The 72,089-nt window shown below is 35.6% G+C and overlaps 1 protein-coding gene across 2 annotated transcripts; it reads left to right on the top strand.

Annotated features, from left to right (window-relative positions):
• The first annotated feature begins 56,066 nt into the window (after positions 1–56,066).
• Positions 56,067–59,650, top strand: LOC114284283 (phosphatidylcholine:diacylglycerol cholinephosphotransferase 1). Of its 2 annotated transcripts, XM_028227190.2 has the most exons (4): positions 56,080–56,602; positions 56,832–56,969; positions 57,742–57,774; positions 59,149–59,650. In XM_028227190.2, exons 1-4 carry the CDS (start codon positions 56,150–56,152, stop codon positions 59,431–59,433), a joined length of 909 nt encoding a protein of 302 aa, XP_028082991.2. In that variant the 5' UTR covers positions 56,080–56,149; the 3' UTR covers positions 59,434–59,650. The 2 variants fall into 2 exon arrangements, with proteins under 2 accessions (XP_082722216.1, XP_028082991.2); XM_082866090.1 differs by lacking the exon at positions 57,742–57,774 and having other exon boundaries at positions 56,067–56,602.
• The last annotated feature ends 12,439 nt before the right edge of the window (positions 59,651–72,089 follow it).

The following is a 72,089-nucleotide window of genomic DNA, read 5'->3' as shown; positions in this document are numbered from 1 at the left end:
AGAAGCTGCACCAAACAATCTGATACAGACTCCCAAATCAAAATAAGCTATATTCACTCCCCCAAAAGATGTAACAAACTGTCCCTTAGTTATTTGTTATTTCTAAACAATATTGAGATTTTAGACGATTTGGAACAAATCTAGGGTTTTGGGTAAAAATCAAAAGAGAGTTTTCTTCAAATGGATTCTTGAAAATGATTTTGATGTTGAAAATAATGTTGAGTTAGGAAGAAATGGTTGGTTTTGATACTTGGGATTGATTTTGGAAAGAAAATGCATTTTGTCCTAAATATTTCAATTGTTGATTTTATATAAATTATCAAATTGATAGTGAAATTATGAAATTGGATTAATATTGGTGAGGATGATGGGTTGGATATGTATTATTGCTCACCTCTTGAAATTTGGAAGGTTTATCTTCATCGAACATTGTTTATCTGTTTAGAAATATCTGTTTTGGACTATTGGTGGAGGATAGCTATGAGTGTTGTAGAAATTGCATGTGAATTAGGAGAATTGAAATTATTTCCTTATTCATTTGCATTGAGCATTATCTCACGCTTACATATTTGAAATGTTTATCGTTTTGAGAAAAATAGATGAATATGGGAAACATGTATTGTAATGTTGAAATAAGTCCTAAAAACCATGTATATACATGGGTGCTGATTCCACGAACAAAATTTCCATGAAATGACAATAGCAGCGCTTGTATAGCCTACGTTTACATGGATCTTAGTTTACAATTTCCTTCGGACGAAATTTCCGAGAAAGGTTGTATTGTTTTGAAATTCCCAGAGCATGATTCATATCCCTATCTTTTATTTCAAAGGAAATGATTTATGATGTTATTATGGCGTTGCATAGTTTTGGAAAAAAAGATATAAAAATGTTTTGGCACGAGCATGGCATATGCATTCACCTTGTAACTTTGTTAAGATTCATATACCGTGTTAGATTATTTATACTAGGCTTTGGCTCACCCTACGTGGGAAAAACATTTCAGGTGCTGTTGATATGCCTTCGCCAAGGCAACAGCTTAGGAGGACTTGGAGCGAGAGCTTCCTTTATGTATTTACTGTATTTATTTTTGTACATGCCAAGGGTTTTCACTGCATTGGACTTAAGTCCACTTTTGTTGTACGCAAGCGTTGTCTTGGATAGATGTAAGCCTTTAGGGCATTTCTTATTTGTCTAACTTTCATGTTCTCTTGATTATATCACTCTTTTGCAAAACTTAATTGTAAATCAATGTATGACAACTACTTTGTTTTTGTGATCACATATTGATGTTGAGTATGGGTTATAGTAATTATTTCGGGGCATTACTACTTGGTATCAGAGCGTACTGGGTATGAATACTTTGGATACGTGGGAAGTGGTTTTTACGACAATGGGTTTATCTCACTTGATAGAGATATTTATATGTTTGGTATGCTATGTGATAACATGCTTATGTGATTATATGGGTATGGGATTTAATTCGTAAGATATTGATTGGGTCTATAGGCTTCTACAAGTCCAATTAGAAGAGCACTTGATCATTGTTGTTTCTAATTGAAACTCTGGCAATACCACAGGATGATCATTACCTATGAAGGAAATTCGTATGTGTTTATGTGATTATTTGCTTATGTGGAGTGAATTACTATTGTTCATCGCATTAGGATGTGAGTGAGTTAGCTTCGGCACATTTCTAATTGTACTAATATCTTTTGTTACCTTCATTAGGATGTCAAGACGTGGACGTAGTTGTGGTAGGCGTGGTAGGCCTAAAAGGCATGATGTGCCTTTACTGGACGAGATTCGACGCAAGAAAAAGGGGTTGGTCAGGACATTCTTGCGCTCGAGGGAGCTTTGTGAGCTCCTAGTACTTTTACAGGCCTGCAAAGATACTGGGTAGGTAGTGTTCTTTGCTCGAGCGAGACTTCTTACGCTTGAGCAATGGTCTTCTATCTGTAAAACTTCTGGGAGTGTGCATTCTACGCTTGAGCGAAGCTTCTTGCGCTCAAGTGAACAACTTATTATGTCTGGTCGTTTGAGCAACAACTCTTACGGTCGAGCGAGCTGCGTGTATATTAGTTCGCAACAACACCTTTTTACATCACTTTTTCATTTCTTTTTGTCCCCAAACCCTAGATCGAGACTCTCTCTCTCTCTCTTTCTTTCTAAAACCTAACTTCTCTCTACATTTACACCTAGATCTAAGGATCCCTCCATGTTTTTCTCTTTGATAAAAAGATAGAGCACTCCAGGGCTCTTTTTTGATCCGAATAGAGCTTAGTTTCGGTGTCTTTGAAGTTCCTCCACTTCTTCCTTGGTCTTCTAAGTTTGAGGTAGGGACTTTCTGCACTCTCATATAATTTTTAACTTAGCTATTTGTTATTGTGTAAATAATGTTGGAATTTGAAGGATTTTAGACAAATCTAGGGTTTTGGTTTAAAATCAAAAGAGGGGTTCTCAAATAAAAGTAATGAAAATGGTTATGGGTGTAGATATAAGGATGTATTGTGCTAAATTTTTTGGTTTTGACATTTGGAATAGGTTTTGGAGAAAATGAAGTTTTGCCATAAAATGACTCAAATTGTTATTTTGTATAAATAAATGAAATTGACATTGAGAGTATGAAATTGGATGAATGTTTATATAAATGGTGGAGTTGGATATGTATTACCTCTCACCTATGGAAATTTGGATAATCTATTTGTCTTAAAGATTGTATATCTGTTTAGAAATATTTCTTTTAGGCTATCGGTGGAGGATAGCTATGATTGTTATAGAAATTACATAAGAATTAGGTGAATTGAAACTAATCTCTTATCCATTGTTATTGAATATGACTCTATTTTTAATACATTGTAAATGTATGGTATTTGGGAGAAGAAATGTGATGTATTCCATATTTGGGAGGCGAAAGGAGATGAACTCCATTGAATTAAGTTGGCCTGTGTGTCCAGGGTGAAAGTCCTGAAAACCACACGTATACATAGGTGCCGATTCCTGCGGACAAAATTTTCGTAAAATGGCAAATAGATGTGTTTATATGATAACTATATTGGTTAAAAACCCACTAAGTTGTATCCTTAGTTTGGTTGTGTAGACGTCCCCGAACGCCCCGGGAGGAACGAGCTCCCGTTCTGTTCATTTTGGGGTCACTACAGCTCAGGACTCTCAAATTTGTCACGGTTCTAAATCTGAACCAAAGAGTCCAAATCCGGCAAATCGTTTTGAGAAAACAGATTTTTGAAAGAAGTGCCAAACATGGACTGCTTTGCCAGATACAGAGTCGCCACCTAAATGTTTTTTTAATGGGAAATTTAGGAAACCCTGACTCGGTGCCAAAGGCCACGTGACCGTCATCACCAAAGTTGCCTCGGCTCGGGAACTTGGGTACGATTGGGGAAGGTCACTTCGTGAGCACCCCCGCTCGCCCGATCAAAGATCGGCCTCTACTAACCATGATATCTATTTTTGAAAACATTGTGTGTTCTTATTCCGGTTATTAGCCTAGGTTACTATGTGATGCGCGCAGTAAACAAGTATAGACCGGGTTGCCTGAATTGGAACAAAACATTTCATGTTTGTTTATTTGAAAGTGGTTTGATGGTGCTACCCGCAAGTAGGCTAAGACGTGGATTTGCCACCCTCGGGTGGGCTTAGAAAACATGATTTTGCCACTATCTAGTGGGCTTAAAACACACATTTGATGAATTGTTCCAATTCAAATAACCCAACCTTCACCCACAGGCATTCAGGCAGTTATATCACATAAGCAATTAGCCTCATGGTAAGCATGCTATTCATGGCAGTCACTCACACGCATGCAAGGATGCTAAAGCATAAAACTCACCGAGTACTCCATACCAAAACAGAAACTATGTTAGAAATCCATGCATGATCCTAATTATACAGAAATGCCTAATGCAACACATGCAAAATGCAACTATAGCAGACTCGGTTATTCTAAACATGGCATATGAAATGCTACAACTAACATCTATTCAATTTGGAATTGAAAGTACGATGCAGTTCGTATGGTGCGCCGAGCCCGGTGCATGCAAAACAGATGAATGAATGCAAACATGCTATCATACTGTATGCTAATTGAAATATGCCCTAATCTAACCATCATAAGCGGAAAAATAAAAAGGAAGAAAGACGTGGGGTTGGAAGACATACAACACACACATGCACACTTATTACAGTTGTGCCCCCGCGCAGAGGGTCCGAATAAATAATACAGTCCCAAATAAAAGAATATTACAGTCCGAATATTACAGTCCGAAAAATATACAAATTCCTAATTAATTAATGAATTAACTAAGAAAGCAAATAAAACTGGCATGCAAGCCAGGGACTGCCTTGCTTCTGATGGATGATGCATGTCCGGGTTGTCTTGCGCGGAAATCCACCGGAATGCCCCAATTAGCCTCTGTTTACACCTGTTCTTGAAATGCGTGCCAAGCCCTAAAAAGTTGTTGATTCTTCGTTTTGCTGCAACAGAGAGCAGGAAAGGGGCATAGCAATGTATTTTCACAGATATATGCATGCCTCGATCCTCGTGCCACCAATCACGCATATCGAGGCATGATGGCCGAGGAGTCGAATTGCACAATTCAATGTAGGATGAATGCACATGAAAACACAACAAGAACCTAACTCCATCATGGATGATCCGGAGTGTCGGTGACTGGGAAATTGAGACACATTCCGTCACTCGGAGTACGAAATGCACCTCGTTTCCCGTGCCCGGGCTAACTCCTATCCCGAACACGATGCAATATGCATGACATGCAACTAAGATGCAATCCTAACATACACAATGCTATGAAAATGAGATGCCTCGAAATGCGTGCGCACGGGCACGCAAACCGAGAAAATGACAGAATGTGATCTAAGATACAATCTAGTATGCACAATGCTGTGAAAATGATATGCCTCGAAATGCGTGCACACGGGCACGCAAACCGAGAAAATGACAGAATGTAATCTAAGATACAACCTAGTATGCACAATGCTATGAAAATGATATGCCTCGAAATGCGTGCACACGGGCACACAAACCGAGAAAATGACAGAATGCAATCTAAGATACAACCTAGTATGCACAATGCTGTGAAAATGATATGCCTCGAAATGCGTGCACACGGGCACGCAAACCGAGGCATTGGCATACACAATGCGAATGACATGAAAATGTGATATGGGCTTATACCAACATGAGTGAGCCTCAGCCACACTCACATAGGATGCCGTCGGATAAAAATGAGGTGCCTCGAAATGCGTGCACACGGGCACGCAAACCGAGGCGATGGCAAAATGCGATGTAATGACATGAAAACATGATATGGGCTTATACCAACATGAGTGAGCCTCAGCCACACTCACATAGGATGCCGTCGGATAAAAATGAGGTGCCTCGAAATGCGTGCACACGGGCACGCAAACCGAGGCGATGGCGGAATGCGATGCAATGACATGAAATGGACGGCAATCATTCTAATGGAATTTCAGCACTAAAATATGGGGGAAAACAGTCCCGAAATGAAGCGAAATGATACCAAATGCATGGAATTGTCCCGAAATGCGAATTTAGGCACCCGAAATGGCCTATAGCTATGCCAAACATGCACAACATGGACATGCAATGCAAAGACAGAAGCTAGACAGTCCCAAAAAAGGCACTTTCACAGTTATAAACATGGCCAAACAGCAAGCATAGGTATGGCAAAAATGGCATGCAAGAATAGGGGCCAAGAGAGGGGTAATGAAGCAAGTGATATAAGCAAAACCCAAACTGAAAAATTTCCTTCTACAACATTGAAGAGGGACCAAAAATATGAATATTTACAGTATATGGAAAACCTCAAATCAGTATACAAACATGATAGAAATGTGATGCAAAATGAGGCTCAAAAGTGGCTATAACATGAGGTATGCAAAATATTCGCCAAACAGCCAAAGACCCTTAATAAAACATGTAGAATGGGTCAAAATAAGCACTTTTTCAGAACTGTAAAATGGCCAAAAACAAAAGCATGGTAGGCTAACTAAACATGCAAGAATGGGGAATAAAAGAGAGATATAACATGAAGTGGCATATGGAGGCCTCAAACCATGAAAGGACCTAAATGAAATATGAATAATGGACCAAAATAAGCACTTTTTCAGAATTGTAAAATGGCCAAAAACAAAAGCATGGTAGGCTGCCATTGCATGCAAGAATGGGGAAGAAAAGAGGAGTATAAAGGTAGGTACAACATGGAAGTCCCAAATGGTGTTGAGCCCTTCTTCAATGTTGAAGAGGGGCTCAAAATAAGCCGAATATCAGTTTACAACATGCTCAAAAACAGATTACTCATGGGCCAAAAATAGCATGCAAGATTATGGCATATAAGAGGATCAATGAAGCAAGTGCATCATGGAGGGCTCAAACAGGGTTGAGCCCTTAATGAAAAGTGAAAATGAGCTCAAAAGAGGGTCCTTTTCAGTTAGGGCCGGAGCTTGAAACAAAAAGCATGTGGGGCTTACAAGTAGATCAAGAAAAAGGGTCAAAGAGGAGAAGTGTTACTCACCCTTGAAGACTAAGACTTTTGTTGCTTCTTGGACCAATTTGCAGCTTCTTTTGCCTTTGAGAAGCCTTCCTTGTTGCTGGAAATGAGGTGGTGGTGGTAGAGCTTGGTGGTATAGAAGAAATGGTACTTAGGGGCTTAGAAATTTTCAAGGAAATGAGAAGGATAAAGATGGAGTTGTGTATGGAGGCTTGAACAACAATTTTTCTAACCCTTGAATGTCATATAGCTTGCTTGTTATAAGGGCCAAAAAGAGGGTGTAAAGGTGGGAGAAAAGGAGACAAACTTTCCCCCACAAAATATCCCCCGGATAAAGATCTTTTCTGGGGGATAAAGCCCCACAGCTGTAAAGTGCACAGTGCAAGGAGCTCGGCCGGCCTATTACTTTTGCTCCAGGTGGCCGGCCGGCTAGGGGTCAAAAGGGTCAAGAAGATTTTCTGGCCGGCCACCAATTGATGGTGTCCTCCTATGTGTGTACAACACAACCGTGTGGTTAAAAGTCCAAGAAAGTGGGTCTAAGGGGTTCAACATTAGCTCGGAAAGAGGGGTTCAAAAGGGTCAGGTGAAATTACTGGCCGGCCACCAACTTTTAGGGTCCTCTCATGTGTGTACATCACAAATATGTGGTTCAAAGTTCAAGAAAAAGGGTCCAAGGTGTTCAACATTAGCCCGGAAGTGCGAAAAACGGGCGCCGGAGGGCGTCGGAGGATGTATAACTGGTTGCTGCAACAATTTCTAGCCTCCCACCCTTCAGTGACCTCTCCGGTGATAAAACAGAGGTACCTGCCAAAAATGAACGAAAACCGTTGCAAAACGAATGCTCGGGGACCAAAACGCGCAGTTCGAGGTCCCGAAAATGGGCTGTTAAGCACCGAAAGTGGCATTCGGCCACGAAGTGGGTTTCTCAGACCCCAGTATCCCTCAAAAGGGAGTAAATAGGAGGTATGCCAAAAATCAGAACAAACGGAGATGGTTAGGCGGTCCCGAACCGAGGCACACGGCCTGACGGCTCCGAAAACCGGGAACCGGACTCCGAAATGGGCAAAATGGCCTGCGGCCACAAAATGTAGCCTACGGACATTGAGAGATGGTCTACGGGACCTCTCCCTTCCCTCAGGAAAAGAAACCGAGAAAATCGAGCCTGGTTCACAAACCGAGGCAAAGTACAAAAGAGGGTTCGGAAGTCCGGAGGCAGGGCTCACGGCCGCAACTCTGAAACTTCTAAACGAGCACATTATGCAACATCACCAAGCGCTCAATCAGTGACGTCTGAGTCTTAAGGTCGGTCAAAAACGGGGTGTCTACAGGTTGCTAGAATGAAATGGACATGATTAACGAATTGAGAAGAAATAGATTTAGACATAAAGCTTGGCATAGCATGGCCTTTGGAAAAAGAGTTATAAATGATTTATCATGGGCATAGTATATACATATTATACTCATATCTTTGTTAAGATTCATATATTGTGTTTGATTGTTTCTGTTGGACTTTGGCTCACCCTACTTGGGAAAAACCATTTTCAAGTGCTGGTGATATGCCTTCGCCAAGGACTTAGTTTGGAAGGATTGTGAAGCTGAAAGCTCAATTTTGTTTATTTTGTGTTTAACTTTTGTACAAGCCTAGGGATTTGTTTGTATTAAGCTTCTGACTCATTTTGTTGTAACCAAGCACGGTCTTGGAAAGATGTACGCCCTTAGGGCATATGAATATCTGTTTAGCTTTCATTCTTTATCTCTACTTATAACACATGCTGTAGATTCAGGACGAACTATTTATGAATGTATATCACATGTGTCACATTCTGTATATTAACTCTGATTAATGAAAGCTTTTTATCTTATTTACATCATTTTGTACTAGTGTTTGGAGTTAGATTATTGTACTTATTTTTGGAGGCGTTACAACTTGGTATCAGAGCGTACTCGGTTTGAATACTTTGGATACGTGGGAAGTGGTTGTTACCACAATAGGTTTGTCTCGCTTGATAGAGACATTAGTATGTATGGCGTACTTACGTGATAACATGATAATGTGGTTTTTTGGGTATGAGATTTAATTTCTAGGATATTGATTGGGTTTACTGGTTTTTACAAGTCCTATTAGAAGAGTAATTGATCACTGCTATTTCTAATCAAAACACTGGCAACGCCGCAAGACAGTCATTATCCAGAAAAGAAATTTGTATGTGTTTATGTGGAGTGAATTACTATTGCCCACCGCTTTAGAACGTGAGTGAGTTAGCTTCGGCACATTTGTGAATGTGCTAATTTTTTTTTTTTTTTGTTACTCTCATTAAGATATCAGGATGTGGACGTGGTGGTCCTAGACGTGGTAAGCCTAGAAGGCATGAGGTGCCTTTACTAGATGAAATTCCAGCGCAGGAAAAAGGGGTTGGTTTGGCCAATGTGACCGAACTAGTTGGTCAGTAGGCCACATGTGCCGTAGCTTGTGAAATGATAGGAGCATTGCGAGAATCCATGGACATTTTCAGGGATGAGAAACAAGACCAGGCCCATGTTGCTGAAACGGGGTTGTTTTTTTTGAAGCAAGAGTTTTTCCGGTTGAATCCGCTTGAGTTTTTGGGTGATCCCAAGGAGCTACTAAAGACGGATGAGTGGTTAGAGCAAATAGTGAAAATGTTCAAGATGCTTGGCATCGAGGACGACCAGCTGAGAGTGACCTTGGCATTTTTCCAACTAAATGGAGATATGGATCAGTGGTGGAAGTATGCGTGTGGGCACATTGTGTTGACTTGAGAGGCTTTTGTTAGCGCATTCCAGGACAAGTTTTGGCCTCCCATTGTTAGGGAGAAGTTGGGAGATATGTTTTCCAAGCTTGTATAGTTGAACACTTCGGTGGCTGAGTTTATGACCACATTTACCAGCTTGTCAAGGTTTGCACCCGAACTTGTGGCGACTGAAGAGCGCCGTTGTTTAGAGTTCGAGAAAAGGTTGACGATCGGGTTAATGTTCAAAGTGGCCAGGTCAATGATTAGAGATTACAGACGCCTTGTGGAAGTGGCGGCTCGTCTTGAGATCGTAATGCAGATGGAGAATAAGAGGATGAGGGGCTTCTAGAGGAGTCAGGATATTCAGGGAGACAATAAGAGACAGAAGGGTTTTAACCCATAGCTGTCCTAGGGAGCTCAGTCGAGGTCCACTTTTCTAGTACTAATTTTAGGCTCCGAGAGAGGTGGTCAGGGACATTTCACTTGTTACAAGTCTGGTCAATTGAGCCATAAGTCTCCAGCTTGCTCGCAGAAAGGAGGAGGGCAATGGTCTACATCGTCTTCGGCTTGTTGTGAGAGCTAGAGTCAAGGGAGAGGCTAGTCGCTTACTTGTTATCAGTGTAGGCAGACGGGACACATAAAGAGGCTTTGCCTACAATTGGGTGGCACACCTGGTGCGTCTAGCTCAAGGCAGACACAAAGCCACTAGTCAATACAGTCAGCACAGGCCTCAAGGGCCAATCAGGAAGCCTCTTCGGCTCAATCAGTGCATCAGGCTTCTGCTCCAAGGGGTGAGCAGGTTGAACAGAAACCTACAAGGTGTATGTATGCTATTATCGCACCAGATTTGTACCAGCTCCTTCAGTAGTGAGATGTACCTTCTTGTTTTATAATTCAGTTGCTAATATGTTAATTGATATGGGTGCATCCCATTCATTTATCTCGCCTACATTTGCATCGATTTTGGGGTTAGAGTTGGCTCAGTTAGTATTTCCTATCTATGCAGAGTCACTTATTGGCGGCAAGATTGTTTTGAAGCAGGGGTATTAGGGTTGTGACATAGAGGTTGCTGGTCGCTGACTTCTTTTGCATTTGTGTTAATTGTCATGTCTAGTTTTGATGTTATATTAGGTATGGACTGGTTGTCATCATATTGGGCTGTTATAGATTGTTACCATCAGAAGGTTACTGTATGTACCTTAAGTGGTAATTGTTTCTATTTCTTGGGAGACCGGGTGGATAGAGTCTTATCACTGGTGTATGATCCATATGGGCGGAGTGAACTTAGTTGCCTTCTTGCCAACTTCTTGAGTACTAAGTGTGATGAAGTTCGAGTCAAGTTGCCAAGGGTAGTTTGTGAATACCCAGATGTTTTTTCGGAGGATCTTACTACCTTACTACCTTACTACCTCATCGAGAGATCGAGTTCTCTATTGATTTAGTGCCTGACACTACATCGATTTCTATGGCACCATATAGATTTACACCTGCCAAGTTGAGTGAGTTAAAGATTTAACTCCAGGAATTATTAGATAAGTGTTTTATTTGCCTTAGTATTTTGCCTTGGGCAACACCGGCTCTTTTTTCCATAAAGAAAGATGGTGCGTTGCGACTTTGTATAGATTACCGAAAGTTGAACCGGGTGACTGTTAAGAACAAGTACCCAATGCCTCGTATAGATGATTTGTTTGATCAGTTGAAGGGCTCTTGTTGCTTCTCTAAGATAGACTTGAGATCGGGTTATCACCAATTGAGAGTAAGGGAGAAGGATATCCAAAAGCCGACATTCTGTACGCGGTATGGCCATTATGAGTTCCTAGTGATGCTTTTTGGGTTAACCAATGCACCAACTGTGTTTATGGATTTGATGAATCGGATCTTCCGTGAGTTCCTAGACCGTTTTGCGGTCGTATTTGTGGATGACATGTTGATTTACTCACCCTCTGAGGAGAAGCACGAGGAACACTTACAACTAGCGCTTGAGTTGCTTAGAGCCCACAAACTGTATGCTAAGTTTGGGAAATGTGAATTCTGACTGATAAAGGTTAAGTTCTTAGGCCATGTGGTATTCAGGGAAGGGGTGATTGTAGATTCATCCAAGATAGAGGCAGTGCAAGATTGGGAACTACCTAAGAATGCCTTCGAGATCCGTAGTTTCTTGGGGTTGGCCGGGTATTACCGTCGATTTGTAAAGGATTTCTCCAGATTAGCTTTACCGTTGACTAAACTGATGAGAAAAAGGGTCAAGTCTGTGTAGAGTGAGACCTGTGAGAAGTCATTTCAAGAGCTTAAGGTTAGACTTACCACTGCTCTAATATTGATTATTCTGGAGAGGGGTTGGGGCTATTCGGTATATTGTGTTGCCTCGCGGGAAGGTTTATGTTGTGTATTGATGCAAGAAGGGAAGGTAGTTGCCTATGGCTCGCAGCAGTTGAAAACATATGAGAGGAACTACCCTACTCATGACCTAGAGTTAGCAGCAATGATTTTTGCTTTAAAGATTTGGAGGCATTATTTGTATGGTGAGAAGTTTAAAGTGTTTTTTGATCATAAGAGTCAGAAATATCTGTTTACACAGAAAGACTTAAATCTGAAGCAGAAGAGGCAGATGGAGTTCATAGAAGATTATGATTTTAAGTTGTATTATCATCCGGGAAAGGCCAATGTTATGGCCGATGCCTTGAGTAGAAAATCTATTAGTAGTGTAGCTTGTATTACCATCTGGGAATGGGAGATGTTGGGTACTGTTGGGAGTTCGACTTGCATCTTGGTGAGTCCATTGAGTCTGCAACTTTGTTTATAGTAGTTGCACAACCTACACTTGTGATCCAATTGATAAAAGCATAGAGGGGTGACCCTGAGGTAGAATCCCTTCGGGAGAGGATCTCCAATGGAAAGGTAGAAAGAGGCTTAAACATGTACTCCAACTTGAGTGTTAGATACCTTGACCGTTTCTTCGTGCCAGAGTCTTGCTGAGAGGAAGTACTTCGAGAGTTTAATTATTCATACCTTGCGGTGCATCCGGAAGGCATAAAGATGTATCATGACCTTTGTTGCCAGTGGTGGAGGGGAATGAAGGATGTGGCTTTGTTTGTGTCAAGGTATCTAACTTGTCAACAGGTGAAGATCGAGCATTAGAGGCCAGCGGGTTTGTTGTAACCCTTGCCTATAGTCGAGTGGAAATGGAAGCGTGTCCTGATGGATTTTGTTATGGGCATTCCGAGAACTCAATGGGGTAATGATGTTATTTGGGTGCTAGTTGACCGGTTGACCAAGTCGGCACACTTTATACCTATGCGTGTGAGTGACTTAGTAGATTATCTTGCCGACCATTACATTAGGGACATAGTGAGGTTGCACGGGGTCCTTGTGACGATTTTTTCGGACAGAAATCCATGTTTCACGGCTTAGTTATGGCAGAGCCTACAGAGTGTCGTGGCCATGAGACTGACCTTTAGCACTGCGTACTATCCTCAGACTGATGGTCAGTCAGAGCGCATTATTCAGATTGTAGATAATATGCTTCGGAGTTGTGTCCTTGACTTTAAGGGTTCATAGAAGAGACACTTGCCTTTAGTGGAGTTTGCCTATAATAATAGCTTCTAATAACGTATTGGCATGCCACCATTTGAGGCCTTGTATGGCCAATCGTGTAGATCCCTTGTGTGTTGGGCAGAGGTGGGTGATGCACCTATGTTGGGTCCAGAGTTGGTCTGAGAAACGACAGAGAAAGTTGTACTTTTTCGTAAGAGGTTGGTTATGGCCTAGAAAAGTTATGCCGACCGTAGGAAGAGACCCTTATCTTTTGAAGTATGAGACCATGTCTTCTTAAAGATATCACTTAGAGGGGTTTGATGAGGTTTGGAAAGAGTGAGAAGTTATCATCTCGATTCATTGGGCCATTTGAGATCCTTGAGCGAATTGGAGAGGTAGCTTATCGTTTGGCCTTATTGCCACAGCTTTCCGGGATTCATGATGTGTTTCATATTAGTATGCTTCAAAAATGTGAGAAGATTCCATCACACGTGTCGGATTGGACTGACTTAGAGGTAGATGAAGAAACCCGGGACCAAGTCTTGCGAGGCAAGACCATTCCCTTGGTTAAAGTATTGTGGAAACATCATGGGGTTGAGGAAGCAATTTGGGAACGTGAGTTGGAAGTTCGTGAGAAGTATCCGAATTTGTTTATTGACGTTTGAGCATGTATTGAAATTATTTTATGTTAATAAAATATGAAAACATTGTATATGCTGTATATGTTTTGGAAACATGACTCTAATATAAGCATTGTATATGTTTTAGAAAAATGTGAATTGTACTTTTAATATTGAAACTTGTGTATCGAGTTGATGAGAATGGATGATCGTAAAGTGGGTCATAGCGATGGAAATGATTGATTATCAGTGTTATTATTAGTTTGAATATAACTTTAAAACTTGATTTGAAATTTCGGGACGAAATTCCTTAAGGGGGGGAGGTTATAGCGATTCTGGTTTGGACTCGGCTCATTTTGTATCCTGGACTCGGGTTTCATGGTTTTATAATGTTATGCATGCCATCTTTCCCTTATTTTCTCATTGAGTTTGAGTTTTAGAGTGTCTTGGTTGTGTTTGGAACAGGTTGGTTGCTAGTTGGTTCAAACTGTTGTTGCCCAGAATTCAATCTCTTCGCTCGAGTGAAGCTTCTTGCGCTCGAGCAAGCTTTGTGAACTCCCAGTACTTCTGCAGACCTGTAAAGATACTGGGGAGGCAGTGTTCTTCTCTCGAGCGAGACTTCTTGCACTCAAGTGACAGTCTTCTGTCTGTAAAACTTCTGAGAGTATACATTCTGCGCTCGAGCGAAGCTTATTGCGCTTATTGTGTTTGGTCGCTCGAGCAACAACTCTTGCGCTCAAGCGAGCTGAGCGTATATCAGTTCGCAGCAGCACCATTTTACATCACTTTTTTATATCTTTTTGTCCCAAAACCCTAGATCGACACACTCTCTCTAAAAACTAACTTCTCTCTACATTTACTCCTAGATCTAAGGATCTCTTCGCCTTTCTTTCTTTAATAAAAAGATAGAGCACTCTGGGGGGCTCTCTTTTGATTCGAATAAAGCTTGGTTTGGGTGTCTTTGAAGTTCCTCCACTTCTTCCTTGGTCTTCTAAGCTTGAGGTAGGGACTTTCTACACTCTCCTATGATTTTTAACTTAACTATTTGTCGTTCTGCAAATAATGTTGGGATTTGGAGGATTTTAGACAAACCTAGGGTTTTGGTTTAAAATCAAAAGAGGGGTTCTCAAATAAAAGTAATAAAAATGGTTATGGGTGTAGATATGAGGATGTATTGTGCTAAATTTGTTGGTTTTGACATTTGGAATAGGTTTTGGAGAAAATGAAGTTTGCCATAAAATGACTCAAATTGTTATTTTGTATAAATAAATGAAATTGACATTGAGAGTATGAAATTGGGTGAATGTTTATATAAATGGTAGAGTTATATATGTATTACCTCTTACATATGGAAATTTTGATAATCTATCTGTCTTAAAGATTGTATATCTGTTTAGAAATATCTGTTTTGGGTTATCGGTGGAGGATAGCTATGACTGTTGTAGAAATTGCATGAAGATTAGGTGAATTGAAATTAACATCTTATCCATTGTCATTGAATATGACTCTATTTTTAATACATCGTAAATGTATGGTATTTGGGAGAAGAAATGGGATGTACTCCATGTTTGGGGGAAGAAAGATGATGGACGCCATTGAATTAAGTTAGCTTGTGTGTCTAGGGTGAAAGTCCTAAAAACCACGCATATACATGAGTGCCGATTCCCGCGGACTAAATTTTTGTAAAATGGCAAATAGATATGTTTGTTTGACAACTATATTAGTTAAAGACCCACTGAGTTATATCCTCAGTTTGGTTGATTGAATGAAATGGACATGATTAACGAATTGAGATGAAATAGATTGAGATATAAAGCTTAGCATAGCATGGTCTTTGGAAAAAGAGTTATAAATGATTTATCATGGGCATAGTATATGCATATCATACTCATATCTTTGTTAAGATTCATATATTATGTTAGATTGTTTTTGTTGGATTTTGGCTTGCCCTACTTGAGAAAAATCATTTTCAGGTGCTGGTGATATGACTCCACCAAGGACTTAACTTGGGAGGACTGTGGAGCTGAAGGCTCAATTTTGTTTCTTTTGTGTTTAACTTTTGTACAAGCCTAGGGCTTTATTTGTATTGAGCTTTTGACTCATTTTGTTATAACCAAGCACGGTCTTGGAAAGATGTAAGCCCTTAGGGCATATGAATATCTGTTTAGCTTTTATTTTTTATCTCTACTTGTATCACATGTTGTAGATTCAGGATAAGCTGTTTATGAATGCATATCGCATGTGTCACATTCTGTATATTAACTTTGATTAATGAAAGCTTTTTATCTTATTTACATCACTTTGTACTAGTGTTTGGAGTTGGATTATTGTACTTATTTTTGAAGGCGTTACAGAACTGAACTGAACCGATTTGAGCGGACGGTTGTGGATTGATTTTTTTCAATCTACCTAGTTTTGGATGGATGGCAGATTTGAGGTTCCTTTGGCCCCAACTGAACCGCCAAACCACGAGCACCCATAGTAATTTACAAGACTTTGTGTTTTCAATTAGTTCAGATATTCTATTTATATTTTCAATTGAAAAAGAGTTTAGATATTCTGTTGTGTTTTCAATTTATTTTCAATTTGAAAATCCTTTTATCAAATGGAAAGTGTTGATATTTGGTATTTTTGTGTGGAAAATATAAGGCTTAATTTTGTCATTTTTTTTTAAAAAATAAATTAAATAGTTTTTGAATAAAAAAGTAGTGAAATCGTTTTGATAATGCATGATTTTTTTTATACCTATTTATTAGTGGTATTTGACAATTTACTTGATAATCTTTGGTGATATTGAGTTGGATTGTTATGAAAACAAAAAAAAAATGTTGACAAGTTGTTGTATTATGTTCAAAAAATGTAAAAGTTTAAATCGCTAAACCGATTCGCCTCCATCTGCCAATTCGCTCAATCTGCATCTGTCAATCCAACCGACAGATGCAGATTGATTTTTTAAAATCTGCCAATCCGGCAGACATATGGCGAATTGGAGACTTTCCGGCCACAAAAGAACCACAAACACCCCTAGTTTTTATAGCATTTAAAAATAAGTTTGTTAAGAAATTTTACAAAAGCATGATAGAGGTTTGGGGTTTTGGATTTTAAGAGTTGGAATTAGATGAGTTGTGGGCGTTTTGGTTAATTGAGAGGTAGCTGGGAATGTTCATGTTGAAAGTGGGGAAAAACCTTAATTTATCATTATGGGCTTAATTTATCCTAAAAGGTTGAAGATGTGTAATAACCGAGTTATGTGTTACAGAATTGGAATAGTGGTTTAGTCATTAAAATGAAACTTGAGTGGGTTTAGTAGTGGGTTTTTTTTATTAACTTTGTATTGTAGTTGTATTTTACGAATTGGATTGGTTTAAGAAAAAAGATGAAGTTTTGGCCAATGGTGGACGTAGTTGTTGGTTTTGAAAGAACGAATTTGGTTTTGGAAATAAAATGGCGTGTGTAACTCTTTTATGAAATAAAATGAGAAATGGTTAATTTGAAAAGGTGGAATTAGTTATGGATTTATATTGTATGAGTTATGTATCTAATTATCCGTTTAAAGGTTTTGTCATTGGTCATCAATGGAGGATGGCATTGTTGTTGTTAAGTAAATGATGTGCATGTATTACACTCATACGGTATTATGTAGTTTAGTCTGTTATGGTATTGTTGTGTTATTGTTTGGGGGTCCTTTTCCCTCCGGGTAAGGCTAGTAAAGTGTAGCGCCTTGATAGAGGTTCCTCGTTTCTTCTGGTTCGTGCCCGGTAAAGTGTGAAACGAGGTATGTTTCTCTCCATATTGAGCTGGTAAAGCGTGGTGCCCGGTGATAGGTTCCTCTTCCTTCCGGTTTGCGCCCAGTAAAGTGTGACCTTGGGGTCATTTCCCTTCGGGTGAGGCCGGTAAAGCATTATGTGTTATGTGGGCTGTATTATTTGCCATTCGTGCTGTTGGCCGGTGGAAATGGAATTAGGTATTACATTCAGTTATTTATATTTAGAAATATAAGTTTCTTGCTATCCTGTTATGGGTGTTCCTTGCCCTTGGGCCTATGGTTAGGGAAGATAGTAGAGGTGTTATTGCAGACGTATGTGTAATGGGTTGAGTTATGGGATTGGATTATTTCTCGTACATGTGAATGTGTGCTTTCAAAACAAAAGTGGAGACAAAATTATTTTATATTAATGTAGAGGTTTACAGAAACAAGATTGTGTTGTGAATGAATGATTTTGGAACTAAATTGGATAAATGTTAAAGAAAACAAATGGTTTTACATCCTGTGGTGTTCAAATGGATGTTTTTGAAGAAAATGTACTTATATAAGTATATTTTAAATATTAAACTGTCACAGTATTTATATTGTACGTCATGGTGAATTCATGATTATAGATATCTATATGTTATTATTGTTTAGAATCATGTTGGGATCCTTACTGGATTTTATGTTCATCTCACGGTGTTAATCATTTTTCAAGTACAAGTTGAGAGATGATTCAAGATCTGTGATTTTCCTTAATTATTGGCCACGAGGCCTATACTTGTTGGCGGACCCTTACCCTTACTTTTAATGTAAAGATGTAAGCCTACGGCATTTTGTTTAAATATAATTCTTGTTGTATTTCATACATGTATGATTGAAAGGACTTTCATTTTTTTATGAATGTAATGTATGCATAAGCATATTCTAAATGGAAAATGATTAATATTAATGGATATGATAATGTTATTCGGGTAATAAAAAGTGGGGTGTGATAGTTAGATATATAGTAGTCAAAGAAATAGAATGACGGATTTACAAAAAAATACAGGCTTCAATTTTAATTCCTTGAATTTCGATTTTAAGTGGTTTCTTTTGAGTATTTTTTGATTTCACTACTTTCAACAAAACTTAACATGATAATCACCCAAGTTGACAACGTATGAGGTTTGTTTTATTTTTTGTTTTTAAATTCTTTTGAAACAATACATGCTTCAATTTTAATTCCCTGAATTTCGATTTTAAGTGGTTTGTTTTGAGTATTGTTTGATTTCACTATTTTCAACAAAACTTACGATGATAATCACCCAAGTTGACAACATATGAGCTTTGTTTTCAAATTTTTTTGAAACATAGATGTCATATATATATGATTTCTTTTCCAAAAATGATTATTTAAATTTATCTATTTATTATTTTAATTTTTATTGTGGTTTACAAATCATTTGAAATTTTTCATTGAATGAAAAGCCAACTCAAAGCAATCTCTCAACAACTATTACTTAGTATATATGTATGATTATTCGTATTATTATAAAATATGAATATCTAATCATGTTACGTTTCAGCTTTGACACATATCCATTATTTTGATAATACTTTGATAATTATTATTTTTTTTTTCTTCTTTTTTCCCCCCTTTTAAAAATTGCTAGCAATCCTTAAGCATTTGTCTTGCAAATTGATTGACATGTGTATTGATTATTTAGTCATCATTCATATGAGTAATGTGGGGATATATTTTCTAGTTAGTCCACGTGGCCGAGGACGTAGTCGAGGTTATATGTGGACGAACCATGTCGTCGAGGTTGTTATGATATTGCCAAGATGCAGTGTGGTAATATCGAAATCCGAGATATTCGGATAGAGGACAAGAGTCCTAGATGATATCAAGCTATCTGTTTAGATAAAGATAAGACTCTCAGGAAAGTTCATCTTAATCTGAATAGTGTGAGTTGTGATAAGTGATATCCTTGTAAAGAATAGAGTCTCATGAAGTAAAATTTCTAGGGGACGAGGGCACTGCTAACTATAAAAGTAAGGCGTCCCCTGGGTCTAAGGTACGCTTTCATTGAGAGTTGTTTTACTAGTGCCGATATCTTATGAGATTGTTGATTGATTTGATCGTTAGAGTGCCCTCGGGTGGACGAGCCATCATGAAATTTCTTATCTTCTTGTATGCAGTTATTAGGCTTAATCTATTCCTCCGTGTATTCTACAGCTCAGTTCCTTTGATCTCGATAAGGAGATTTGTTTGGTTGTGAGGTCAAAAATCAACACCATAATTTGTCGCTGTTTATGGAAACTTAGTAGGAATAGATGGCCAACACTGGATAAGAATAAAGAGTTAGGGATGAAAAGTATAACAAGAGCGAGGAGCAGGTTGATACAAACACTGGAGGAGAAGACACTGATGACAATGTGCAACACGTGAATCTAGAAATGAATAATGCCATTAGAAGCTTGAAGAGGGGCAATCGGGAGGAGTACGATAACGAGAGCAATCTCTAGGTTTGGAAGGACCGATGTATGCAAAGGGATAATAAAGTAAAGGACTTGGCGAATAAGCTGACGGACCTGTAGACGATGGTGAACTTTACGATGCAAAGCAAGGTGATGCAACTAGTATTTCCATTATAGGCAACGCCATCGACTGTTTTAGGAGTTGACGCCCAATATGCAGGATTGATAAGAGGTTAGATAGTGGTGCCACCCGTTCTGCACCAATAGAGAAGACATACGAACTCACAGCAATCTTAGGACAATGGACGAACAGAACCAAAGAGAGCAGACTCCCAGAGAGTAAAAATGTCATAGATCAGATCTCGACAGAAGAACGGGGAGGACCAGTATCTTAAAAAAATTAGGGGTGTTGAAAAGTCCAAAAGGACTCATCCTAGTATAGGGAGTAGTACGTTGAAGAGGCTGAAGTCCATCAACAACTGAGCTCCTGGACAGTTGAACGAGGACTTATGAGATTACTTTCAGAGGAAAAGAAATTGTGCCGAGGTTACGTATACCGCACAACCGAATTCGCCGTTCTTAGTGGAACTAGACAAGTTTGCGGCACCAAAAAGATTTACCATGCCAAGGTTTCAAATCTACGATGATAATTCTGACCCTAATTTTCATGTTGGTTTATATTTGAATGTTATGTCCTTGTGGAGTGGGAACGAACAATTGTTGTGTAAGGTGTTTTTGTTGACATTTGGAGAAATTACATTAGACTAGTTCCTAAAATTACCCAAGGGATCAGTTAAGAGTTAGAAAGGTCTGGCCGAGATGTTTGTAGCTAGGTTTGTGACCAACAAATTACAGCCTTAAAGGGTTGTTTCCCTATTGGAACTAAATATTGACGATAATGAAATCCTTAAGGCCTATGCCAAGAGATACTACGAGATTTACAATCAGATTTCGACATGTAACCAGATGCTAGCGGTCATTGGATGATGACTGCCTACTTTAACAATCCATGGTAAAGAGACTCCTAAAAAATATGAAGGATCTGATAGCAAGGATTGAGAAGTATGCCAGGACGGAAGAGGACAAGAAATCGAAGAAAGGAAGCACAGTTAAGTAAGAGAAGCGGAACAACTCACCAAAGCAAAACCGAGGAGGTGCTGGCATTGATAAGGGAGTGCCAGGGTTGAAAGCCATGTAAACGGTAAGCACAGGCTTCAAGATCCCGATCTACAGGATCTTGGAAAGAATCAAAAATCAATTTATCATAGGCCGCCAGAAAAAATCCCAAGGGAGTCCATGGGAAAATTCCATACGAGATCTTGTGCATACCACGATGAGATCGGACAATAACCCAAGGGTGTCGTGCTTTGAAGCAGCATCTAGAGGACCATATAAGACAAGGGCACCTAAGGGATTTGATAGATGAGGAGAAGACGAGAGAGGAACAAGCCAAATTGGCCCAGGCACCGACAGCACCATCACTGCCTCCAGCAGCACCTCACGTAAAAAGACCACGGGTTATTGATATGATCCATTCCAAGATTAGTGCGAACGAGATCAAGGGGAGACACAGAGAATGAAACACCAGCAACATGTGTTCCAAGCCCAGTAGAAGAAACCCCAAATAGAAGGATGTCAGGGGCCAATGATTGCATTTACAGATGAAGATTTGGAAGGTGGTCTAACATCCACACAACGATGCCTTGGTGGTAACCCTGATGATTAGAGGGTGCCAAGTAATAAGAATTCTCATTCACTAAGGCAGTTCTTGTGACATCATGTACATTAGATGTTACAAGGAGCTTGGTCTTCATAAGGATAATTTGGAATAGTCTAATAGCCCCATGGTCAGATTCAATGGCATACCGACGTGGCCTTTAGGGACCACAAACATGGACATTCAGGCAGGGACAAAGACTATAATGATAGAGTTTACTGTGATCGAGACACCTTCACCATACAATATCGTCCTGGGAAGGCCTTGGTTGTACGTGATGAAGGCTGTCCCTTCAACCTTGCATAAATTGTTGCGGTTCCTAACGAAGTTTGGGATTGAAGAAGTAAGAGGAAACCAAGTGTAGGTGAAAAATTGCTCCATGGCAGCAATGAAATACACCTATAATATCCAAGAAGTGCAGACAACAGAAATAAAAGATGAAAACCAAGAGGTCTTAGACTATGTCACCAAAGAGCCTACCTACAAGAGCTAGGAAGAAGATCCTGGTGACCAAAGGCGATGAGGAACGATTCTTTCTCCTCAGCTCAGGCTTAGCTGAGGAAGAAGAAAGGAAGTTAGAGGCTTTTCTAAGAGAGAACATGGAGGTGTTCACTTGGACACCATACGAGATGTCGAGGATCATTCCTGAGGTCACCTATCACAAGCTCAACGTGTATAGGTTGGCTAAACCAGTAATTCAACGAGCTAGAAGATCAACATTAGTCCATGTAGAAATAGTACAAGAGGAGGTGAAGAAGTTGTTGAAAGCGTAGGCTATCCGAGAAATACACTACCCAATTTGGTTATCCAACACAGTGGTGGTTAAGAAGAAAAACGAGAAGTAGAGGGTCTGTGTGGACTTCACGACCTTGAACAAGGCTTGTCCAAAGGACTACTTCCCTTTGCCCAAGATAGACTAGCTGGTGGACGCCACCTCAGGCCATGGACAGATGAGTTTCCTTGATACATATAGGGGATATCACTAGATAGACATATTCGCACCAGATGAAGAGGAGACAACCTTCATCACTCCCAAGGGACTTTACTGCTATTGAGTCATGCCCTTTGGATTGAAGAATACAGGGGCAACATAACAGAGACTTGTGATCAAGATGTTTAAGCACTTGATTGGAAAGATAGTAGAGGTATATATTGATGACATAGTCATAAAAAGCAAAGAGTCTTCAGATCATTTAACAACCTCAAAGAGGTGTGTGATATCTTGAAGACATACCGATTTCGGCTGAATGCCTCCAAGTGTGCTTTTGGGGTAGGATTTGACAAGTTTATGGGGTACCTGGTGACAAGAAGAGAGATTGAAGTAAACCAAGATCAGATCAAAGCCATACTTGATCTGAAGAGCCTGGGACAGCAAAAGAGGTTCAAATCTTGACCGACAAAGTGGTAGCCTTGAACCGATTCATAAGCCAAAGTTCTGACAAGTGTAGACCATTTTTCTAGCTGTTAAAGAAAGCTACAGATTTAATATGGACAAAAGAATGTGAAGTCACCCTGGCCGACTTGAAGAAATACCTGACTTCTCCACTCTTGTTGTCAACCCTCGTTCTGGGAGAGGAGTTGTTTTTGTATCTAGCAGTCTCAGACCATTCAGTTAGTTCAGTGGTCATTCGAGAAGAACAAGGAGAACAAAAGGCAGTATACTACGTAAGCAAGACCATAATGAGTGCGGAGATGAGATATTTGCCCCTGAAGAAATTGATGCTTGCTCTAGTGATGACGTCAAAGAAACTGAATCATTACTTTTTGGCTTACAAGATTATGGTGTTAACGGAGCACGGAGCACCCATTGAAATCCTTACTGTAGCACGGTGACTTGTCGGGAAGAATTGCGTTATGGGCTGTTGTTCTAGGTCAATATGACATAGAATACAGATCAAGGATAGCAATCAAAGGTTAGGTCCTGGCTGACTTTGTTGCTGAGTTTACTCTGAATGTGATCCCAAGGCCCAAACTAGTGAACCTCGGGTTAGGATGCATAGAGGAAGTAGAAGAAACATAGTTGGCAATTCAAACACCCAAACTAGCAGAAGACAATGAAGCTAAGAAAAAAAATGAAGAAACCGAAACCATACAACGTATACATCGGCTAGTCTTTCCGTCTCTTTGTCGACGACAATTTAAATCGGCAAGGAGTAAGGGCAGGAGTGGTGTTGGTTTCACTAGATGGGCAAATGCTGAAACACTCCATCAGATTGGGGTTCATGGCTTCAAACAACGAATCAGAATACGAGGCACTGATTGCGAGATCGAAGCTGGTTGAAGTCGAGGAGGTTATTGTCTATTGCGACTCCCAATTCATCGTGAACCAGGCGAAGGGCTACTATACCACCTGAGATGAGAGAATGATGACTTATGTTAAGGAAGTCATCAAGTTGTTAGCATAGTTCAGTAGTTGTTGGCTTTAGTAAGTTTGCCGAGAAGACAATAGTCACGCAGATGCATTGGCCAACCTAGCATCGACCATTAAATCGAACTCTTTAAGAACTATCATGGTAGACTATTTGTCGGGCCTAAACGTTGAGCCCTTGATCACAGAATATGAAGCCATGTGTGTAGAGTTGGGACCTAACTGGATGGACCCCTTGGTTAAATTCATCAGGGATATAGGTTGTTAGAAAACAAAAAGGAAGCATACATGGTTAAACTTAGGTCGGCAAGATTCTGTTTGTTGGATAAAGGTCATCTCTATAGAAGGTCATTCACTAGGCCATTACTGCAATGTGTGCACCCTTTCTAGGTCAAAGATTTTTTGTTTGAGATCCACGAAGGAGTATGTGGAAGTCATGTAGGAGGCAAGTCATTGGCCCACAGAGCTATCTCACAAGGATACTGGTGGCACTACATGTAGAAGAATGCTAAAACCTACGTTAGAAAATGTGAGAAGTGTTAAAGGTTTTCACCTTTGATACATCAACCAGTTGGGGATTTGAATCCAGTGTCCACTCCTTGGCCATTTTCCCAATGGAGAATGGATTTGATTAGGTAACTGCCTAAGGAAACTAGCCGGAGAAAGTTTCTCTTAGTGGCTACGATTACTTCACAAAGTGGGTGAAGGTTGAGCCATTAGCCAAGATCCGAGATGTGGATGTAAACAACTTCATCTGGAGGAACATAATCATGAGATTTAGAATCCCAAGAGCCATTGTGGCAGACAATGACACCCAATTTGATAGTAAGATGATAAAGAATTTATGCGTCAAGTACAAGATCAAGAACTACTATACAACGCCTAGCTTTCTCCAAAGTAATAATCAAGCCGAGGCATCAAACAAAACCATCTTGCATGGCATAAAGAAGATATTGGAAGCTTCCAAGGGAAAATGGGTTGAAGAACTGCCTAATGTTGTATGGGTATACCGCACAATGCCAAGACGATCAATTGGAGAATCGCCTTTTGCCATGGCTTATGGCACTGAGGTCGTTATACCACTAAAGATCGGCATCCTTGAAGTCAGAACTCAAGCAGTAGAGAATGGAACCAATGAGGCCTTTTTAGCCCGAGATCGTGATCTAATTAAAGAAAGAAGAGAATGAGTAGCACTTCGATTGAGAGCATACTAGCAAAGATTGGCTAGAGTATATAACAAAAATGTGAACCCCAGAGAATTCAAAGTTGGAGATCTTGTCTTGAGGGAAGTTGTCAGCAACAAGAAAGGTCCCATAGAGGGTAAACTTGGCATAAACTGGGAAGGACCATACCGAATCATCTTAGTCGCTGGCAATCGAGCGTATCGGTTGGAAAATTGCGATGGCAAGGAATTTCCAAGATCATGGAAGACCATTAATTTGGATTTTTTCTACCATTAGTTTTCTTTCTTTCTTGATGTAATTTAGAAGATGATTAGCCAAAGTATGGATTAATAAAATTCTAACTCGAATTTGTTTTTGTAAATCGTTGTTGAAACATGTGTGCTTGTTAGACAGATAGGGTTAAGCCGATGTGACATTCTAAAGAGGAGTTGGACAGTTAACTTAGGCTTGTTAGGATAATAGAGCTGAACTAAATTAAAGGGATGTTTCAACAAGAAACATGACGAAACTAGCCATGGTTTTGCCTAGGGGAAAAAATGTCCGATAGCCGACCTGGCTAGCTTGTAACGCAAAGTCGAGGTATTTAGTACTGTGAAATTGGTGCACTAAGGTTAAGCCTTAAGTGTTCTATTTATACAAGCTAAACATGATGACGTCGGTCATGGATATATGAGTTTGAAACTTAGGTAAGATTGAGATATTAGATCCTTGATATGAACATAATTTGTAGTTTACATTCATATTGGGGGCAGGGACCGAGATGAGCTACACTTGGATTTGTAATTTAAATTGTGATTTGAAAAGAGTAACACTTGGTGAAATTTTCAAAAGTTTGATTGGTTATAGCCAAGATGAGTTAATTCGAGGTAATTATGATGATTTATAATTCCAGGATATTGTACATAGAAAAGTTTGTGAGATCCTAACTATGAGAGACATGCAAGTAAAGACAACATGAAGAAGTAAGATATACAGAGATACAAGCACTTAACATTTAGTCAAAAATAGATGCATTCAAAGTTGTTTACGTACATCAGGAGGCACGATGGCCATGAGAAACAAAAGTTATGATTATTTGAAGCAAAGGAAACTATGCAACTGAAAGACAAAAGAAAAAACGAAAAAAAAAATCCTAAGTATTAGCTTCTGGATTGACAGTAGGGGTCTCGGAATGCTCTACTTCGACGACTGGTGATGTTTCGGCCTTAGCAGTTGGCAATACAACTTTGTCAGCCTCAGTGTTGGCTGTGAGCTCCTCATCAATTTCCTTCAAGATGTAGTTAACAGATTTGTCGGCTATAGTCTTGTCAGCTTCCTTGGTTGAGGATGTGCTCTTTGTAACCTTTTCTTCGTCATCCCCAGTTAGGCCTAGGACCTGATCGTTTAGGATAGGAGACTTGGCACCATAAGTGGCTTCGTTGGCGACCTCTTCCTCCACGGCGTCAGCCTCTTCGGATTAAGTGTGGGAGGGAGGGAGGGAATGGAACGTTGAGTTGGCCGAGATCTCGAAAAGGAGAATCCTCGAGGATAGATAGTGTTTTCAACGTAGCAATCTAGCAGAGGTTATAACCTCTGTTGCAGGCTAGATTTACCTGTTTCTTGTATTGATCTCACACATCTTTTTGGCTTTCAGCATAGGCCTTTTCGTTGGCCACCTTAATCTCCAGATCTTTTATGGCCAGAGCCTCGGCAAACCTCTTCTTGGCCTCAGCATCTTTTTTCTAAACTACCTTAGCCGCTGCCTCAGCCTTTTGTTTAGTGTTCCTTGCCAGCTTAACTTTGTCGAGTAGCCTCATCCTTGCTGTCTCAGCCTAGTTGAGCTAATGAAGAAAGTCAGTTGCCTCTTGTGTTTTCTTTGTGAGGTCTTTTTTTATCAGCTCAACCTTGTACGCAAAGGCATAAGCATGCTGAATGGCCTGCAGGAAAAGGAAGATAAGTTAGCAAAACGCAAAAATAATTTTAAGCATAAAGTGTAGGATTAGAAACAAAGTAGAAAAATTACCACTACTGAGTCCCTCATCATGAATGCGAAGTGCTCATATTCATTATAGTCGTTGTTGGCTTCCATATTGGTAGGGAGTAGCAAAATAGCTGATAGTGTAGTATCAATCTCAGGCTGGCGAGAGACGCTCTTACTAAGTTTGATAGGGCAACCATCTTTAGATATGTTGGGAATAAAGGCGTACAAGGTGTCATCAGCAGCGGAGGACTTAGCACGCTTTGGTGGCGGGGCATCGGTTGAATCAATGGCTTGTCACGTCTCGGCCTCCGTTATTTTGTAAATTATGACGGTATCTTCAAGGCCCTTCTCATCAGAAGAAGGAGTAATGGTTACTTTGGCTTTTTCCTTAACCTTTTTTACCCTCTTCTGTTTCTGGACAGAAGGTAGAGATAGGGTTAACTAAACAATTACGACATCGGGGATACCAGCAAGTAGGTCTTTGGTGACAGCTACTTTGCGGCCCATTTCTTTCAATGTAGTAACAATTGTTACTCCGATGCTAAAGCGATATGAAAGTAGTGCGACTGGTGGATTTGCTAGGTCATATGCCCCTAAGTCAGAGCTTCAGCTTTTTTTGAGTCCTTCCTATTAGAGTGTTAGAAGGTCAGTGATGGCACTAGCGTTGGCGTTGGGGCGTTGAGCAGGTGGGATGTGCTGGGATAGAGCCGAGGTGGACGGCTGGTTGACTGGGTCTGAGGTGGAGCCCTGATCTGGACGAGCAGATGTTGTTACTGTTGGTGTTGTTATGGATGGTAGAGTTCTGCTTCTGGATGGAATGTTGAACAGTGGTGATTTGTATGTCGGGATATAGTTGAGAAGAATGAGAGCTTTCTGAAGGTTCAGTGGCAGCTCCAAAAGCTAGTCTATGTCGACTCTTTTGACGTAGACCTTTCGGATTACTTTGCTTGGTTGTTTGAGCTCTATGAAATGAAAAAAGAGGATTAGAAAAAAGTACAAGTGTGAGATGCTGCAATAAAGCAAGCAAGTGTTGGAAACCTAAGGCTTGGATGCTTACTCTTTTCACTTCCTAATGGCTCGCTGGGTACAGGGAAGAGATGGCGGTGACCGTTTGAAGCAAATTCCTAGTTGCTCGAGATAATCAAGTAGTCCTCTCTCGCACCTTTGTTGGAGTCTAGGAGGTCGGCGATCATTTTATATGCGGTGGACCTTGGTTTTAGATAGTTTGAGACGTCGTTCTTGGATTTGACCTTACACATCATGTAGCAGTGTTGGGCATCGACAAGGGTTAACCTTGCGTTGTGTCATTTACATAGCTTGACTATTCCGTTGATGATCCTAAAGGTGTTTATGGCTAGTTGCATTGGGGTGAGTTTGTAGAAATGCAAAAGTTCTCAGAATAGAGGGTTAGTGGGAATCTAACTCCACCCTCTAGGATGGACACTATTAGGAATGACATGTAATCCTTTCCCGAGGTAGTTGTGTCGGCATTGCCAGGTAGCCTGTTGTGGACATCGGTTGGAATGCCAAACTCTTGATGGCAGTATCCCCGTTTGGTTTAGGCGTCTACCCTCCATCTATGCATACCCATAATGTCAGTGAAAGTGTTGCTCTCCTAAAGGTACTCTGGTATCCTGGATATAGTGAGCCTAGGGTTTTCGATATGGCCCTACGATGATCTGGATTGAAGATTCTAGAAATTCTAAAGAAGATCCGGGTTTCTGTTGTCCTAATGTTCTAGCAAATCCCAAATCCTAAGTCTAGAGTGGGAAAGATAATGACAAATGTGCAAGAATGTAAGGCAGCAATATGGAAAACAATTGAATAACAAAGAGAAAAGGTTCAGAGTTTGAAGATTATGCAAAGTACAAATGCAAAATGTCAAGAACATGGAAATAGAGCACTAGCGAATGTAAACAAGCATGGGTGATCATCGTAAAATTAAGTGCAAAGTGTGCAAGAACAAAGTGTGTTGTGCATCAAATTTGCAAGAAATCAGAGGTGTCTAATGAACTTAAGTACAGAAATGTGAGGGCATGTTCATGACCATGAAGAATATAAGAAACTAAAATTGAAATAAAAGGATTAGGAGACTTACATGATGAAATCAGAGAATCGGATGCTGGAATCTAGTTCACTAGGAAAAGATGCGTCGGTTGATCAAAGCAAAATAGTGGTTTGGTTGCTAGAGCTAATGAACAAGAAGTGTTACAGAGAGCTTAAAGAGTTAACAATGGCAAAATGTAAAGAGAAAAAGTCTAAGGAGAGAGAGAGAGAGAGAGAGAGAGGTAATGTTTGCAAGTGAAGAGACGGGAAGAGAAAGAGGGAATTTTGTGGGAAAGAGAAGAGGCTGCAAAACATAAATGATTTCAAACACCTGGAAAGACATGCCTTGGATGATGTCAGGCAGCGCGTATCAGGGTTAAAACAACATGTTTGTCACATGATAAGTACGCTCTAGTGAGGAGGCGATACGTGGACGAAACGGTTGAGTTTGTTAGGACTTGACAACTCACGAATCTTGATGTTCTTGAACTAATGAGTCACAACCTCGACTAGTAGTGCGATCTTAGTTGAGATGTTAGAGAACATGTTGGTTCTTGATTCTTGATGAGAAGACACTTGAATCCTTGTCTCTTGACGCCGACGAGTCATGATCACGGTCGGAGAGCTTCTTCTAATATGTTGTTTAGTGAACATGTAAGTTCCATCACCTCAGGTTACTAAGGTAATAGAACCTAGAAGACAGTTGTGGGGACATATTTTCTAGATAGTCCACGTGGCCGATGACATAGCCGAGGTGACACACGGATGTACCATGCCCCTAAGGTTGTTATGATATTGCCGAGATGTAGTGTAGTAATATTGAAATTTGCGATATTCGGTTAGAGGATAAGATTCCTAGATGATATCAAGCTATTTGTTTGGATAAAGATGGGACTCTTCGGAAAGTTCATCTTAATCTGAATAGTATGAGTTGCGATAAATGATATCCTTGTAAAGGATATAGTCCCATGAAGTAAGACTTCTAGGGGACGAGGGCACTGCTGACTATAAAAGTAAGGTACCCCCATGGATTTAAGGTATACTTTCATTGAGGGTTGTTTTACTTGTGCCGATATCTTGTGAGATTGTTGACTGACTTGATCATCAAAGTGCCCTGAGTGGACGAGCCACAGTGAAATTTCTTATCTTCTTGTTTGCAGGTGTTAGACTTAATATATTCCTCCATGTGTTCTATGGCTAAGTTTCTTAGATCACAGCAAGGAGATCTGTTTGGTTGTGAGGTCAAAAATCAACACCCACAAGTAATATTATAAGTGTATGACTATGATCATTATGATTTTTGCTTATTTTAAAAATTAATATTTTTTGGCACAAACAAATTTGATGTTGATAACATTCGGTCATAATTTATTCAACTTTCTAACTAATTTCAAGGATTCACAAATATCATGCAACATCAAGTACCATAGAATTATAGAGACAAATGGAAGGACTTTCTTGACCTAGATATTATAAATTTATTTTTTGTATACCTAATCCTATAAGATAGAGGTAGGGAAATATAATCAAGATATACTAATATTTTTTGAATTATTTATTTTATAAATAAATATGATTTTTTAAATTGATTTTATAATTTTATTGATTTAAGTCATGGCGTGAGGTTGGCTTCAATTATCCAAGCTCAAGAATTTTCTTAAGAGATTAAGTTTGGCATCCTTTAAAAAAGTCAAAAAGTTACTATCCTATTTAAGTCACATCATCTTATTTAAGTCACATCACTTCTCTATCACATCACTTCAAACTTAACCCATATTTTATAAAAAGTAAAAAGTGCACTTATTTAAAACATTCCAAACAACTCCTTAAAAGGCTAATCATAAACATGATGACTCACGCAAAAATAATAATAATAATAATAATAATAATAATAATAATAATAAAAAACAAAAAATTGATGACTTGCATCTAGGAAAAAAAATTTCACCTTCAAATCAACTTTCTTAGTCAAGAAAATAAAAAATATAAAATAAAAAAAATTAATTATAATTTTTATGATTAAAATGAATTTTCATATTTTTTTAAGATACAAAACTAATAATTAAGCCTTTTTTTTTTTTTTTTTTTTTTTGTCTCAAGTTGTTTAATGCATCATTTTATTAACTTGATAAAATTTGTAAGAAGAACGATCAGTACTCAGAGTATCATCTACAAGAATATCTAACAAATCGAGAGGGTCTTTCCTTCTTACCAACATAGCCATAATATTAGCAGCCTCATCTTAGAAAATAGTCCTTGCATAATTCTCACTAATGCACTAGAAGGCAACATATACAGTATCAAAGTTAGAGTAAGATTAAGGTGTAATAGATGCATAAAAAATAATTCCTTACCTATTTTGAATTACCATGCCTATTTCACATTAAATTCCGTCACCGTGTTAAATTCCTACTATAATATAAATTTACTAACATTAGTATATCAAATTTGCACCTCAATCAAAATCACATAATTCTCTCTCCCTCTCTCTCCTTCTCTTTGTGTCCAATTTTAATTTTTTCACTAATCCAAATATTTTTAATAAAATATTAAAAATTAAAAATATATATTATGATCATATAAAATATTTTTTTAATAAATCTCTAAGTTTTTGTTATTTTTAAATTTTAAAATAAAATTTTAAACTTCCTGTGCATAGCACAAGTTTTATGCTAGTACTATATATTAAGGAAAATGGGTTTTTTAACTTTAAGAGCTCTAATAGCTTCAAAACTCCAATGTGATGTCCCGGGCTTTAAAACAATTTGAGTGTATTAATCCAATTTTTTTTTTTTCCTTTTGGAGTTATTATTGCTATTGAACTCCACGAGTCACATGTTGTCACCTACTCTTCTCTTTATGATTATTCATTCTTGTCCTAAAGTGTTTTCTGAGATGTCAACTTGCATCCTTGGGTGTTAGAGTGAGTTCGGGAATTGGGAATGCTTTAAGGTTGATTTTTGCATCACTTGAAAGGGAAGTTCGCTCGAGCGATCCTTTTGTCACTTGAGTAAATTTGCCCTCCTAATTCTTTGTTCTGAAGTCTAAAATACTGGGAGTGTATTTTCACCACTTGAGCGAAGGCTGTATCGCTTGAGCAGTTTGATTATAGAAAAGAGAGATTCTAGAAGTTTTAATTCACCACTCAAGCGATCTGTCTGGAGTCAGTTCCATGAAATGTGTCCAATCAATTAATAGTTGAGTCATCAAACACTTCTTCCCCACTTTTCATTTCTCATTCTCTCTCTCTCTCTCTCTCTCTCTCTCTCTACATTTCACCTCTCTCTCTTTTCACTCTAAAATAGACCCACCAGCCCTCATAAATTCCTTGACCTCTTCAAATCCATTAGAGTTTTGACCTTTGTGTTTTTATCAAATTTGAAGAGCTCATCAAGGGCTGCATCTTGTGTGGTGAAGATTGGATTTGGGCACCGTCGATTTTGGGGGTTTCTTCTATTCTCTTCTCCATAATTTGAGGTAAGGAGCTTTCTTTGAGTTATATATATGATTTTAGCATGTCTTAGTCTATTTCTTGGATGAAATCACTAGATTACGAGTTGGGGTTGAGTGTGGATTTTTAAAGTGTTTGAAAAGTGGTAATTTCTCATCCCTCTCATGAAACTGATTTAATTCACATAATGTTTGAGTCTTGGATGTCCATTGACAAGAACACCTTTGAAAATGAAAGAAATTCATTTTGGGTGGAAACACTAGATTTTTAAATTGAGGAAAAGTAGAAATTATCGAAGAATTACTCATGGGATCATAAGATTTTGTTGAGAAAAATAAGGAAAATCATATGCTGTTATATTGTTGAATCATCTATGTAATGGATGGACTTTTGTGAGAAATTGGCCATGGATAGTATGTTAAGGATACTTGGAATATGGAAATTTGATGGTTATATAAATTGTAAATATGGAATTGTGTCATATGTCACATGTATGTGGATATTGGTTATTATTTAAGAAATTGAAATATTGAATATTGTATTCACATTGGGAAAATGTTGAAAATTGCGGAGAATGTACAATGAAGCTATACAATTTCATTTCATTTTATTCATTTGCATAGCTTTTGAACATTGCTTATTACGGCTATGCTTTGGAAATTGAGTTATTGTTTTGAGAAAACAATTGATGATCTTGAAATATTTTGGGGGTAAATACATTTGTAAGTTTAGATAGGGGGTGTAGTTTTGTATTGTTTAAGTTGGCTTGAGAGTCCAAGGTGAAAGATCCTAAACACACGCGGAGTAGGTACCACATGCCTTCTAGTTAGAAGCTGGTAAAGTGGGGATTGATAGTGCTTAATATGCCCACTTGCAGACGCAAACCTAGAGATTACCTGAGTCGTATTTACCACTCCTTATTTTATGTTTGGAATTCATTGAGATAATGAGGGGGGGTTTTTTTTTTTTTTTGATAAAGAAGATTGCATGTGATTTCAAAAGAATGAACTTGTGATTTTGGAGCACAGCACAACATTGCTTTCATATATAAGACTACTTAAACATATATACTTTGTTAAGATCCTCCTACTGAGCTTTGTGCTCACCCCTAGTGGATTTGTGCAAGAAAGGACGTAGTGATCATGCCCAGCTAAAGGCGTGGGAAGAGTTTTACAAGCACAAGACTCTTTTCTCTTGTTGTTTATTTTTGACAAGCCAAGGACTTTACATGTACGGGTTTGATAACCACCTTTTGTGTAACGGAGCCTAAGCCTTGGAACTTGAATTTCAAAAGAAAGGAGAATTTAGCCCTAAGTGCCTCAAATAGTTATTTTGTATAAAAACATGAAATTGGCATTGGGAATATGAAATTGGATGGATGTTTATATAAATGGTGGAGTTGGGTATGTATTACTTCTCACCTATGAAAATTTGGATAATTATCTATCTTGAAGATTGTATATCTGTTTAGAAATATCTGTTTTGGGCTATTAGTGGAGGATAACTATCATTATTGTAGAAATTGCATGAGGATTAGGTGAATTGAAACTAATCTCTTATCTGTTGTCATTGAATATGACTATGTTTTAATACATTATAAATGTATGATGTGTGGGAGAAGAAAAGGGTTGTATTCCATTGAATTAAGTTGGCCTATGTGTTTAGGGTGAAAGTCCCGAAAACTGTATCTATACATGGGTGCCGGTTCCTGCGAATGAAATATCTGTAAAATGGAAAATGGAAGTGTTGTATAATGGTTGTATTGGTTAGAAAACCATTGAGTTGTACTCCCAATTTGGTTTTCTGAATGAATTGGTGAGTGACTCATGAAATGAGATAAAATGGTGAATGATTCATGAATTAAGATAACATGAATTGTGATATAAAGCTCAACATGGCATGATTTTGCAAAAGAGTTATAAGTGATTTTATCATGGGCATTGGATATGCATCTCATACTTATATCTTTGTTTAGATTCATATATTGTTTTAGATTGTTCCTACTGGGCTTTGGCTTACCCTGTTTGGAAAAAATCATTTTTAGGTATTGGTGATATGTCTTCGCCAAGACAATAGCTTGGAGGGATTTGGAGCAAGTACTTCTCTTTTGTTGTATTTATTTTGTATAGCCAAGGGCTTTAATCGTGATTGAGCTAGACTCATTTTTGTTGTAACCAAGCAGTGACTTGGAAAGATATAAGCCTATAAAGCATTTATTTAGTTAAACTATTTTGTACTATTAATTCTTATGTAATGAAAGAATATTATACTCTGATTTATGTTGTTATTTACATATGGTCTTGAATGGATTTATGGTTTTATTTCGGGGCGTTTCAGTATGGAAGTTTTTGAATAAAGTATGTGTTTCGTGCATTGTTAAATAAATTGTGAAATTTGGAATAATGTACCAATTGTTGAGTTGATTGAAAGAGCGCATTGATATGGGTTCCTCTCCCCTCCGGATTTATTGATAAAGTTTGGCACTTTGAAATGGGTTCCTCTCCCTTCCAGTTCGTTCCCAATAAAGTGTGAACGGGTTCCTCTTCCCTTCGGCTTAAGGACCGGTAAAGTTTGGTGTGTTGAAATGGGTTACTCTCCCCTTCGATTCGTGCCCAATAAATTGGGTTGTGGTGGTTATGGCTTGACGAAGCTAGGTTACGTTATGTGATAGTTATGTTTAGTTTATCCTTGTACTTGGGTTATGATAGAAATGGGGATTATTGGCCTTCCGTGTTTGTAACTGGTAAAATATGTTAATGCATGTTGATGTGCCTATTATTACATATATACATTGTTGTGAGTGCTTTATCTACTCTTGTGTTTAAGGTCATAAAACATGGTAGTTGTTATTGTAACTATAATGTGTTAGAAATATATGACAAGTGTCTTTGTCTAAGAAACTTATGAGACTGTGGTAATATGAAGGATAATTGGAATTTCCTTGAATTTAAATGGAAAGATTTGAAAGATAAGAAATGGTTTTGGTTTTCTTGTTACATTAAAAAGGAACCTTTAAGAAAAATGTACTTATGTAAATATATTTTGAATACAAAATGTCGCATTACCTATATATGTACATATGCGGAACATTCATAATCATAGCTATCTATATGTTACCATTGTTTAGGATCATTGGGATCTCTACGTGACTTTTGTGTTCATTTAATCATTTTCAGGTATAGAGTGAAGACTTGCTCAAGACTTGAAGTCATTTATTTGCTGGCCACGGGGCCTTATATTTGTAGGCGGGATGCCAATATGATATAAAAGGGTTGATTCCTTAGTCATTTCATTTATTTGTATTTGGTAATGCAAGCCTACAGGCCTTTATTGTAATTCATTACATATATACGAGAGTGGACATTGTAATTTATTCATTCCCTAACGCTTTCACATGTTTATTATTATTGAAATGGACTAATTTAAAGGAAAATGTAATATTATCCGAGTAATAAAAGTCGGGGTGTTACAACTTGGTATCAAAGCAAGCTCGGTTTGAATACTTGGGCTTGTGGGAAGTGATTTTTACCACAATAGGTTTTGTCACGCTTGGTGAAGACGTTTGCATGTAGATGGAGTAGGTGATAGGATATTATGTGTTGCATTTATGTGAGTATATTGTTAAGTCTCATGGATAGTACTTGTTGCCGGTTAACTTGCTTTGAGGTCTCATTGAAAATAATATATCAAACCCGTTTCAATATATAAAAAAAACATTGAATAGATAACTGAGCAAATAGTAATTTGAAGAGATAATAAAATTTGGACAGATTGATTTAAATAGATAAGTGAAAAAACAACAATTTCAACAAATAGAGAGAGAGAGAGAGAGAGAGAGAGAGAGAGATGTAAAAATTCAATAGATAGCAAAATTTTAAACAGATAGCTATAAATTTAAAAAGATAGAAAAAAAAATTAATAGATAAATATAGATTTGAACAAATAGAAAAAAAAAATAAAAATTGAACAGATAGATATAAATTTATACAAATAGTCAATAAAAAGTCAACAAATAAAAAAGTCAACAAATAAATTAAGGGATAAAATTAGAAACAAAATGTCATCCAAAATCAACAAAAAGACTTCTTACCAAATCATTTTAAAAAGAGTGGATATCTCACCAACAAAAAATATTCACTAGACCTAATGCCTTATACCCTCTATACTTTAGATTTTTCAACAATTTTCTCTATCCTAATTGATTGCCAAATCATTAGGTTTGAAATTTTGGTCTAATTTTTAATCTTGAATAACATTGCTTATAAGAAAAACCATGAATTAGAACAATTTTAAAAAATTGAACGGCAACATAAAATATCCATATAAATAAATAAACACTTCAATTATAAATTAGGCCAAAGTTTATATCATAAATATATCCGTTCATTGGTTTCTTGAAATCAAAATAGGTTTGAAAAATTCAAAATGGAAGAGATATATTTTTGCTTTGCATATTTCAAAAAAATAAAATCACTAGACAATAGTAGTATGAAAAAAAAATTAGTCTTACTCTTGAATCTCATATGAAACATTACATTTTTTTCTAATATTGATGGTTTATATTTGGTTTTAGAAAATTTCAAAAGAAGTTATGTAAAAGGTGTTCTGTTCAAAAGTCCAATTATGGATTTTCTTTGTCTAAAGATTCACGCTCTAAACTACTTTGTTCATAAGGACAAGTTTTTGAAAAATGACCAAACTACCCAATTATATATGTACTTTATAACCGGTGAACACTATAAAACAAAATCCATTCTCTCATTTTGTAACGTCCCGAAATAATTACAACAACTCATAACATGATATTTTGTAGAAAGTAAAACTTGCGGTATATTGAACATTTTATTGGTACTTCTTAATCGTACAAAAAATGACATGTGTGTATACATTCATAAATCCTAGATCTTGAATCGATAGCATATGCCAATTGTAAATGAATCTAAATAAAATGACGTACACATAAGTTTATACCCTAATAGCTACATCTTTCCAAGTCAATGCTTGGGTACAATAAAAGTGAGTTAAACTTAATATAAATAAAGCCCAATGCTTGTACAAAATAATAACACAAAAGAACAAAAAGAAGCTCTTGGCTCCAAGTCCTTCCAAGTTATGTCCTTGGTGGAGACATATCATCAGTACCTAAAAGTTGTTTTCCACATAGAGTGAGCTAAAGCCCAATAGAGATACTTTAACACAAAGTATGAAACTTGACAAAGTCATAAGGTGAATGCATATGCATGCCATTTGCCAAACATTATACTTTTCCATCTCAAAACAATGTATGCCAATATTATATATCAATTCATGACAAATATATTTTTAAATCAGAAAACAGGGCAATGGATACAAAACACTGAAAATCTCTAGGTACGTGTCTGTCAGTAGGTTATACAAGCATTACCAAATCCATTTTACTAGTACTAATAGGAAAGATCGACACTTAACCGCACAGGTTTCTGGACTTCACTAAGAACACACATGCCATCATAATAAACCACAACCACACCCCTTAACCAGATTCACTAAGGTATATACCTATTTTTCTCAAAATAATACATTTTTAATGTTTAAATATGAAATAATGCTCAATACAAGACGTATGAGTAATTAGTTTCGATTAACCTAATCCTCATGCAATTTCTATAACAATCAAAGCTATCCTTGTAGCACTTTGAGTTTTTCTTCATCGCTTGAGCGATGGATTGGTCGTTCAAGCGGTCTCGCAAGTCTCCCAATACTTTTGCAGGTCTGTGATTCTGAGAGTTGTTGATCTTCGCTTAAGCGCAGGTTTGGTCGCTCGAGCCGTCTACCCTGTGTGGTCTGAACTTCTGAGAGTTCGTATTCTTCACTTGAGCGCAGGTTCCATCACTCGAGCGGTCTGTCCTAATACAGTAGCTATAAAAGTCACTTTTGGTCATATCTGGATCACTTTTCTCTCTCTCTTCTCTCTCATTTCGCCATTGTTGAGCTTTCAAGCTTTTTCTACCTAGTTTTCATCTACTTTCACTCATCTTTGACCTATAGTCCTTTAGACCAAAACGTAGGGGGTCGCAAGGGCTTCATTTTAATCTGAGCAGATCATGTTTTCGTCGCCATGAATTTTTTCAGCTTTCTCCTCATCGCTTCAAAATGTAGGGATTCCTTTGTTCCTCTTCAATATCTCATCTATAGATAGACGTGTGGTAGATTTTATTCCGTAAAAATCATGTTCATTATGAATTTTCAAAAAACGTATAAAGGAGATCTAGGGTTTGAACGTTTGGAGTTGAAATTGTAGAATTAATAGTTGTTTGGGTTAATTGGGGAGTAGTTCAATGTGTTTATGTTGTGAGGAATGGAAAGCCCTAATTTAATAATTTGACCTAATGAATTAAAAAGAGATAAAGTTGAATAATGTTTGCATTTTGATCATTTGAGTTGTGTTATTATGTTGTTAGTATAAAGGGAGAATTGATTTTGGTATTGGAATTTATTTGGATAATCTTGTTATGTTGAGTTGGGTTATGGCTTAAAATCCACAAATGTGGTCTTATTGAAATGTGGAAATTGATTTTTGGAAAGAAAAGGATTTGGCATGTTAACTTGGAAAATAAAATATTTGATTTTGAAAAGAGAAAGAAACCATGATGTATTGAAAATTTAGAAATGAACCTGAGGTTGGATTTTGAAGCCGTTGAAAATTGTTGTTATTATCATTGTTGTAGGATTTAAGGTCAAGTGAGCATTGGGTTATCGTATTACGTGTGTTTAAATATTTATGCTTAGAGATTTTGTCCTTGGTCACCTGTGGAGAATGACATTGTGATGCTGAATCGATTATGTGTATGCAGTACACTCGGATTATTTATGTTTGTTGAATTATGTGATGGTTGGGCATGTGCATGCGCTGAGAATAAGGGGTACTATTAACTTCCAGCTAGCACTTGGAGAATTAGTTGCACTAAGAATGTGGGGTGCCAGTACCTTCCAGCTAAAGCCTGGAGAACTTGGCAGAGGAATCATTACCTTCCAGCGGTGTCTAATTGGCGTGAGTATCGAAAAGGTGTATCCTTGGCTTACCGTGCTTGAGGCAAGTAGAGCGTTGTTGGGTTTCTCGTTATCATTTCGGTTCTATTTATATGTATCATGCATAGTGATGATTATTTTATGGAGGATGTCAGTTGTCTTATGTGGTTATGAAAGGAACATTTTATAGGTATTATTTTTGTGTTCATTTGGGATATCGTTATTTAGGAATATAAGTGAAATTGGTATAAGTTCAGTAATTGGAGAAAACGTAATTAGGTCCTATGGATTTGTTTTGAAAACTGGTTGTTGTCAGGTGAATTTAAAATAAAAAAGGTAACAAGAAGAAAGAAAAGTGAATGGTTTGTGTTGTTGAATAAATTGAACATTTTTGAGAAAAATATCTATGTAAGTATATCTTTGTGTATAAACCGGCACATATGTATATGATATGACATAAAGCATTTATGATCATAGCTATCTGTAAGTTGTTATTGTTTAGGATTATGTTAGGATCCCTACTGGACTTTATGTTTATCCCACGTTCCTAATCATTTTTCAAGTGAATATCGAGAAGTGGTTCAAAATCGAGGCTCTTCTTTATCTGTTGGCCACGGGGCCTTTTAACTATTGGCTGAGTGTTATTGTTGTAAAAGGGTTAAACCCTTTCTCTTTTATGTACTGATATAAGCCTACAGACGATTTATTTTAATTATGTCACATGTTGCATTTATTTTGTATACGAATGAGAGAACCTTCATTTGCTTCTCTTTATTAAGACATCGGAACTTCTATCTGCTATCTTTGAAATTGGTCATAATAATGATTTGATAATGTTATTGGAGTAATTTAAAGTTAGGCGTTACAATCCTCCACCGATAGCCTAAAACAAATATTTTTATTCAACAGATAATTTTTCAACAATAGATATAATCTCATAAATCTCGAAATGAGAGCGATAACATATATATATATATATATATATATATATCCAACTCCACTATCATCATCAACAATTACATTCCTCTTATCTTTTTAAACCCAACATCCTTTCTTTTTTCTTTTTTCTTTTTTGTTTTTTTATAAATCAAACATTAATGATTTTCAAACAAAATCTCATTTACTTTCAAAATCACATTTAAGGAAAGAAATTCCAACATTTCAACACAGCGTAACTATATTCACACTTCCACAACCTTTCTCAAGAATTTATTTGAAAAACTCCTCTTTTATTTTCAAAATCAAACCCTAGATTTAACCCAAAATCTCCAAATCACTAAACCTTTTTAAAGAACAAGTAACTAAGCTAAGAATTATACCAAAGGTTGAATAAAATCCCTACCTTAAGAGTAGAAGAGGAAGAGAGCAAGGGTGGAAGTTTGACAAAGCCGAAAACAAGATCCTCTCCGATTGAAATGAAGCTTTTGACGAGCTCTACCTTTTTCTCTAATGAACTATGGTGGAGAAATCAATGGATTATGGAGTATTTGGGGTTTTAAGGCAAGAACTAGAGAGAAGGTGAACAAGTTAGGGTTCAGAGTGTTTTAAAGAGAAAGGAGTGAAAAAGTGATAAAAACCCTTTTTTTTTCCAAACTGATATACGGACAGACTACTCGAGCGACTAAATTACCACTTGAGCGTCAGATACAAAAAGTGACACCGCTCGAGTGTACAATTACCCCTTTCTAGAAGTTCAGACTTGCAAAAGACTACTCAGCGAAGAAAAGACCACTAGAACAAAGATCACCCATTCCCAAAAGTTTTACAGGTCTGCAAAAATACTAAGAGATCTCAAAGACTGCTCAAGTGAACCAACCTAACTCCCAACCTAACTCTATTGAAAACAAACTCCCCAACCTGTTTCAAACACAACAAACAACCCAACTTAACTATCAAAAAGATGATAAAGGGCATAAATAATAATTAAAGGTACTGAATCCCAGATCTAAGAGCACAAATAGGGTCGGGTCTAAACCAAAACCATTATACATTCTCTCTCTCTCTTTTCATCTCCCTTACCGTTGCTTCCTCATTTGTCTCTCACGCCGCTGCCTCATCCCCCGCCTACAACACTCTTTTCTCTCTAATCCTTCTTCCTCTCTAGACCTTAACCCTAGCCCCTACCGCCTTAGGCTTCCTTCCGCCAATCACTATTCTCTCATATTGCCCACGTCTCTTACCTTCTTTGTTCCTACTCTTTCTCTCATCCACTCCATCTCTCTTCTCTTTAAATATGGTTGGCGTCGTCGAGACAACATTGCGATGACAGGGGATTTGGCGATGTTTCAGCCTCTTCTCTCTCACCAATCTATCACCTCTCTCTCTCTCTCTCTCTCTCTCTCATCTCACTACTTTCTATATACTCTCAGTTTCTAGGCCACTGGCCAGATCTCAAATGGGATAATTTTGGATCCGCCAGTGACGATTTTGGATACCTTGGTAAAGATGGTGAACCAGGTGTGGCGGAGGGCTTAACATGAACGAAGACGAATAGAAAGAAGAACCATTATCTCTTTTCCTTTTACTTTCAGTTTCTAGGCTAGATCCGGTTAGATCTCGAACAAAATGATGAGGAAATGCAAGAAAACATAATGAAGATTAAGGAAATTGTGGAGTTTTGAATCTAATGCTTGCTTTTGTTTTTTTTGGTTTCTAAACGAAGGAAAACACATCAATGAGTTGAATTATTTTCAGTTACACTTTATAGGCAAATTCTGTTGCGCTATGTTTGGTTTTAGATTTGTTGAAGGAAATGAAAATGAAAAGGAAAAGAAAATTTGTTGTTCCATTTAGTGGCCTAGAAAATTGAAAAGATTTTGAATCTTATGCTTGCTTTTGTTTTGGTTCTTGAATGAAGGAAAATGCATCAATTGAGTTGAATTATTTTTAGTTACACTTCATAAACAAATTTTGTTACATGTTTTGTTCTAGATTTGTTAAAGGAAAGGAAAATGAAAGAATAAGAATGGAAGAGAAAATGAAGTGAGATAAGGCATGTTCATTGCTTTTGTTTGATCAGAATAAGCATGTTTCTACTATTCTCTGCTCTCAGTTTTTGTTGATTTGTTTTGGTTTGGTTTGGTTTTTTTTTTTTTTTTTTTCATTTTGATTTTTCCAACAGAATGTGTCAAATAGATGATTCTTTATACCTCAATAGATAGGTGTTTGATAAAAAAAATTTCTTTATATCTATGTTGCATTTTAATGTTTGTTGGTGGATAATTTTCTTTGTTGTTGTTGAATAGATAGAACAAACAGATTCAATTTTTGACAACTATGAACAAAGTTTAAACTGAAAAGATCAAAAAAATTGAATAAATAAGGAAAAAATTGAACAGATAGGTCAAAATATGTTTTAAAAATTAAATAAATATGACAAAATAGGTTCAAAAAATATTAAAGGGGTAGATATTTGAGCAAATAAGATGAAAAAATTAAATAGATTATGAAAAAATTTGAACAGATAGTGTAAAAAAATTGAACAAATAGGAACAAAATTGAACAAGTAGAGAAAAAGTTTGAACAGATAGGAAAACTTTTGAACAAATAGGGAAAATTTTTGAACAAATAGTCAAAGAAAGCAAACAGATAAAAATAAAAAATAAAAAAATGAACAGATATATTAAGGTGTAAAATTGGAAACAAAATGTCCTTCAAAACCAACAAAAAAAATATCTTCTGAACCAAATACCTTATATCTTCCGTAGCTTAGACTTTTCAACAATTTACTCTTATGCAAATTGAAAATAATAATAATAATAATAATAATAATTTAATTGATGTACTAGATTATATACGCAAATATATATATATATATGCGTTGTTTATCAAATATTATTGCAAATACTTTCTTTTTTCTTTTCTTTTCTTCTTTTTTTTTTTTTTTAGATTTCATTGACCATACCTATAATAGTGACTATTGGAAAAATGAGTTTTTTAAAACTAAATTGATAAAATCATGCCTGAGATCAATCATGCTACTTAAAAGATTAAATAGTCATTAATTAATTATTAAGTCAATTAATAATTTTTAATATTTTCAACAATATAGTTTAATTAATAATTCTGATAATTTCATTGTTGCATAGAAGAAAAGTTATCAATTTTATTTTTTCTATTAACTGTGTTAAATATAAAACTTTTGAAGAATTTTTAGAATCACAAAGAATAATATGCATTTTAAGTAAACTTCAAACGTGTATTTATAATTAATCCTAAATTTTACATAAGTTGCCTCTACCTCGGATATAAAAAACAAAATCAAAAAAAAAAAAATGCCTCTATAGAGTACACTCTAAAAAATTTTACCCAAAAAATTATTCAAAAAGATCAATAAATATCTAAATTTGGGTTTTTAGGGTTTGCCCTTTTGTTGGCTTATTTTCATCTTTATTAAACTTTAAAAATCAAAAATCAAAAAGTTTTAGGCTTCTAGTAATTACCCGACAAGACAAACTGAAAAATTAAGAAGAGAGAGAGAGAGAGAGAGAGAGAGAGAGAGAGAGAGAGAGAGAGAGAGAGAGAGAGAGAGAGAGAGAGAGAATTAAATAGACAAAAATAATAAATTTTTTGAGCTTATTTTGCTTTTAGTTTTTTTTTTCAATTAAAATTATTTTTTAGATTACTCTACATAAGATAGACTGAAAAAGTAAAAAATTTTGACATAATTTGAAAAAACAAAATCACTAAAAATTAAAAATATATATATATATATATATATAACTTATTTAAATTATCTCAAACAATCTTAAATTTCAATATAAGTAATGTTAGAGACCCACATTTGAGACCTCCAAATACACCCTCAATAATGTAACAAGTAAGAGAGCCCCGCATAATTGAGTGGAGTTTTGTTACATCCCCTTTATTTATTTATTTATTTATTTTGCCAAGATTGTAGAATATTAGTTTGTTAGTATTATACATCTAATGAGGTGATAAACTATTTTGAAAAGAGAGAGAAGAGTTTGAAGAAATTTAGTTGGTTAGTATTATTTGCCACCTCATTAGAGATGCAATTGGGCGTGATGAAATGAGGGAATAGGGCATTTCTCAATTGAGTAGGTAACGAATTAAAAATTGACACATTTTCACTTCATTGTAGGTGAAATTGTGACAGTTTTATTAGGCATGTCAAACAATTTCCATTTCGATATAAATCCCAATTTGAGAAATTTTAATATATACCTTCTTAAAAAGGTTGTACCATATGCACCTTTAGTTATATAATTTTCTTCTTTAGTTATGACATTATTTTAAAGGTTAATTACAAAAAAACATAAAATAAAATAAAAAAATAAATTCAAGATTTCATGTGTTTTTCAATTTAAACCCCAAAGTTTCAATTTCGGCAAATTAAACTCCGAAGTTTCATCTGTGTTTCAATGTGAACCCTCTATCCATTTCTGTTTCACTTCATCTTCTTTCTTCTTTCAATTCAAACCCACATGTTCAAACCCTTGTATCTCCGTTGCTATAACTCCGTTTTGCCTCATTTTCACATCATTGGATTCACCTTATGGCCTAATTTTCATTTCATCCCTCATACCCATTGTTCCACCTCTTTTTGCATGTCGTCGTAGCTCCGAAAGTTGGCCAAAAAATATGCTTTTCTCTTCTTCTTTTTTTTCAGATTCATACCCACATGTTAAAGCCCTTGTATCTCCCTCGCCATAATCTCGTTTCGCCTTATTTTCACGTCGTTGGATATACCTCATAGCTTAGTTTTCATTCCACCTCTCATACGTCTTGTTGCACCTTTTTTTATATGCTGTTGAAACTGTAAAAATTGGCCAAAAATAAGATTTTTCTCTTTTATTTATTTATTTTTTTGTCTTGCTGCTATTACAACAATATTCTTGGCAACGGAAAAGCAATAGATGAGACTTGATTGGAAACCAAGGTGCCCTGACATGCTCACCAATGCATTTGGTTTTTGATTTTTGTGGGTAGTTGTATACATACCACCACTCGACGGTACCGCCACCGTCAGAGGTTCGATGGCCACTACGAGTTCGGTGGACGAGCCATGGAGGAAGAGGAAAAGAGAGAGAATAATTGTGGAAATGAATGAGAAATGAGGAAGCATAGAGATAGAAGATAGAGGAAAAAAAAAATAAAAAAATCTTATTTTTGGCGACCTTTCGGAGCTACAATGGCATGCAAAAAGAGGTGCAATAAACGACGCAAAAATAAAGCAAAACGAAATTATGACGAGGAAGATACAAGAGTTTGAACAGGGGTTTGAATCTAAAATAAGGAAGAAGACGAAGTGAGACAGAGATGGACGGAGGGTTCATATTAAAACACGGATAAAATTCTAGGATTTAATTTGTCGAAATTGAAACTCTAGGATTTAAATTATAAAACACGCGAAATCTTGGAATTTTTTTATATAATTAACCCTTATTTTAATTAACTTATAAGTTTTTTAATTATAACTCATATTGTATTTAATTGTAATATTTTTTTAATTATAACTTAAAAAATTAAAACTATACTATTTTATATTTTAATTATAAAATGCAAATACCACTACCCCACTCAAATCTCTACCATTCATTTGCAATATGTAACCATTTCCCGGGCAAGGTACATAGGGCCTTAGACTTTTCGGTACCAGCTAGGCATGTGAATCGCGTTTGATATAGAAATAGCAATAAAATAAAAATGTCAATAGTTTACCAATTACCGCGGCGTTGACCAGAAATGTGATACACAATATGAAGAAAAGCTTCCGACCAAATTTTGAATTTTTATCTTTCACCCAATACATTGTTATAAAACTAAAAAGTGACACATTTAAATCAATTACAACGCATCTAAAAACTATTGTTGCTATACTATTATATTATATAAGAATAATGCTATGATAATCAAAAATTTTATGTTAAATTTGTTTTTTTATGTGATATAAATTTGTTTTTTTATGTGATATAACATTTTAGCAAAAATTATTAAAAAAAGAACTCCACGATTTGACCCATATAAAAAAATAAATCATGAATTTTTTATTTCGTCAATTTAAATCATAATTTTTTAATTTGTTTTCAATCTAAATTATTTGTCTATTTTAACTAAATAAAATTGATGAAAAAAAATTACATTTTAGTTATTAAATTCAACAAAAAATAATATTTTAGATATTTTATATGCATCTACCTTATTTAATAGTTAAAATACTATTTTGGTTGTTAATGAGAATGGTAATTCACTATTCTTGACAATAGGTCCTCGTGACTTTTTGGTGAGTTCAAATCCTCATCAGTAGCTCTCTCCAGTGCTTCCTCTATGACGTCCCAAAGAAATATGATAAACCCATCTCATAAGTGGAAATCAAGTTGAAACAAAGTACTTTCACTCATCAGAGTTAATATACAAAAGGTGACGCATGCGATATACATTCATAAATAACACATTCTGAATCTATAATGTGTTACAAATAGTAACAGTAATGAAAGCTAAATTAATATTCATATGTCCTAAAAACTTACATCTTTCTAAGTCACTTTTTGGTTACAACAAAAATGAGTCTAACTCAATACAATTAAGCCCCTAGCTATACAAAGTAAGTACAATCAAAAGATGCACTTGCTCTAAATCTCCCCAAACTACTGTTTTAGCGGGGGCATATCTCTAACACCTGAAAATGATTTTTCCCAAATAGGATGAACCAAAACCCAGTAGAAACAATCTAATACAATATATGAATCTTAATAAAAATATAAGTGTGAGATACACATTCAATATCCACAATAAAAATCATTTATAACTCTTTTGTAAAACCATGTCATGCCAAGCTTTATATCACAGTTCATGTTATCTAAATTCATTTTATCTTATTTCATCATTTATTCATCATTTTATCTCATTTCATGAGTCATTCACCAATTCATTCAGACAACCACTTCCATTTGCTATTTTATGAATATTTCGTCTGTGGGAACCGACACGCATGTATACATACGATTTTCGGGACTTTCACCCTAGACACACAGGCCAACTTAATTCAATGGAGTCCATCACATTTCTTCTCCCAAACATAGAGTACATCTCCTTTCTCTTCCCACACATCATATATTTACAATGTATTAAAACCTAGTCATATTCAATGACAACGGATAAGAGATTAGCTTTAATTTACCTAATCCTTATGTAATTTCTAAAACAATCATAGCTATCCTCCACCAATAGCCCAAAACAGATATATAATCTTCAAGATAGATAAATTATGCAAATTTCCATAGGTGAGAGGTAATATATACACAACTCCACCATTTATACAAATGTCCATTTAATTTCATGTTCCCAATGCCAATTTCATGATTTTATACGGAATAACTATTCGAGACAATTAGGGCAAAATTCCCTTTTCTTTCGAACTCCACCCCGGTTATCAAAATCAGTGAATTTATCATAACACAACCTCACATCTACTTCCATTACCAATTTTAATACATACATTGGAAAATCTCTCCTTTGATTTTAAACCAAAACCCTAGGTTTGTTCAAAATCATCCCAAGTTCTAATATTTCTTACACATCAATAAATAACTAAGTTAAAACTCATAGAATAGTGTAAAAAGTTCCTTCCTCAAGTTTAGAAGACCAAGGGAGGAGATGGAGAGAATTCAAAGATGTGGAAACCAAGCTCTATTCGGATCAAAATGTAGCCCTTGAGATGTTCTACATTTTTAACAAAGGCACACTTGAAGAGAAATCACTAGATCTAGGTGAAAATATAGAGAGAAGGTAGGTTTTAGAGAGAGGGGCTCTAGATCTAGGGTTTTAAGAGAAAAATGTATGAAAAAGTGATGTAAAAACGTGCTGTTGTGAACTGATATACGCACAATTCACTTGAGCGCAAAAAGTGACGCTCGAGCATTAGACACAATAAGTTGTTCGACTCGAGTGCAAAAAGTGACGCTCGAGAGCAGAATTCACACTCCCAGTAGTTTTGCAGACAACGGACCAACGTTTGAGCACAAGAAATGCAGCTCGGGCTGAACCTGCTTGAGCGCAGAAAGAACCGCTCGAGTATAGAATACATTCTCCCAGTAGTTTTGCAGACTTGTAAAAGTACTAAGAGTTCATAAAGCTCACTCGAGTACAAAAAGTGTCGCTCAAGTGGAGGAGTAAAATTCTAGGCAACAAAGGTTTAAAAACTAAGCAGCCAACCTGTTCCAAACACAATCACTACAATCCAACAACCAAATTTAAGAATGTACAAGAGAAACAAGACATGAACAACAACACGAAACCATGAAACCCGAGTCCGAAATATGAAATGGGTCGGGTCTAAACCAGAATCGTTATATCTACTGGGAGATGGCCTAGATTGGGCCACATCATCCACTTAATGATATGCCGCTCAGATTGCTTCAGTACCAAAAAAAAAAAAAAAATCCCCAAAATAGAGTAGTTTTCTCTCTCCACAAACTCAAACTCCATGAAGGAAGGCGAAAGTAACAAAGGAGAGAAAGACGACGACCACCACCACATACACCGATGGTAGCGAAGGTAGCCATACCCAAATCCTTAAGACTCGAATATGAAACTGTAAGTTCCAAATTCATTCTCTCTCTCTCTCTCTCTCTCTCTCTCTCTCTCATAATCATTTCTTTTTGTCTTACTCTGTCTCTCACACACACACATTACTCTAAAGAATCCTAATTTCATAGATATACCCTAATTTTATAGATATATTTTTCCCTAATTTTGTTTATATTTGTTGATTACCATATTGGCACAAAAAAAATTAGAAAAAATAAGATTGATACACATTACTCCAAATAATCCTAATTTCAAAGATATATTTTCCCCTAATTTTGTATGTATTTTTTGATTACCATATTGGCTCAGAGAATTGAAAAAAATAAGATTGATAAGTGTAAAATAACTAACGAATTTTGCCATTAATTTCCACTTCCAGTCTATATTTAAACGATTAAAATAAGAAATATAAGATTGCAACCTATAAAAAAAAATTCATGAGAGAAAAATTGCTATCCTTGAAACTCAATTTAATAGAGGAAATTTTATGGCCCCTTAATGGTTTGTGTGTGTGTGTGTGAGAGAGAGAGAGAGAGAGAGCTATTAGAATAAAAATTGTTCACAAACCAAACTAAGTTAGAAAGAGGCTGTTACGATTTCCTAGAATAGGAATCTCAGATCCATTGCACTCTTTGCTTTTCCTTTAAGGATCAAATTGTGCTTGGAGGTCCCTTGATATTATAAATGATTTTTGCTATTTGATATTTTTTTGAAGGTCACATCAAATGCAAGTATAGCCAGCATTCATGAAGTCAGATTTGACAACCGTAATTGTCAATGTGACAGCAAAGCTATGGTTAAGATTTCTCAGTCAACAACCAAATTGCTTATATTTTGTATGCCCCCATTCTGTGAATGAACTGTAAGTTCTTTGAGTGGTGGATCTCTCTACATATGATGCATAGTTTGAAGGTGGTTGAAAATGATATTCTTGAAGAACACATAGATGTCTTGTCTACTCTTAAAGAAGTAATTATCTTGAATAAGGAGCTCAAGGACATGACTGTGAATAGTAGGAAACAATATAAAGACTTGGCAATGGTGATTGAAAGTGTTGATGATAAGTTGAATTACGCCTTTGCTTTATTATGGTGTTGTTGGTGCTAGTTGTCATTCTAGTGTATTTGAAATAGTGTATGTAATGTAGGGTAGAATAAGTATGAGATGTAGGTAGAATGTTTATGTAATGTATGGTGGACCACTAGCATTTTGTTGAAGTGAAAATGAATCTAATGGCTTTCTTTGTTTAATGAAGTGACAATGATTTTTTGATTGTTGTAATGCCCCCAAATAAAAGACATAAAGATAAATCATTCAACTATGCTAATCTCAAATTAAGTGGTCAAATCTCTATATTCATATTCATTCTAGTAAGAGATTTACAAAAGGTGTCCACATGCGATACATATTCAAACTTCTTAAAGGGTGAATCCATAGCATATGTGACAGTTTAATGAAAAACAAAATAAATGATACAAAATAAATGCCCAAAGACTAAAAGTTCTGGCTACACAACAGATAGTTCCAAAAACTCATACCATTAAAGCCCTTGGCTTGTCAAAATATGCAACAAAATATAAAAAAGTATCGTACTCTCAAAACATGTTCCCCATCTTTAGCTTGCCGGAATCATCACATCTTTTTATGCACAAATCCACTAGGGGGTGAGCACAAAGCTTAGTAGAGATATCTTCACAAAGTATACGTGTTTAAGCAGTCTTATTTATTTGAATGCAATGCCATGCCATGCTCAAAAAATCACAAGTTTTATTCATTTAAAAATCATATGCAATGATCTTTTGAGACAATTCATTATCTTGATAAATTTCAAATTTTAAGTACGGGGTGGTTAATATGACTCAGGTATTCTTTAGGTTGGTATTTACATATAGGCATAACAAGCACTACCAATCTCCTACTTACTGGCTCCTAACCGAAAAGCACGTAGTACCTTCTCCGCACGTGTTTTTGGTCTTTTACCCTAGATACTTAAGTTAACTTAAACATTATTATTTACACCCTCTATCTGGACTTACCAAATGTATTTACCCCAGAACATTTAAATGTTTCCAATTGTTTTCTCAAAATAATAAATCAATTCCCATGGCATTGCTAGGATAACAATATTCAAAGCGTGTGCAAAATGAATGGAATGAAATGTGATTATAAAACTTCATTGTAATATTCTACAATTTTCAACATTTGCTCAAATCACAACAAGATCCATATCTATGTGATATATGAAACCATCTCATATTCACAATCAAAACCATTTTCATTTCATAGTTCAAGTATATATATATATATTCATGCTAATCCAAGATTCTCAAATAACAACATTCATCCATCTCATGGATATCTCAAACAACATAATCATTTTCATAAAGAAATCTTCACAATTTCATTATTTCTATACAAAAATGCATTTTCTTCCAATTCTTCCCAAAAATCTAAGGTTTATTTTTTTAAAAAAAAAAAGTTTTTATTTGAATTACTTTTTGTATGTAAGAATTAAATTGACATGATATAAATATTGGAGACCAAAATGATATAGATCACATATTTTGAGGTAAAAGCATAATTTTTTTAAGTTCCTAATTTTAACCAACGAAATTAGATTGTAAGAATCCTTAAATTATTGCCGAATATTACTTTCATCTCCTAAATCAGAAAAGTATACAATTGGCCTCTTAATTATCAAAATGTATCATTTTGTTCTTAATAGTGAGATTTCTAGATAAAATTATGAATCACACATTGAGATTTCCAAATAAAATTCTAGTATGTAGTACTTGGTGTTTTCAAACATTGTTTTTACACAATTTTTATTAAAATAATGATATACAAATATAAAAATTTAATATTATCTTTTTATTTGAAAAAATTCAATAAAAATGAATTTATTTAAGATAAATTATACTCACCTCCCTTGTGGTTTGAGAAAAATACAATTAGTCTCATACTCTTGATGTAATTATATTGACCTCCTTTTTAATTAGTAAGGCTAAAATAACCGAAAGTAATGCAGATGATAAGTAAACACTAAAATAAATAAAAGTAAATATATATATATATATGTTGGTGGAAAATATATAACGATATTATTTTTTATTGATATAACCAACATGTTACTGAAAAATAGCCTAACGTTATGTGAATTAAAACTCCAAAGAAAACTAGTATAATTATATAAAAAATGTGAGACTAGTTGTAATTTTTTTCAAACTTTAGTGAAGGTGAATGTAATTTATTTATTTATTTATAAGAATAATATTATCACATCACTCTTGTAAAAAAAAAGTATATAAATTTTATGTTTGAATAAAATTCTCCCATTGCCATTTGATTCTTAGCAATACAAAGGATTTCAAAAAAAATCATTAACTTTTTTTACATAATATAATATAAGGTAAATTATAAATACGTCACTTGGGGATTTCTTAAATTACAGATTGTCCCTTTAGTGTTAGAAATTATAAGTACTTCTTTATTAGAATTTTGTTTTTCAGTTTAATAAATAATAAAAAATCCCTAACTACTCTCGTATGAAATAATAAAATTATTAGAATTATTTTTTTGGGTAAAAAAATTACCCTATTACAAACTATCAATTAAATTAATGATTTATTAATAAAATGGTTTATTCATTATGTAATTAAAAATTGGGATTTTTTTTAAGGTCCCTAGTATTATGATTTTATAGCATAAAGACACTCAATATTTTTTATAATGTCTAAGGTCCCTCAACATCAACCAGAGAAAATTCGATTCAGAGAAAATTCAACCAGGGAAAATTAGTACAGAGAAAATTCAAATTTCTCTGGTATCCTTAGCCTTTCATGGACTCTCTAGAGAAATTTCAAATTTCTCTGCCTTCCATATACTTCCCACTCTCCAGAGAAATTTCTCTATGGCTTCTTTATCTCATCATTAAGATTGTTTGGTGAAATATTACCCATGTTCCAAAGCTAATCCATCTTGACTTGAATTTTACTGTTATTAGGTTTGTGATTTTGGGTTTTCTCGAATGAAACACAACACATTTCTTTCTTTAAGGTCAACTGCAGGGACGGTAAGCAGTACTTGTGAATTTGTAATTTAGCCCTATTCCTCTGCTACATGCTTATATTTTGAGACTGAAATACTCTGTTGCAGATTGAAGTTCTTCGAAACTATACACTTTGAGGGATTGAGCTATAATGGTTATACTCGCCAAGAACTCCTTGGATTCTTCCTCCACTGTCATCCCCAATTTGAATCTCAAATCGATGATTCTCACACTCGACACTCCAGAGAAATTTTAGACTCAACACTCCAGAGAAATTTGACTTCACCTATCTTCCCACAAAATTATCTCTCCAAATTTCTCTGCCTTTCCACAACATTACCTCTCCAGCAAAATTTTGAAATTTCTTTGGATCAACCCAAAGAAATTTCAGTTCAAACCCAGAGAAATTCTCTGGGAATATATCCACACCTGATATAGATTCCACAATGGAGTTGTCTGATATATTGCCATTTCTGTCTACCTTTTCCACTCGTAAAGCCCCCTTTACTGATTCAGAGATCCTACCAACAGGACTTGAATATGTATCTGCCAAAACCTTATCCCCCTTTGTCAAATTTGAAGCGGGATTTTTATGACGTCGATAAATTGGGAGGACGGAAAAGACTGGTATACTACTTGGACAGCACCAGCACCGGTAAATTCATGTGATGTCTATGGATTTTGTGGAACTTTCGGGGTTTGCTGCAACAATAATACTCCAATATGTCAATGCTTGAAAGGGTTTGTACCCAATTCAGTTGAGGAATGGAGCAAAGGAAATTGAACAGCTGGGTACGAAAACGATGGTGGTCCGGTGGATGTGAGGGCGGTGGGGGAGATGAAGAGGTCGGTGGACTTGAAGGAGTTGAAAGGAGATCACAATCGCTGCCACGCAGCTCTCGTCTCCACCTATCGTCGCCCATCTCTCCGCGCACGTCGACACTATCTCTTGAAGTTTCAGCAATTTCTCGATCACCGACGCAACTGTGTTCGAATCGGAGAAGAAGACCCTGAGCGGCGATGCCATTGACGGTGAAGGTGAAGCTCAATCGGCTGGAGAATGAAGTCAGGGGTAAGGAATAAGAGTTGATCTGGACAGGTCTGAGAATGGAGAAGTTTAGAGAGAGAGAGAGAGAGAGAGAGATATGAGTTTTTATTTGGTAAGGTCAAATTTCCCTGATATATGTTTAGGGACCTTAGACATCAAAAAATAATTTTGTGCATCTCTTCCATTATGAAAAGTGGGAGAGGGACCCTAGACTGATTTTCCCTTAAAAATTTAAAAGATTGGGATGCAATTTCTAAAATTACAAAAAATAATTTATATTTTAAAAAAATTTCAAAAAATATATTTATAATTGGAAAAAATTTTCAAAATGATGAGTAAGAAATATAATTCGAAAGTAATAAAAATACAAGTCTTAATTGCACAATATAATGCATAATTCACTTATACATCAATTACTTTGCAATTATTTCTCTTACTTTTTACAGAATATAATACAAGGTAAATTATAAATATGTCACTTGGGAATTTCTTAAATTACTGATTGTCCCTTTAGTGTTAGAAATTATAAGTACTTCTTTATTAGAAATTTTTTTTTTTTTTTTACAGTTTTAGTAAAAAAATAAAATCCCTAACTACTCTTGTGTGAAATAATAAAATTATTAGAATTATTTTTTGGGTAAAAAAATTACCCTATTACAAACTATTAATTAAATTAATGATTTATTAATAAAATGGTTTATTCATTATGTAATTAAAAATTTAAAAGATTGGGATGAAATTTCTAAAATTACAAAAAAAATTCATATTTTAATCAAATTTTAAGAAATATATTTATAATTGGAAAAAATTTTAAAAATAATGAGTAAGAAATATAATTCCAAAGTAAAAAAAATACAAGTCTTAATTGCACAATATAATACATAATTCGCTTATACATCAATTACTTTACAAATATTTTTCTTACTCTTTATTTATTTATTTTTTATATTCTCATTTTATAATTTACCCTAAGACATAAAACATAAGAGTGACACCCAAATGAATATTACATAAAATTTGCTATAATTTTTCCTGTTTGATTCGAGTGGTGTAGTGGTGTTGTAGGGGTGAATGTAGTCGGGAATAAAGTCACATGATATTTTACAGCAGTATAATTCATAAAGAAAAGAGCTCTGCTACAGAGCCCGAAAGGGTTTCGAGCCAAATTTGGCTCGAATTTGAGAAGAAGGAGGAGGAAGAAGAAGGGAATGAGGGGGAGGGGAGGGGAGGGGGAGGAAGGACTGGAGGGGGCCTAAAAAATGGAGGAGGAGGGGCTGAGGCGAGGCAGACGCAATCGGCGGAGGCCGACGCGATCGGCGGAGGCGACGCGATCGGCGGCGGGAGGCGCAGGCGACGCGACCTCTCTCTCTCTTTCTCTCCCTCTCCCTCTCCCTCTTTTTCTCTCCCTCTTCCTCTGCATTGCAGAGGTCAAAAATGGCGGAAAAAAAAAAAAAAAAAAAAAACGGAATGCCCAAAACGACGTCGTTTTGGGCATTCGGGGCATTCGAGCCAGGCATTTTGGGCCCTCAAACATTTTCCTAAAGAAAATAAAGTATTAATTATTTATGTTGAATAATTGAGAAATATAAAAAGTATAATAAATAGTAATTAGTGAAAGAATATAATCCCATAATATTCCGAGACTATTGCCTTGTTTGGAAAATTGGCTATTTTGATATGTTATTTTAATTTTTAACTATTTTAATAGGTTAAAAAAAAATTTATATTTGAAAAGATGATTAGATTTTTTTATAATAGGATGTGATATTTATGATAAAAAAAGTGAAATAATTATGAATTTGATGTGATATTTTATTTTATTAACTATTTTAATTTATTTTATTTTTTTATAAATTTTAACCTAAAAAAGTCAATTTTTTTTTTATTCAAAAAAATTAATTTTTTAACATTTCCCAAACAACGCCATAATTTTCCAGTGTTGGTACAGGTATAGTCAGTCCCACATTCCCTAGATGTACAGAATATTTTCACACCTTAAATACTCCGCCTCCCAATTTTCCATGTTATATACGCCCCCAACCCCCAACACCCACACCCACACGACTCATATACTCTCTCTCTCTCTCGTGTCCCCACATTAATGGACGGTGAAAAACTCCTCTGCTCTCCTCTCACCACCACCACCACCACAACCACCACCACTACGCTCAACAACAGGAGGCATCAAAAGCAGCCTCTTAACGCCTATTACTCTAATGGCTGGAACACCCGACAAGATACCAAGAAGAAGAAAAACAACAACAACCACAACGAGAAGAAGCAGAAGCAGAAACAGAGTGGGTATGGTGGAATGCTTGAAAACGCGTCCTTCATGAAATGGAGGTCTGGGGATGTGTTGGGTGTGGCGAGGCACCACCCTATACCCTGCGTCTTCGCTGCGGCTCTGTTGTTCTTCATGGGTGTGGAGTACACTCTCCGTATGATTCCTCCTTCTTCTCAACCGTTCGATCTGGGTTTTGTCGCCACGCTTCCTCTTCACCGTGTTCTTGCCTCTAGACCCGCCATTAACACCCTTCTTGCAGGCCTCAACACCGTACGTATCTATCTAAACCCAACATAACATTAATGTCACATATTTTACTTTTTTTATAATTTTTTTTTTTTTTTGTTTTTTTTAATGCTTAAATTATGTTTGTGATGAATTCAAGCACATGGGTTTTTCTTCTGTAACTATCAATTTGTAATTATCGATGTCAATATAGAGAAATCAAATAAATCAGAGTTGAATTTGATGGGGGTGATTTGATTTTGGGGGTGGATAGGTATATGTGGGGATGCAGACGTCGTATATATTGTGGACATGGTTAGTGGAAGGAAGGCCGAGAGCTACAATATCGGCGTTGTTTATGTTCACATGCAGAGGAATTCTTGGTTATTCTACTCAGCTTCCCTTGCCTGAGGTCTCTCTCTCTCTCTCTCTCTCTCTCTCATTCTCATTCTCAGTCAATTCATTTTATTCATATTCATATTTTTATTTTTATTTTTATTTTTATTTTCTGATATTTATTAATTTATAATTCATATTACGTATATCTATCTGGTGCGCTGGGAGATGCATATGTATGGTTGGAGATTGGTGTCAGAAAATTGATTTGATATCAGCCGTAGTTTTCTCTTGGCGTCACATGTACATCAGATAATCTTACTACTTTACTTTTTCTAGTTTTGAAAGCAAAAACACTAGTTGCAAACATTTATGTGCACAAGGTCTCACATGCAAGTGAGGACCATGTGAGGACCACACTTGTGGAATTCATGTGTGACTATCTTTATGTGAGAGTTTATGTATATTTTGCACATGTAGACGGTATTTCTTCGTAACTAATACAAATATCAAAAACATAATGGGACACATACGTTTTAGGGATACTTACGAGTAGGTCTTAATAAGTGGACTTATTATTTAATAGGTCTTATAAAAAAAATGTGTCACAAAAAAATATCACTAATTGTAAGTTTTAACGACAAATTATTAAAATCATAATAAAAAAAAATCATTAATTGTCAATTTTTAGCGACATATATAAAAAATTATCACAAAAAAATTATTTTAACTGACAATTTTATTAAGACTTCTTTTCAATAGAATTTGATGGGAATTAAGTTTAACTATTAAGATCTGTTGATAATTTACCCTACGTCGGTCTTATATGCGGTGAATTTCACTTGTAGGTCCTACATCACGTGGATTCCATCCCATGTGAGGTATCTCATTCTGTATTTAGTGTTCGTATTTTTAGCATAACTCTCTCTTTTTTTTTTTTTTTTTTTTTTTTTTAAAGCAATTGCTAAGACTTAAAATAATTATCAAAAATCCTATCAATACTCATTTTTTAGTGTAAGCAGCAATTGATAGGGACTCAAAAATTCAACACAATACTTATATCCCACACTTATACATGATAATATGAGTATTATGTAAAACTTTTACGTATGTGTAGAAATGCCTTCATTTTGGTTGGTATGAGAGAACGGTGGGGGCAATGTTTTTTTTTGTTTTGTTGTTTTGTTTTTTAATGATATTTTGTTTGTGTATATTTTTGTCATTTTTAACCATGTAAGACCATCTCCAACGGTTCATCAAACTTTGCATCAAATTTGAATTTTGGTGAAAAATTTACTTTTTGGAGCTCTAATGATTTCACCAAATTAGTATCAAAATGAGAATGGAACAAAAAATTTATCAAAGTGAGAACAGGCTCCAGATTTCACCATTTCACTATGCGTTACCGTTGGGGTGGGCCAACCGGTCAACCAACCAGTTGTCCGACCGGTTGACCAACCGGTCGACCGGTTCCCTTTCAAATAAGTAGGTTCAAACCAGTCAAAAAAGGTTCAAACAGGTAAAAAAAAAAATATATTCTTACCGATCGACCCTTCCTTTTGATTCACGGTTGGAGCAAACCATATCAGATTGAGAAAATTGATTTTTTTTACTCAAATTTGGTAAAAAGTTTAGTTCACCGTTGGAGATGCTCTAAGTGCTTTAAACTAGAAATCCTCAAAATATTTTAAAAAATATTGGATCATATTAAAAATAAAAATCACCTTTGTTATTCAATTACTTTTAAATTTTCAACTTTTACTTGACTCTTTATTATTTATTCACTAAATATTAGTTATTATGATATGTGCCAAAATTGACTTTAAGGATATAATAAGTAAGTTAATAATGTCATATTTATTATTATTATTATTATATATGACATTTAATATACAAGCACACTTACGACCTCGTGTTATGGAATTTGACTGGCCAAGAAGTAACGGGTCTTCCATTTTCATCAACTTCCCCAGGAATCAACAATAGTTTATTTATTTATTTATTCAAATAACAATAATTTAAACCACTAAAAAATACACCACTAATACCACTAATGCGGCAAGAAAAAAAAGAACAAAAAAAAAAAAAACAAGACATAGAAAGTGGACGGAACCCACAGTCACATCATTAGTGCTCCCCTTAGTGTTCCCTTTTTAGTGCTCCCAAGCATTTTTCATTATCAAATCAATCTGATTTTTATGAGGGTCCACAAAGCATCAATAAAAAAAATTAAGCAATGTGAGATTGAATTGTAGGGATTCTTGGGCTCCGGCGTGGACTTTCCAGTTGGGAACGTGTCATTTTTCTTGTTCTACTCAGGCCATGTTGCTGCATCTGTGATTGCCTCACTCGACATGAAACGCATGCAGAGGTGGGAATTGGGACGTGTTTTTGACACCCTCAACGTTCTACAAGTAATCAGGCTTTTGAGCACGAGAGGCCACTACACGATCGACTTAGTCGTCGGAGTCGGTGCCGGAATTCTTTTCGATGATTTGGCCGGAAAGTATGAAGAAAGCAAGAAAATACCCTACCACTAATGGGGCTTGCTTTTCTGTGAGTGCTTTTGAACTCTTTGTTGAAGTACACAGAAAAGTGGGTGGAGAGGTGGGTGGTTGGGGCTTGGTCATTTTCATTTCTTTTTTGTTCAATGCAGCCCATGTTTTTTTTTTGTGTTTTTTTATTTAATATATTTCACTACTGCAGTTTCTGTTAATATAGTTTCAAAAAGCATTAAGGCTGTGATTGGAACCAAAATTGTTGTAGTGTTCTTGTGATGGTAAAAGGGTGGTGGTATATTGGGTCTTTTTGTTGTAGTTTTTTTTTTTTTTTAAGTTGAAAGCTGATTACAAAATAGAAGGTAAAAGTATAAATTTTATACTTTTTAGATAATCAACTTATTCATAAACTATAATCACAAGTTGTAACAAATATTTTCATACATATTCCAATATAATAATGATAAAAAAAAATATGCAAAGGTTGGGTTCATAATTAAAGCCATTTTGCAAAGGTTGGACTCATAATTGAAGCCATTTTGATATTTAATCAAGATCACTTTGATTTGTAACCTACCATCATATAAAGTCTCGTCATCAAAATTAATTCAGACAATTCGAATCATAACAAAACGTATCACTAAAGGCTTATAACTAATCAACAAAATTCCATGACCAATTTCACTACAAATTTAACCATTAACTAAGTACTAACTTAATTATTTGGAAATCAATCTAAAAAAAAAAAAAATTAACTAATTATTTGGAAACAAATTGAATTTCTTTATTCAGAATTTTTGGTGGAAGGGGATCCAAAAGGTGAGGGAATTCAGTGGGCTAAATGGAGTAAGATGGCTTTACCCAAGAGCAATGGGGGCTTGGGTTTTAGAGATTTCAAAGCCTTTAACAAAGCCTTGTTGGCTCGTCAAAGGTGGAGACTCGTTAACTTCCCAAATTCCAAATTTGGATTCTGTTCATGCATTGAAAGGGGCTCGAGCTTTGTGGGCTTGGGCGAGTCTTCTTTAAGGGCATGAAGTGTTATCTGATGGGTTGCGGTGGCAGGTGCATTATGGTGCTACAATTGATTTTTGGATTCCTAATGTTCAGGGCTTCAAGGTTAAAGTGAGGCATCCAAACGGGGGTGAGATACACAAAGTTAAAGATGCTTTTGTTGTTTCCTCAAAAGTTTGGGACAAGTCTAAAATTCAAGCTTTAATATCGAAGGAAGAGAGTGAGGCTATCATTGGCATTCCTATTTCAGTGGAAGATAAAGATGATTCATTAATTTGGCACCAAGACTCGAAAGGTATTAACTCAGTGAAGTCTGAGTACTAATCTGCTTTGGACCGGACAAGATTGGCTTGGAAAGAGTCCCCTTCACCCTCCTTTCAGTGGTCCGAAAAAGAGTGGAAGTTCATTCGGAATTTGCAACTCCCATAAAAAATAAAACACTTTTTATGGAGGGTTTGTAACAATTGTTTAGCCACGCTTCAAAATCTTCACAGAAGGAGGTGTTCATTAGAGAATGTATGTCAAATTTGCACTCATGCCGCCGATCCAAAAAACAAAAAAGAAAAGAATATTTACACTGATGCCTCGGAGTTGGTTGAGCACTTGTTGTTTGGATGTGGGTGGACAAAGGCAATTTGGTTTGGAAGTGGGTTGGGTTATAAGATTGAATCTCAGGCTTTTCATTCATTCCAGAGATGGATTAGTGATATTATATATGGAACATATGGGAAGCTTTCAAGAGTGTAAAGATCTTCTTGGTAATATTGCGTGGTTGTGTTGGCATATATGGAAGGCCCGAAATGAGCTTGTTTTCAACCATGTCCCGGTTGATCCTGCTGTGGTGATTGACAAAGCATTTAGCCCATGTTATTGTATAATGTTCGACCAAATGAATAACTTCTCCATAATAGGATTCTTCAGAGTGTGTTTTGATCGGTATTCGCTATTGACTATGGTCGGGTGTATTTTGGGCTATACCTACTCTATATAATAATAATAATACTACATGTACTAGTCCAAGCACGAATTGACTTCATGATTGGGCCTATATTGAGTTTCAAAATCACCCAAACAGAAGTTACAAAATCCAAACCCAGTAACTTAGCCCACTAACCAATAAAAATAAAAATATTTGTATCAGAACTTAAATGATATATATTTCAACAATGCTAGAGGGCCACAATTTTTGTGGCCACAATGGCTCAAAACTGTCAAAACGACGTCGTTTTGGCATGTTTTGCACCCAAAACGACGTCGTTTTGACAGTTTTGAGTTATTGTGGCCACAAAAACTACTGTGACCCTCAAACATTTTCCTATATATTTTGTAGGAAAAATTACTTAAAAATCCCACTTTAAAAATCTATATACTATGAAGTCTATTTTTTTTTTTCGTTTTTTTGATCAGTAGATCCTATTCATCTGGAAATATTTTTTTATGAGATCTTATTTAATATATTATTGTGTCACGTTAAGACTTTTTTTATCCTTATAGATTGTTGGGTTCATTTTTTTTTTTTTGAATGTAATTTTTGAAATGTGACACAATGATTGATTTCTATAATGAGCATGTTACATTTGGGAGGATTGAATGTGGAATGTGATTTATCCAAACCAATAATGTGACTACAAAAATCATTTGGCCTATTTTTTTTTAAATGTGACATCTGAAATATGGTTTGATTTTCAAACTAGACATGTTACATTTTTCAAATGTGGCTAATACAGAACAAATAAAAAATACCTTAGTGTTCTTTTTTTAAAACGTGATTAATACAAAACAACTAAAATCATAATGGGCATGTTACATTTGGGTAGGTTAAATGTGAAATGTTATTTTTTAGGGTACTTTTTTGAAATGTGACACGTGAAATATGGTTTGATTTTCAAAATAGGCATGTTACATTTTCTAAATGTGGCTAATATAGAACAAATAAAAAAATCCTTAGTGTATTTTCCAAACATGACTAATACAGAACAAATTAAAAAGTTCTTAGTATACTTTTTTTCAAACTTAATTAATACAAAACAATTAAAATTTCAAAAATACAATAACTGGCCTGCACATTAAACCACATTGAGCAAATGTGTCAATTCCCATTCAATGGGACTTCGGTGTTCATTAAAACAAAGTTGGGACTGATTGATCCACAAATTCACCTTTTGGAATTTATAGGTCAATCACTCTATCTTTTATGTACTCAAAGTTAGAGATCACTTATTTTAACTAATGCATTTACAAATTATTTTTAGGACATTTATTCATAAATTTCTTTTCACTTACTTATGCTCCATTTAGTTTAAATTATTAAGTTTCAATAAATACTATAAGTGATATATTTACCAAAATAACTCTAATAATAATAAGGTGAAACGCGCATTAATATTCACATTGACAGTATAAAATAATATTTCATAATGTGAACATTCACATGTCAAATATGAATGTTTACATCACCAAATTGTTAAGGATTCAAAAAAATATATTTACAAAAGTAAAATTGTCTATAAAATACCTTAAAGAGAAGAATTATAATTTGGTGGATCAAATATCTAAATAATAAGACTTATTGGAATACAAGAATATGTTACAGACTAATTAGAATACAAGTATTTAAAAAAGGATTTCCTAATAAATTCTCCCTTATTTTTCATCTCTAACAAAAGAAATAAATAATCTTTGGAGTTATAAACACAAGGATGGATCTAGGTAGGCATGGATGAGAGCAACCGCACCCCCAAAAAATTTGAAAAATATTAAATATTATAATGAAAAATTTTAAATTACAAAGGTTTATACTCTCAAATATATTTTTGCGCCGCCATAGTAATAATCCTAAATCCGTATGTATATACACAACGACAATTAATTGCATTAGTATATGAAATATGAATGCACAGTGATTAAATCATTTCATCCAACAAGTTCAAAATCCAATGGCATGGAATGTTTTAACTATATGTCATATTTATATGGTCACCCCCACTGAATGTTTTAACTTCGGAGTTCCAGCTTTGATATCAAAGTTCATTTGAACGTGGGGATACTATATGGGCAAAAAAAAAAAAAAAATCAAAAAAAGAAACTATCATGTTAGGATTTGTAATCCTAAGGTTGTGCATTACAGGGCAAGTTGGCAATCTCGTTTCAAAGACAAAATCATATTTTTCAGTTCAATTATTTCTCTGTCTTTGTCCACTTGTTGGTTGAATCAAAATATTTTGTGTACGAATAGTTTATAAAGTTTTGTCTTGACATTACCAAATGAAGAGATTGTTAGGATTTTTATCTTGAGACATTAATAATGTGTGTATTGACAATAACTTTCTTAACAAAACTTAATAGCATTGTTTCAAATTATTTTGATTTTCTTCGATTGATTTTATATCTCTTACCTTGATTATCACCTTGATTGTAGTGCTTCAAAATTGTCAAAGATTTGGAAAAAGAAGTTATGATAATGTTTAGGTTGAAAATGTCAACCTTGGGATTCTCAAGTTGGCTGTTTGTCTCAGCTTTTTGGTGGCACACATGGGTGAAGGGATCGAGCTTCACATGTGAAAATTCTTTGTGGATTTTGTTGGATCTTCATTTAATGACGAGCATGAGCATGAGCATAAGCCATGGACTTTACATGGCAAATGGTGGCTGTTTGCCTGTAGGATTAGGTGGCAAAGCGTGGAGGAAAGCATGGTTGATTTTGTGGAAGAAAGTAGCAACAAGAGTCAGCAAAAACAACTGCTCCAGTCCATACAGTAACGCCCACGAGCTGCACAACCGCGCCTGCGATTCATGCACGGCACGGTCGTGCCCTATTTTCTCTATAATCCGCGAAGAGACACCACAGTCGTGACCAAGGCTGACCACACCAGCAAAGAACATGTCCGCGCCCGCAAAAGTGCCTTGCCTCAGGTCTATTTAAAGGACCCCTTGCTCATTTGTTGACGCACCTCTCCAAGAACATTTTGGTATCTCTCCCAACTTATTTTCAAACTATCTAGAATTCAAATATTTCCTATCTTAAGAGAGTATATTTTAGGAGTTTATTTTGTAAGAGAGATTTTATTTAGAGAGTTTTGAAAGTAAACTTTGTAGTAAGTTTTATTTGTAATACTCTTAGTTACTTGATGATACATTAGCATCCAAGAGCCTCAAAGCTAATCACCAAGTTTTTGTAACAAGTTCTTCACACATTTCCAAAAGTGAACCTTCTTAGTGGATTTCAAGATTGTAAATTTCGGTGGATTCCAGAATCATTGGCATAGTGGCAATTCGACAACCGTGGCAGATATCTAGTGGAGATCGTGGACGTACCTATAGAGTGAACTAAGACGTGTGCTGGTAAGTGGACTCGTGTAACCTGGATTGGCCTTTGTAAGAGATCTCCTGTACTACCTTTCTTTCATAGTGGATTATTCATCTAATTGAGGGCCCGTGGTTTTTTTTATCGCAAGTTGGTGGATTCCAATTGTGATTTTTCCACGTAAAAAATCTTTTGTGTCATGAATTGATTTTCTCTTGCTCTCTCTTATCTTCATTGATCATGGTTGCATAATTTTTTTAATTGGATTGCCTAAATCAATAATCACGTTAAATGGGACATATCTAGATTTTCTAAAAGAGTTTTCTGCGCAAATCTAAAATTTTCAATTGGTATTAGAGCAGGTCGCTCGTACTTTGTTTTTCAAAGCTATAGGAGTGTGATCATTTTGTGATTATTGATAGATTCAATTCAAGGCAGTAATTTTGTTAAAACTTCCAAAGATGATCAAGAGGTTGAATTCGAAATGATAGATTTATTTACTAAAAAGTTTCAACAATTTTTGAAAACAAAAAAGTCTAATTTCAAGGATTTAATTTCAAGAGAAAGAGATAATTGTAAACAAAATATTTCTAAACTCAACAAAGAAAATAATTTTTCAAGAAAGATAATGTTACGAATGTCAAGGGTTTGGACATGTTTCAACCGAATGTCCTTCCAAAGCTTTAAAACTTGAGAAAGATGCAACCCACAATATTTTGGTTGCAAGTCTTGACCTGGCTTCAGAACATGAAGTCACTTCTAAAAGTGAAGACGGGAATTCTCAAGAAATTCATAAGATGTACCTCCCATGCTGTAAGTTGACAAAACAAAAAGAACTCATAAACAGCTTGAAAAAATGTGTGAAGAAGAAGAATCAGTTGAAAAAGGAATTTTTAGAGGCTCAAGCAAAGATCAATGTCCTAGAAAATAAAAAGGATAACTTAATCAATAAACTCTCCACTTGCAAAAATGAGAGATTTTTTCCTTGGCGCACATGACGAACTTAAGAAGAAAAATCATCTTCTTGAAGAATAAGCTAAAAGTTGTGCCAAAACAATAAAAGAGCTTGAGGAGAAGTGTGCAAAAAGAGAACTTGAAGTCATCAGTGCCAACGCCACATTCAAGTTATTGAATACAAGCTCAAAGAATTTAGATCCCATTCTAAATTCACAATAAATGGCGAGTGATAAAAGTGGAATTGGCTACCACAACAATTGCAATTCCATACCCGAAGCATCATCTTCCAATAATGGTGCAAGCATACAAGAGGTAAAGGATTTTGTGAAGATGAAAGGTACAATTTCTTCAACTTTAAATTTTTCTTACGAAAATGTTTTAAAGAAGAAATTTATATCTGTTTGTCATCATTGTGGAGGTTGTGGTCACATTAGGCCTAATTGCTTGAGTTTGTATCAGGTTAACCGTGGCAAGAGTAGAAGACAAGCTAAAAGGCCTCAACAAGTGCTTAAGTGCAACATTCAATGGGGTAAGCCGGTTACAAAATATCCAAAGAATGGTAAGGCTGTTTTTTTGTTGTAAATTAGGTCATCTTCATCCTTATTGTTATTTGCTTCATGACCACATTCCACATAGAGGTAATAAGTTTTCCAACGCCTCCAAAACTTTTACACAACCCTTGTTACCCAACAAAAATACAAAGTGTCCAAAGGATTTTCAAAATTCTGTGATCTTTCTCAACAACTGTGTTAAAACGCCTTTTCTTAAAAATAGTGTTGTTTGGGTCAGGAAGAATGATTTGCGATAAAGGGTTTCGTGTTCTTGTGTTGTAAATATATATATATATATATATATATATTATTTTTGGAGTTCTTTGAAAAAGAAAAAAAAATTAGTTTGTTGTCAAGTCTTGTGAGTCTTTGTGTGTTTGAGTTTTTTTTTTTTTAAGAAAAAAAAAAGTGTTAATTGGTCAAAAGGATTTTTGTCTCTAGACTCACTCTTGACAAACTTTGATTTATTTTGCATAACATGTTTGATTTGTGTAATTCTCACTTCACTTTGAATACTTGAGGATTAATGAACATGATCTCATTGTGTACACATTTTAGGAGGATTAAATGTTTATCCATAGCTCATGAGAAATCCTGAATAATGTGTAGATTTTTGTGCCTTGACTCTTGCGAATTGATCAATACTGAGTACTTAAAAGTATGATTATAACGGTTCCAGTTTAGATCCGACCCATTTCATGCTCTTCGATCTGGGATTTCATGTCTTTAATTGTTGTTCATACTCTTTTCATATTGTTGGTGGTTGGGTTGAGTGTTGGTCATGTTTGAAACAGGTTAGGATTTAGTTTTTCAAAAGAGTTGTTGTCCTGTTTTCTATTTGTTCGCTCAAGCGGTGTTTTGGTCACCCAAACGGTCTTTGGGATCTCTTAGTGTTTTTACAGGTGTGCAAAACTTCTAGAAGTGGGGTATTGCTTAAGTGGTGTTTCTTGCGCTCGAGCAGTCTTTTACAAGTCTAAACTTCTAGGAGGGGGTCATTGTGCGCTCGAGCAATATTCTTGGTCACTCGAGCGATGCCACTTACTGTGTCTGATGCTCGAGCAATGTTTTGGTCGCTCGAGCGATTTGTACATATATCAATCCGGGAAAAAGGGTTTTTGAATCCCTTTTTCATTTTCTCTCTCTCTAAAACCTCCCAAACCCTAATTTCTTCACACACACTCTCTCTCTAGTTCTTGATTAAAACCACAAATACTTCATCATCCGTTGATTTCTCCATCATTGCTCATTGGAGAAAAAGGTAGAGTTTGTCGAAAGCTTTGTTCTAATCGGAGAGGTTCTCATTTTCGGCTCCGTCAAAGTTCACTCTTGCTCTCTTCCTCCTCTACTTCTAAGGTAGGGATTTCTTCAACCTTCGGTATGATTTTTACCCTAGTTATTTGCTCATTAAAAAGATTTAGTGATTTGGGGAAAATTGGGTGAAACCTAGAGTTTGAATTTGAAATGTAAAAGAGAAGTTTTCAAATGGATTCTTGAAAAAGGTTATGGGAATGAGTTTATAGTTGAGATATGTTGAAATGTTGGAATTTCTTTACTTAAATGTGATTTTGAAAGGTAAAAGAGGTTTGTTCTAAAATCTTTAATTATTTGATTTATGGAAGAAAATGGGAAAAGATATTGAAATTGAATGGATTAAATGAATGTGTATGTTGATAAAGAGGATGGAGTTGGAAATATGTATCACTCCCATTTTGAAATTGATGAGATTAGATCTTTTGTTGGAAATTATCTGTCAGCTAGAAATATCTGTTTTGGACTATCGGTGATGGATAGCTTTGATTGTTGTAGAAATTGGATGAGGATTAGGTGAATTAAAACTAATTATTCATACATCTTGCATTGATCATTGTTTCATACTTAAATATTGAAAATGTATTGTTTTGAGAAAAAATGGGTGAATACCTTGGTGAATCTGATTAAGGGGTGTGGTTGTGGTTATTATGTTGGACTGTGTGTCCTTGGTGAAAGTCCAGAAACCCACGTGGTTAGGTGACGATCCTTCTGATTAGTACCGGTAAAATGGCTTTGATAGTGCTTGTATAGGCTACTAGAAGATACGTACCTAAAAATTCCTAGTGTTTTGTATCCACTGTCTTGTTTTTTATTATAAAATGATATTTTTCATGAACTGATATATAATCTTGGCATTACATTATTTTGAGCTGGAAAAGTAAAACATTTGACAAATGGCATGTACATGCATTCATCTAATGACGTCGTTCAGATTCATACATTATGTTAAAGCATATCTACTGGGTTTAGGCTCACCCTATGTGGAAAAACAACTTTCAAGTGCTGATGATATGCCTCTATCAAGGACTTAGCTTGGGAGGACCGTGGAGTTGAAGATTTATTTTTGATTTCTTGTTGTAATTGTTTTGTACAAGCCTTGGGCTTTAACTGTATTGAGTAGAACTCATTTTTGTTGTAACCAAGCATTGTCTTGAAAAGATGTAGCCATTCAGTTATTAACTTATCTGTATGATCTTTTACTTCAATTTCACTCATAAGTGGCATATGCTATAGATTTAAGATTTAGGATTTATAATGTATGCTCGCATATGTCATGTTTTGTACGGTAAAAGAATATGAATAAAAGGTTATTATTTCGCATGTGATGTTACTATTGAATATCATGAGATAGATTGTTGTTATTATTATTTTGAAGCGTTACAATGATGATGAGAGATGAGCAAGAAAAATGTTTTGTTGTTTTTGTGCTAAGCTCGATAGAAAGGACTACATGTAAAAGTGTGTTATAGCTACCATTTTTCAGAGGATAAAATTCAGGATTTATTAGTTTCAACTACCGCTCTTAGCAGTGTGAAAGCCTCATTCGATTTTTTGAAATGAAAAAAAAAAGCAGGTTAAGGAAGATTGAATAAATGCTCTCTCTCTCAAATCATTTTTTGCAAACTCGAGGTTTGACTTCCAAAAAGAGTGGCTCAATTTTTTGTTGCAAAATGTTCAAATTTGATCTCTACATGGCATTGTTAAACATGGTATTCTCTCATTTCACACAACACACTGTCTTTGTATAGGATTCACATTTGCTGGTGTCCAATGGTTTTCAAGTGAGTGTCATTTTACATTTTGTTGAACATTTGCATCTTTATAAAATTTTGTTTTTTAAATTGAGAGAATGGTGATAAGATTCTTTTGGAGTAGTTCGTGTCTTTTGGAGTATTTTGGTCTTGAGTGCGTGTTTATTTGTTTCACCTTCTTACATTGTCTTGAATGTTGTTTTCAGTTTATTATGTTTTGAGTTTATCAATTCCATATAAAAAGGGAAAGAAAAATTGGCCTTATGTGTAGGGGAAGAGAAAATTTTTGTGAAAATTTTTGGTCTTATGTTTAGGGGGAGTATGTTGCTTAGGGGGAGAGATTGTTGTCTTACATGCTACTAATATTTTTGTGTAGGGGAATATTTTGTGTTTTGTCACAAAATTGCTAAAAGATGAGAATGTTAGGAATTGTAATCCTAATCCCATTCCAAAGACAAAATCATATTTTTCAATTTAATTATTTCTTTGTCTTTGTCTACTTGTTGATTAAATCAAAATATCTTGTGTACGAATGGTTGATAAAGTTTTGTCCCGACATTATCAAAGGGAGAGATTGTTAGGATTTTTATCCTAAGACATTAATAATGTGTATTTTGGCAATAACTTCTTGACAAAAATCAATATCATTGATTCAAATTATTTTGATTTTTATATTTCTCACCTTGATTATTGTGCTTCAAAATTGTCAAAGATTTGGAGAATAAGCTATGATAATCTTGCTAAAATTAAGGATATGATTTAGGCAATATCCTTAATTATGTAATTCCTTATCAATTCTTTAGTTATAGGATATTTCTATAATCTTTTATTCTTTTCTTGTTAATATTTGTACTATATATATTATACAACTATGATGAATGAAGAGACTCAAAAAATTATTCCACAATTGTGTTTGTTGATATGGTATCAGAGCCTCGTTCAATATCCTTTTCTTAACCCTAGGAATTTAAGTAGGTCCTATATTCACAATTGTTCTTGTTTCTGTTCATATCATTTCACTGAAAAATTTTCTTTTAGTGCCATCATGACTAAATTAGGTGGTGCTAAATAACTAACAAAGACCGAGTCTGGTCTACATTTGTCGGAAACTTCCTCTCTCATCACTCCAGAACGGCTTGACAGTACCAATTATGTAGAGTGGTCTTTGAATGCCCGTAATAAAATCCGTGGGAGAAAACGTTGGGGTAATATTTCGGGTACCAAGGTTGTTCCATTAAATAAGAAGTCGGAAGAGTATGAAGAATGGGAGGATGAAAACTGCTTGGTCAAATCTTGGCTTCTTGATGCAATGACAAAGGATATTCGGTCTCTTTTTCTTCGATTGTCTACGACAAAGGAGATATGGAAGGCGGTTAAAAATACGTATTCGGTTGATCAGGATGCATCAAAAGCTTATCAACTTCATTGCAAGGTATTTTATGTCCGCCAGAATGGAGGTTCTGTTATTTCTTATTTTGGAAAATTACAGAAAATATGGTAGGAGCTTGATGATATTGATGCCTGTGTTATGGAGTGTACCAATGATATTGTTATATACACTACGAAGGTTAATTTCGAACACGTGTATAAGTTTTTGGCTAGTCTTGATCCTCACTTAGATGGGGTTTGAGATCGTGTACTGTCGACAAAACCACTTCCTGATATACAGGTGGCTTACGCTATGGTTTGTTCGTAAGCTAATTGCCAAGATGCTATGCTTGGAGGAAATATTGGAGAAGGGGGGGGCTGTAATGGCTTCTCGGAAGACAACCATCTCAAAGAAGGATAAAAAATGTACTCACTATCATAGTACTAGTCATACAGTGGACACGTGCTTCCGACTTCATGGGCATTCAGAATGGCATCCAAAGGGTAAGAAGGCATCTCATAAGGAGGCGAACTCTAATCCAAAAGCAAATTTAGCCACAACTCTTGCATCCACTGCTAAGTTTGGTATGTCTTTTTCTAGAAATAGTGATTGGATAATTGACTCTGGCATAACAGACCATATGACTTGTGATCGTTATAGGTTTAGTCATTTATTTTCTAAATGTCCCAAAGTCACTATTACCACTGCTAATTGTGTATCATCTCCGGTTATTGGAGTTGGTACAGTTCCATTATCTTCTATGTTAGAAATCGAGGATGTCTTATTTGTGCCATCGTTAAATTGTAATATTCTTTATGTGAATCAATTAGCAAAATCTCATAATTGTATTGCTCTATTTTTCCTTACTCACTGTGTCTTTCAGAACATCCATACTTGGGAGAAGATTGGCAGTGGTAGACAAATGAGAGGGTTATACTATCTTGAAGACGGATTCCACCATTCCAATAAAAAAGGGCAAGGGGCAAGCTCTTATGGTAAATGGAGATTCGGTGAATAAGAAAAAGGAGGAAATTTGGCTATGGCATAGGAGGCTGGGGCACCCTTCCTTTGGCTATCTTAGGAGATTATTTCCATCATTGTTTCATGGCTGTAATCTTTCAGATTTTGTTTGCGAAACTTGTGTAAAGGAAAAAAATCATCGTACTACTTTTCATTTGAGTGATCATAAAACAGATTTACCTTTTTCATTAGTTCATTCAGATGTTTGGGGACCGGCCCCAATTTCTACTCTTAATAGGATGAAGTGCTTTATAACTTTTGTTGATGATTGCACTCGCATGATTTGGGTTTATCCAATGAAACACAAGAGTGATGTTTGTTCAATTTTTCGCCTATTCCATCAAATGATAACTACTCAATTTGGTGTTCCAATAAAAGTTTTTCGTTCTGATAATGGTGGTGAATAAGGAAAGAAATAATTGATG

This window comes from Camellia sinensis, chromosome 4 (genome assembly GCF_055761805.1).
Source record: "Camellia sinensis isolate YWXY chromosome 4, ASM5576180v1, whole genome shotgun sequence".
Taxonomy (NCBI): Eukaryota; Viridiplantae; Streptophyta; class Magnoliopsida; order Ericales; family Theaceae; genus Camellia; species Camellia sinensis.
The sequence above is the reverse complement of the archived record's forward strand: the minus strand, read 5'-3'. Positions and strand labels throughout refer to the sequence as shown.

Coding starts and splice junctions, on each gene's coding strand:
- LOC114284283 (XM_028227190.2), top strand. CDS start 56,150: ATGGACGGTGAAAAACTCCTCTGCTCTCCTCTCACCACCACCACCACC. Junction 56,603..56,831: donor TTCTTGCAGGCCTCAACACC/GTACGTATCTAT, acceptor GGGGGTGGATAG/GTATATGTGGGGATGCAGAC. Junction 57,775..59,148: donor TGGATTCCATCCCATGTGAG/GTATCTCATTCT, acceptor ATTGAATTGTAG/GGATTCTTGGGCTCCGGCGT.